Source organism: Leptodactylus fuscus, chromosome 1 (genome assembly GCF_031893055.1).
Source record: "Leptodactylus fuscus isolate aLepFus1 chromosome 1, aLepFus1.hap2, whole genome shotgun sequence".
Taxonomy (NCBI): Eukaryota; Metazoa; Chordata; class Amphibia; order Anura; family Leptodactylidae; genus Leptodactylus; species Leptodactylus fuscus.
The window spans coordinates 38432892-38504607 of NC_134265.1; the positions used below are offsets into that span (position 1 = coordinate 38432892).

Genomic DNA, 71716 nt, shown 5'->3' on the forward strand with positions numbered 1-71716 from the left:
AAGAACATCCACCGAATTCGCCCCTTCCTCACCCAGGAAACTACCAAGATGCTCGTCCAGGCCCTCATCTCCCGCCTAGACTACTGCAACACCCTTCTCCATGGACTCCCAGCAAACACCCTCGCCCCCCTCCAGTCCACCTTAATCTCTGAGACAACTTTTTGTATCCTTCCCCTGAACAACTATGTTGAACAATCTTTGTTTTCAGATCATTTGAGAGTTGTTTTGAGTAGCCCATGATGCCACTCTTCAGAGGAGATTCAAATAGGAGATCAACTTGCAATTGGCCACCTTAAATACCTTTTCTTATGATTGGATACATCTGGCTATGAAGTTCAAAGCTCACTGAGGTTACAAAACCAATTTTGTGCTTCAGTAAGTCAGTAAAAAGTAGTTAGGGGAATTCAAATCAATAAAATGATAAGGGTGCCCATACTTTTGCACCAGTCAAATTTTGGTTTAATGCATATTGCACATTTTCTGTTAGTACAATAAACCTCATTTCAATCCTGAAATATTACTGTGTCCATCAGTTATTAGATATATCAAACTGAAATGGCTGTTATAAACACCAAAATATTTAGAACTAAAAATGATTAAGATTAATAGGGGTGCCCAAACTTTTTCATAGGACTGTATATATTTTTTTTAGTTGGACAACCCCTAGCTCCTTTGTTTTCTTTCAACGAAAGTCTTCACTGCACGTGACTGCCGAGGCCAACCAGGGGCCTCAGCGAAGGACATTACTGGTGACATCCCCGGGTCCCTTACTTAGGCCTAGTTCACATTTGCACATGGGTTTCCGTTCAGGGAGTGTGCTTGGCGAGCCTACAAATGGAAACCTAATCCACATAAAAGAGTCGTTAACTTACCAAACTCATAGACCCCATTTACTATAATGGGGCCTGTGTGGTTTCCGCTTGGTTTCCACGTGAAAAATGCGGCTTGCAGCGCTTTTCTCTCTGCATTTTTCATGCGAAGAGGGGAACGGAATAACCTGAATACAACCAGCACCTGCTGCTAACAGCCACGATTGGTGTCAGCACCAATCACCGCTGTTAAAACTTTAGATGCCGTGATCATGCCATGGCATCTAATGTAGCCAGGCGCCATGAGTATCACCTTCTTTTTCTGATTGCTACCCTCCAGAACATGATCATGGGGCGTCAATCGGGCTTGTGTCCCTGGGCAGTGGGAGGGCATGTTTAGCGAGGATGCAGCAGTGCTCAGTAATAGAAGAAAACTCCCACTGTGCTCCAAGATCTACATTTGAATAAAGAATAAAAGTGTTTTTTTCTACGCACCCCTGGGGCTCTGAAACATAAGAAAGTACCATCTACAGGACTATGGGAACAGTTTAAAGTAGTTTGGGGTAGTGATATACTCACTTTAGGTCAGGGGCCCCATGTGGTATAAACGCTGCAGAAAAAAATGTGTCATTCTAGTGAATTTCCATTAAAATGCGTGCTGTGGACATGCAACGATTTAAAAAACCGTTGCGGTTTTGGAAATTGAAGCATTTCAATTATACCTATGGAAACGCTAGCGGTTTCCCTAAAGGTATAATAGAGGCAGAAAGTCCGCAAAGGAAACCTCTGCAAGTTTTCTGCCAAAAGTGCTGCAAGAAGAACTGTGACGCGTTTCCACCATAGTTTTTCCCAAAGAGCTTTTTTGCTGCGGGACATCACGTGGGGCCTTAGCCTTAGGAAGCCTTCACACGGAGTCACGCTGCGCTCATTCTGAACGTAAAAACACGTTCAGAATGAGCGCGTAAAAAGCAGCTCCCATTGACTTGAATGGGAGCCGGCATACATTGAAAGCAATAGGGAAAAAAGCTTCCCATTGATTTCAATGGAAAGCGCACATATGCCGGCTCCCATTCAGGTCAATGGGAGCTGCTTTTTACGTGCTCATTCTGAACGTGTTTTAACATTCAGAATGAGCGCAGAGTAACTCCGTGTGAAGGCTCCCTTAATGAGCATTTCATCTACACTCAAGTCTGGCTATCACAGAAATCTAAGGAGAGACGAGGAGAGAGGAACAGGAGTGAAGAGAGAAAATGGCATAATCGAGTAGATTACCGTAGGATATATCTCTTGCAAGAACTATATTCATATCTAAACTGTTCACTTCTGCTAGGTTCACACATGTGTTTGGGTTTCCGTTTGGGGGGCCCATTTGGGTTCCCCCCAAACGGAAACCCAATCTGCTTAATAAAGCAGTTACCTGCGGACCCTATAAACCAGGGATAGGCAACCTTTTTTGTTCGGTGTGCGAATTAAAATAAAAAAAAGCAAAGATAGGGACTCGGAGTGCTAGGCAATAATTGTAAGGCTGACGACCCCTATACTAAAGTCATACACCACAAACCATAACACAGAAGTGCTGCCACCAGATGCTTCAGGATACATTCATTTACTGGTCTTTCCTGGAGCTTTTACTTCAATGTAAAACTGAGTTTACATGGTGCATTTTTGCCCCCCCAAAAAGCATATGTTTTTTGTGCAAAAACACACTGCTATACAAAATAATGTCCCATAGTTGCCCCTGCACAAGGTATTATGTCTCATGGCGCTCCCTGCACATGTTGTAATGTCCCATAGTGGCCCCTGCACATGGTATTATATCCCATAGCCATAGCAGCCCCTGCAAGCGATATTATTTCTTATAGCAACCCCTGCACATGGAATTATGTCCCTTAGTGGCCCCTGCACACAGTATTTTGTCCCATAGCGGTCCCTGCACATAGTACTATGTCCCATAGGGGCCACTGCACAAAGTATTTTGTTCCATAGTGGCCACTGCACACAGTATAATATTCCAACTTTTATAATATTCCAATTTCCACCACTCACTAACTATTATTATACTCTGGGGTTTCTTCAGACCCCAGAGTATAATAAGTGGAGGGGGGCGGCTCTGTTCTCTTTGGCGCTCACGCCTGAAGTCAGTGACCACTGATTGGGTTGCAGGGGTCACGTCCGGCATCATTATGCATAATGACACCAGATGTGACCCCCTGAGGCCCTATCAGTGGTCTCTTACCTCAGGCAGAAGTGCAGAAGAGAACAGAGCCGCTGTTAAGCACAGAGAAGGTGAGTAATATTATGTTTTATGTTTCATCACCTGGGGCTCCGCTTATTATACTCTGGGGTCTGAAGAGACCAACAGTATAATAATAGCAGTTTTGTTTCGAATGTTTTTTGGTCTGATTCAAATAGCTGGGCGAAGACTCGGGCTGCCTCTGCCAGTGAAATGAGCCTCCATGTCACTCTTAGCACGTGTGCTGGTGGTTGTCGACCCCTCATATAGACTACGGTAGAAAATACAGTGCTTTACATGCAGTCCTTTTCTCTCCACATTTTTTTTTTAGACTGCAAGTTTTATTGAAAAAATTTAGTTTTACATAATACAAAACAACAAGATGGAAAATCAAATATACAGGGTGGGCCATTTATATGGGTAGACCTCAATAAAATGGGAATGGTTGGTGATATCAACTTCTTGTTTGTGGCACATTAGCCTATGGGAGGGGGAAAACTTTTCAAGATGGGTGGTGACCACGGCGGCCATTTTGAAGTTGGCCATTTTGGATCCAATTTTAGTTTTTTCAATGGGAAGAGGGTCATATGACACATCAAACTTGTTGAGAATTTCACAAGAAAACAATGGTGTGCTTGGTTTTAACGATATTATCATTAGTGATGCTGGGTTCACATCTGCGCCCAATCTATGTTTTCAGGTTACCTTCTTCTGCAGACAGAAGACGGAAACCTGACAGACCGTGTCTGGCCGTGAGCGCCGGTGAGCGTTTTGTGCTCTATGTGGCAAAACCGTTTTTTTCTAACTGGACACAAAGTCCTGCATGTGGGTCATTCCGTGTCAAGTGAACCAATGATTTTTCCCTCTATATTTTTAATTCTTTTGAGATTTTGTTATTTGGTAATAGTGTGTCAGAGAATGCAAAATGTGAAGAAAAAAAAATTCTAGAATTTTTTTTTGATTTTTAATTGATTTTCAAAGTTCAGAAAAAGTGCAAATTTCTATGTTGCCTGCCTTTACATTTCTCCTCATAACTTAGGCTAGAAAAAAGATAGAGAAACAAAATAAACGCCATTCTACTCAGAACTATACAGGCTTTCACCAAATATGTCACAAGAGTATCTTTGTTAATATTTTACCGATGTGAACGCAAACGCAAAAATTTAAAACGCATTTCCGAAAAAAACGTTTTATTTAAAAATTTCAAAAAAATGCACATGGGCCTGCTATGCCCTTAGCCACATCTGTACCAAAATTCAAGTTGGGATCGCGATGGGATAATATTTTAAAATATAACTATTAGTGTCATTCCGAAAATCTTGAATTCAGATGTGTTCAGCCTGTGGACAGTGAAGTCCATGAAGTGGTAGAAGGCGGCACAAGATTGGCAATGGATGACATAACTGGTTATGTGACCTGTGAATATGATCGGCGCTGATGGCTGGCTACTGTACTCTCCAAAGATTGTGAAAATGAAGACATAAAATTAACTTTTTTGCATCCTTCTGGTCCAGCACCATCCTTTGTGTATCCAAGAAAACCAGACATTTTACAAGTCAACAAAAATCAGATATTAACTCAGGTGGAGCCTAACACCATGACAGGCCGTACATACTCTGTGACACAAAAGGAAATGGCCATTGCTAGTAAGCGCTTATGGACAAGATTACATTTCACTCACTAGAAAGGACAAATTGATGATAAAAGGCCGGTAGTTTAAAAATGTCTTATTAATTGTTTGATTGGTTCATATTTTATAGAATGAGGATTTATCTACTGGACTATTTTTCTTAATAAATTACATGTTTAGTGATATAATAAAAAACAATTGTTACATGTAGAAATAGGTGTTATAAATATTGGTTCTTGTACTCTTGTTAACATATAATTAGGTTGAGACTATTTAGAAAATCGCACTTGAGGATATGAGCAGCTTTTTTCTTTCGGTTTGTTCAATGCATTCAGGTTGAAAATGCTGAACAAGCTGTGTTCTGATGATAAGGGAGCGTTCACACTACCGTCGGTGTCCGACAGGTAGTGTCCGCTCCTAGTGTCCGCTCAAAATCTGTCACGGACATTAGGAGCGGACACTAGCTGTGTCTGTGACACCTGTCATTTATTTCAATGGGCATCGGGTGCGTTCTTTTGCACTCCGTGCCCGTCCTTTCCTGTCCGCAAGTGAAGATGTCCGACTTCACAAGCGGACAGAAAAACCCTGCATGCAATGTTTTTTTATTGTTGCATATAAATGTTGAATTCAGCAAGTTGTAATTTGAAAAGAAAAAAGGAAGAAGCTCACACAAACATAAAATCAGATGATTCAAGGCTTAAAAAAAAAATTAAAAAAAATGTATCCCAATTTGGTCCCAAGTTGAAAACCTGTACAAATATAATCAAGAACACAAGTAACACAAATGCATTTTTTCCACAATTTTAAAACATATGTTTTTTTCACAATTGCGCATCAAAATTTTGAATTTGATTTCTCCAAAACAAAATATAAAGAAACATTGTCTTGTGACATATCAAATGAAAGCCGGTACCGCTCTGAGAAAAATGATGCCTCTCCCACCTATTTATCTTAATTCTAGCCCAAGATATGTTAAAAAATGTAAAGCCATACCAGGCCAAAATTCACACTTTTTCAAAACTTTAGAAGTCTATAAAAAATTAACTGATGAAGAAAAAAATTCAAAACTTTTTATTTGTAATTAACTTAAGTTGTACTTCATAAAAAATAAAAATAAAAAAAATCTAAAGACGTCAGGTAAAAAAAATATTCCTATTTGGATCACTATGGAATGACCCATGTCCGGCTTTGTGTCCGGTTAAAAAAAAAAAGGTTTGGCCGTGGAAAGCACAAAACACTCACTAGCGCTCACGGCCGGACACTTTTTAAACTCATTCAAATGAATGGGTTTGAAAAATGACTGCAGGTTTTTGTCTCCTGTCCAGTTTCGGGCAGGAAACGGAAGCCTGCAAAACGGACACAGGGGCGCAGATGTGAACGAGCCCTTATTTACAAATATCTGATAACTTATAAAATGTGTTCAAATTGCTGCCCATTGTGTTGGATTGTCAATACAACCCTCTTCTCCCACTCTTGACAGATTGATAGCAATACCGCAGAAGAAATGTTAGCAGAGGCTTCCAGTATCCGTTGTTTCAGGTGCTGCATATCTCGTATCTTCACAGACATAGACAGATGACTGAAGGGTCTGAGGGTCCTGTTCCAATTTTTGTTTAACCCATTCTGCATATTCAGTGCGCCGATCTGGGTCATCCTCGTTGAGATGCTGCAGCAGTTTGTAAGGTTGTCATTTGTGAGTAGCTAATATCCACCGAAGGGATGTTCGACTGATGCCACTCTCCAGTGACATGCAGCGAGTGCTACGATGTGGGCTCTTGCTGAATGAAGCTAGGACAGCCACTGATGGTGATGAGATGATGTTAGATTCAGCCTGAACTGCTGAGGACAGCAAATGCAATACTGCCCCACTGTCCTAAGGGGGACCCCACTAACATAGGGCCTGGTGCAAGTGCACCGTTGGCCCTGTGGTTAAAGTGGCCCTGGCCCTGAGTGTCAGATAGCTGAGTATAGAGCTTTGCTATCTCCGGCTCTCTAATAGAGAAGGAATGGGGTGTCAGGGCGCATACTGTCACTTCATAAGTACGGGAGAACTGGATCCCCATTCTCGGGATCAATAAGGACCCATTGGACAAATCACCAGTGATCATCACGTTATCTACTATTTTACTGATTCACATATATGATGTATGAAAAATCGGTTAATGGAAAAATCTGCTCTTGAGTCCCACTGAAATAAATCAGACAGTTAGGAGGTGTTTTATGAGGTGGATTCTGCCTCAAAATACACTTTTTTTTTTTTTATGGTAGAGTTGGAAGGGACCTCAAGGGCCACCGGGTCCAACCCCCTGCGAGTGCAGGTTTTCCTAAATCATCCCAGCTATATGTTTATCCAGATTCCGCTTGAAGATTTCCATTGATGGAGCGCTCACCACCTCCCATGGCAGCCTATTCCACTCTCTCACTACCCTCACTGTCAGAAAGTTTTTCCTAATGTCTAATCTGTTTCTCTTTCCCTTTAGTTTCATCCCATTGCTTCTTGTACTTCCTTGTGCTAATGAGAATAGGGTAGATCCCTCTGCACTGTGACTACCTTTCAGATATTTGTAGACTGCTATTAAATCTCCCCTCAGCCTTCTCTTCTGCAAACTAAACAATCCCAGTTCTTTTAGCCGCTCCTCATAGGACATGGTTTGCAGACCTTCCACCATTTTGGTTGCTCTTCTCTGGACTTGTTTAAAAACATTTGTGTACATGCAAAATTATCTCAATTCTGTTTACCCATATGAGAAAGTAAATGATTAACCTATAATGTGTATCTATTTTGCATTATAACCAGCTTCTAGAAACTTCTTGGTTTACTAGTTGGTCAAACAAATGGAAATAACCTTGTCACTTTCATAGATATTTCATTGTTTGGTTCTGTTGTCTGCAAACCTCCAAACCTAAAGATTTATTGTGCAAACAATGGGGTCCTCAATAAGGGTAACTGAATATTCAGACACTTCTCTTTGTAATCCAAAATGACTAGTGATTAACACCTTCATACCTGCATGGAATTCTCTGTTTGTTCATTTTCATGAAAATGGATATAGAACAAAGGAAGTTGGGGCCTTTTGTCTTTGAGACTTGATATCAACACAACTTTGTGTCTGTGTGTTTGTTCATGTCTCCGCAGGCCAGTAAAAGCTATTTTATTGTGGGGGGGAAAATGCAAATGCACTGCGATTTGGATGTGGTGGAAATGACACGGCAAAAAAATGCGGCATTTTACATTACCTGGAAAGTGGATTCTAGCTAATCCAATGCACACATTGCAGAAAAAAATTGCAACAGAAATGCTGTGATTTAAAAAACACTGGCGTTTTTGTAAATCACAGCATGTCAATTATACTTACAGAAAAGATGGCTGTTTCCCTATAGGTATAATTGAAGCAGAAAGTCCGCAGATGAGTGGGCGCCACCTTGCGAAAAGCCAAGATTTGGCTCTGTTTGAAATGGCTTAGCAAAAATCACAACATGTCAATTATACCTATAGAAATAGTGACAATAATTGTATTGGTTTAACAGCCCTTTCCCGACATTCACTGTACTAGTACAGCGCAAGTCGGGTGTTTAACTATGGAGGCCGCCCGGGAGTCGGGTGGCCGCCATAGCCACCGGGTGTCTACTGTTTTACACAGTAGACACCCAGCGCTAATGCCTTCGATCGGTCCCCGGACCGATCGGTGGCATTAACCTCTTCGGCGCCCCGGTGAAAGGCGCCTCCGGTGCCATTCTCCCGGCTGCGCATGGGCGCCGCCATTTTGCCGGCTCCAGGGCCGACGTCACATTTCCATGACAGCCAGGAGCCTTGTAAAGGCTCCACGGCCGGTCTGCAGTCTCTTTCTTTTGCAGGCTGCATAGACCAGCCAACCAAAGAAATTATGATTTTTTGCAATGCATTAGCATTGTATTAGTGCTCAGACCCCCTGGGGTTCAAGAACCCTAGGGGGACTAATAAATGCAAAAAAATTTTTTTAAAAAAAGTTAAAAAAATATAAATTTTTTAAAAAAGTATTAAAATTTCAAATCACTCCCCTTTCCTTCGGACACATATAAAAGTAGTTAAATACTGTGAAACACATACATGTCAGGTATCCCTGTGTCCGAAATAGCCCACTCTAGAAATATATAAAAATATTTTTCCTGCACGGTCAAGCAAACCAATAGAGGGCGCTCCCTTTAACATCATGCCGACCTTCTCAGAGGCCTTTGTTTGTAATGATCTTGACTGAGGCTCTGTCTTCCTAATTACATCATGGAAGCTAGACTTGCACATTCTTTTGGTCTGCATGCCTGAGGCACTGGCTTCCTAATTACATCATGGAAGTCAGATTTGCATATTCTTCCCAGGATATAAAGTGTTAGAGTTAAGATGCCATCTTGTATCATTTGACTGCATTTTCTCTGCCCTCCATCTTGTCTTTCTTAAGACTTTTGCTGAATGAACGGCCTTGAGACAATCTTCAAAGTTTAAGATAGTATTTTCTGGGCTCTTTGCCATGTTTCTGGGAGTGTGGTCACAGTGTCCTTTTTTTTTTTTCTTTATGTAGATTGTGAGCCCCACATAGAGCTCACAATGTACATTTTTCCCTATCAGTATGTCTTTGGAGTATGGGATGGAGGTCCATGCAGGCACGGGGAGAGCATACAAGCTCCTTGCGGATGGTTTTTTGCCTGTGGTGGGATTTGAGCACCAGGACCCAGCGCTGCAGGGCTGCAGTGCTAACCGCTGAGCCACCGTGTGCCCCCCCCCCCCCCCCCACAGTGTCCTTAAATGCTGCTTGTTACCATGAAGGCCGCACCTGGTGCATTTCCGCGTTTTTATGTTTAATATAAGTTTAGTTTATGTATATTAATCTTGTAATGTCTGGTCTCTGCGACAGAGAACTGTGGATGTATGGCGATAACAGTTAGATCTCAATAGGGTAACATGGAGGCTCAGTGGTTAGCACTGTAGCCTTGCAGCACTGGAGTCCTGGGTTTGAATCCCGCGAGGAGCAACATCTGCAAGGAGTTTGTATGTTCTCCCTGTGTTTGTGTGGATTTCCTCCCATTCTACAAAGACATACTAATAGGAAAAAAATGTACATTGTGATCCCAATATGGGGCTCGCAATCTACATAAAAAAAAGTTAGATCTCATTAAAAATCTCTTATGAGTGACCTATATGCGTAATGTCTTGGGATCCCTTCCTAAAGCTAAGTTCACATGTAAATACGTGTGTGCATGTTCCACCGCGACGCCGGTGCAGTGTGCGGCTTTCCGCTCCGGATTAGGCCCAAATGAATGAGCCTAGTCTGGAGGGGGCGGAATCCGCCTGAAGAAAGGACAGCTTGTTTGTTTTTTCCGCTAGCGAAAACCGGACGCTACCGGTGTACGTAGACCACCATTGTGAGGGGGCAGACGTAGATTCCGCGCCAAAATCCGCCACCTCTTGCCCCGTATGAGCCCTTACGGCCACTGATAGGCCTCAGCAGTCACAAGAGGTGAGGACCTCCGCCAGAAGACGCACCGGGGTGCTGTGATGGGGCGGCTTTGGGGGGCACCACAGAATTGGGGACAGGTGTTCTTTTTTTCACCTTTCCCAGCCTCCTTGTGGAAAACTGTCTATCCTGGACAACCCCTTTAAGTTCTCCCCAAAATTGATCACTTCAACACCATAAGTTCATTGTATCCCCAGTCTTATTACACCACAGTAAATAATTGATGCTGTTTCCCCCAGTTTCCATATTACCTAAAGGTTATGACGTCAAATCTCCTCCAGTAATTACCTCATGACTCGGGATATGTTAGAAACGCGTCAAAATCACCTCAGAGCAGCCCCTCCCCTCACATACGGACACGCCCACCGCCTCAACCCCGCCTCCGGCCTAAGAAACCTCAGCGTTGCTAGGAGACGTGGGCGTGGTTAAGAAGGTGGCGTATGCCCGACGTAAATACGCTGCGCTGCGGGGTGAGAGGTCAGTGTGGTGCTGGACGTACTCTGTGCTGCTCTCGTCCTCTTCCCGGTATATGAGATATCCGGACCGCCGGGTTCTGTCCATGCGGGCGCGGCGCCACTGCGGGCGAGAGCATGACCCGGCGAGCAGTTAGCAGGAAGAGGAAGGCGGCGGCAGGAGCAGGTCCTGGTGAGCAGGTAAGTGATAGGCCGGTGGCTGGAGCAGGCCTGTGGAGGGACGAGGGTTGTGGGTCCGGGACCAGAGAGGAGCGCGGGAGGTCGGACCGGGGTTGTTGATCATGGACCGGCCATGTCTTGGTCACAGATCAGACCTGACCGCAATATGGGAGCGATCTGCTGTTTCCATGTTGTCCTTAGTGATGTGAAGTCACGTGACTGCAGCTCCTCCAGCTGGTCCTATGGCTGGGGATGGGGCCGCTAACCTGAGGGATCTGGTCCTGGTCTCAGGTTATTGGGGGGCCTGGACATTGAGGGGTATCGTCTGGGATTGGTAGACCACATAGTCCAGCAGATTGCACAGGTCAGGGGTAGCAACCTCCAGCTGCTGTGGAACTACAACTCTCAGCATACAGGCTTGCTCTGCTTTTCTTGCAACTCCCATACAAGTGAATGGAGCATGCTGGGGGTTGTAGTACCACAGCAGCTGAAGGTTGCAGATCTCATCTTGGGTATAAGATCACATATGAGGGCTTGTGACTAAGGACCTGGAGGGGAGATCTCTGTGGAGACGAGTTCCCTGGAAAGTGTCTCTTATGGATGTTCATGTTGAGAAGGAAAAGGGGGCAGTGGATGATATAATAAATAATTTTTTGGTTTGAGGGGTGTAATGTAGATTGAACCCAATATAAAACTGCCCAGCCCATGATCAGTTCCATCCATGTATCTTATACGACTTGCCGTGGGTGCCCTGTGCCGTGAGCCCGATGCCGTGGGTGCCCTGTGCCGTGAGCCCGATGCCGTGGGTGCCCTGTGCCGTGAGCCCGATGCCGTGGGTGCCCTGTGCCGTGAGCCCGATGCCGTGGGTGCCCTGTGCCGTGAGCCCGATGCCGTGGGTGCCCTGTGCCGTGAGCCCGATGCCGTGGGTGCCCTGTGCCGTGAGCCCGATGCCGTGGGTGCCCTGTGCCGTGAGCCCGATGCCGTGGGTGCCCTGTGCCGTGAGCCCGATGCCGTGGGTGCCCTGTGCCGTGAGCCCGATGCCGTGGGTGCCCTGTGCCGTGAGCCCGATGCCGTGGGTGCCCTGTGCCGTGAGCCCGATGCCGTGGGTGCACTGTGGAACCAGAAATTAATAACAAGTGCAGTTGATGCCGTTGTGTGAGGACTTTTATTTTGTGGCATGTGTTGATGTTTTCATTGCTATCATTTTGGATGAACTGAAGGTAGCAATTCTAGCATTGTTTTTATTTTTTTACCCCTAAATCCACATACACAGGATCCAATTTCCATATAGGTAGGACCTGCATCTCTGGGGCATTTATGGTATGACCTGTGGATGTGGCAGCCATAAACTCTCTAAACTTTAAAGGGATCCTATCGTTCAATCACATTTTTTTTTTTTTTTTCATTAACACGTCGGACTAGCCTTAAGAAAGGCTATTCTTCCCCTACCTTTAGTTGTCTTTTTCACGCCGCCGTTCACTTGAAATTCCGTTTTTTGTCGCAGCACTGGGGGCGATCCCCAGCACTCAAACAGCACTGGGGGCGGCCCCAATGTTGCCAGAGAACTCTCCAGCACCGCCTCAACCTTCTTCTGGAACGAGGTCTTCACTGCATCTTTTTCCAGCGGTGGCTTGTAACTTCTAGGCTTAGGGCAAAGCCGACTGCGCGTGCCCGCGGCCACAAGAAAAATGGCCGCTTACACAGTATTGTAAGCGGCCATGTGCAGTCGGCTTGCCCAAGGCCTAGAAGTCTGACACCTGCGCCGGGAGAAGACGTGTGAAGAGGACGTTGCTGAAGAAGATGGAGGCGGCGCTGGAGAGAGTTCTCTTGCAGCATTAGGGACGCCCCCAGTGCTCTTTGAGTGCTGTGGACCGCCCCCAGTGCTGCAAGAGAACTCGTTTACATACCCACAAAAAATGGAATTTCAAGCGAATGGCGCTGCGTAGTAGACAACAAAAGGTAGAAGAAGAATAGCCTTTCTTAAGGCTATTCTGACATGTTAATGAGAAAAAAAGTGATTGAATGATAGGATCCCTTTAAATGGTTATTGTGTAGTTTGTTTGTTACAGACTCTGTGACATTGATATGCGATGCTTCACTACCAGGTTTTTGCTTGTATAATAACGCTTCAGTATTGCAGTTTCAAGTTCTGTAGTTGTTATAGTTCTGTAGAGTCTCTGCATACAGGCCAAGCATTACCTTTGTAATGTTGATGATCCCCTAGGATGCATGTAAACAGCCTTTTTAATTAATATGCAGATGAGGTCCAGGGATCAAAGTGGGTGTTGTTTCCATCCGTGAGCCCAGCAGTTTTTTTGATAGGCACCCCCATCCTGGCTTCTAGTCTGCCCTGATGTGACTGAGCACCGCGCCAAGATCCTGCACAATCTCCTGCACAATATAAAATAATCATTTTATTGGAGTTGGGACTTTTTTTTTTCCAACTCCACCCAAAATGTCTACAACTCTGACTCCACGGCCCTGGTAAGATAGCAGACCTGCTGGGTGTCCTTTAGAAGTACTATTATTAGAGATGAGCGAGTACTATTCGAAACGGCCGTTTCGAATCGCACGCACCCATAGGAATGAATGGCCGCTTCCATTCATTCCTATGGGTGCGTGCTATTCGAAACGGGAGTTTTGGATAGTACTCGCTCATCTCTAACTATTATGTTAAATTATATGGACATTGTAGTTCTTGGTACTTCATGGGTTGTTAAGGGGACCTGAAAGACTTGTCTAGGGTGAGATATTGCAAAAATACATGTACAGGTGTCATTGATGCCTGTAAAAGCATTTTTACGTATTGAAAAAAGTCTCATGCATACTAATATGCAATATAAAAAAAAAATTGAGTCTTCAGTAGTTACCTTAATTAATGGCTGACTAAAATGATGACAGATTGCAAGCTTTCGAGGCTCTAGGCCTCTTCCTCAGGCATAGTTGATATACTAAGGCTGAGTTCACACAAGAGTTTTTTTTGGTCTGGGATCAGCCTCAAAATCAGCCTCCAAAAAAAAAAAGCCTTCTAATAGAGTTCTATTGGGAGGCTTTTTTTGGAGGCTGCTTTTGAGGCGGATTCCTGACCAAAAAACTCCATGCGAACTCAGCCTTATATGTATGAGACTTCCCAGCATTTCAATAGCTAGCAGCTTCACAATAAGTAACCTCTGCCTCCTAGCCTGCTCATATTTGGTGGGCACCCCATCCTTCACACTGAGTTGTGTTGCTTTCAGTTTGACAGGAGACGGTGCTCTATATCACACGTGGACAGGCCTGAAGCCAAAGGTAAATTGGAGAGCCAGGCTGCAGTGCAAACATCTAGTCAAACATTGCTGAATTCAAGTGAGGAGAACAGATTTGTGCATGTGCTGCAGCCGAGCGCCGATACCTTACGTGACATTAAAGAGGACCTTTCATCAGATTGGACACAGGCAGTTCTTTATACTGCTGGAAAGCCGACAGAGTCCACTGAATTCAGCGCAATCGGCTTTCCCGATCTGTGCCCTGGGTAAAGCGCCATCAGTCCCGGTACCGTAGCGCTCTACAGTCAGAAGGGCGTTTCTGACAGTCTGTCAGGTACGTCCTTCTCCACAGCAGCACCTATCGCGCTGTACAGTGTGAGCGGGGAGGAACGCCCCCTCCCTCTGCTCTCAGTGCTCGGCCATAGACGAGTGTTATCAGGAGGGGAGGGGACGTTCCTCCCCACTCACACTGTATAGCGCGAGATTTATTGGAGATCACAGTACACTATGGCTAGCAGTGCATTAGTGAAAGAGTCGCAGGGCGACCTGGCTACCTTTTTTTTTTTTGGGCAACAAGAGTCGCAGTTAACGTCGCCATGTAGCCTTAATATCACTAAAATATCAGCTTTTGTCTGAAGCAGCAACCGCTACAGGTTGGAAACGATATGGGAGATTTATTATTAATTTATACCAGATATCTGGCCTAAAAAGCTGCAAACTTTGTGCCAATAATTGTCGTAACTAGTGTTCTATTAGAGTGATAGCATGACATTTAATATAATTTATGCCAGTGGCGTAAATGATCACTGAAATCTGCACTAGCTAGAAGCCGGCATAGACTACAGCACAGGTATATGGCCCAGCGGAGAAGCCATTGTGTTTATTACCACCAGCACAGGGATGTGAAGACTGGCATTCAACATGCCAGTCTTTACAAATATCCTCTATTGTGTACTTTAGCCTGGTGCATTTTTATAAATAAACTTCCATGCACTGTTAGAGTATGTTCACAAATGGGAGAGAATCTCGAGCTGCGCAATCTGTGGAAAGATTGGTCATCTCGCTTCTTTTTTCTAATACTAGCTAGTGGGGGGAGAAAAAAAAAAGCACGCAGCTCCCATTGAAGTCAATGGGAGCCATTTTTGCAGGCGGATTTTGAGGCAGATTCCACGTCAAAATCCACCTGCAAAAAAAACCCAACTCATACCCTTAGAAGGGAATAGAACATAACCATTGTGACCCTACTTAAATTGCAAGCTCTTAGGCCTCCACATTTTTCGTGCTGAAACCATACAGACCCCATTATAGTTTATGGGGTTCGGATTTCCACTTTTTTTTTTTTTTTTTTGCGGATAGGTTTCCATTCGGTGGGTCCCCAAGTGGACTCCTGAATGCGGATGTGATTCGGGCTTAGCCTACATGTCATTTATTTGCATTACTGCAAACTTTGTGCTCCTTTGTGGCTAAAAATACTCCTCAAAAATAACACTGGGGAACAAAACACCTGAAGTAAAATTGGTGATCATAATATTTTCTCTACTGAATTCAAATATGCCATTCGTTTTTCTCCATCGCGTACAGTTTTTCTGTGATGCACAGTTTAACCATGACAAAAATGCTACATTTGTTATCTTTGTTGATACTCAAGTTACCTAAAACGTATCAATTTTTGATTTCCTTCTGTACTTGGTATCAGGAATGTCTCTTTTTCGTGTCCAGCAGTAATCGGCAAGCGTCCGTCCCTTTCATTTTTCCTGGTATCTCTTTTTCCATGGTTGATATTTCTTGATGAAACCGCTCCCCATGTTCATCACTGACCGCGCCGAGATTGTCGAGAAAGAGAAATCCAGGTAGGAGTCCAAAAAATGAATTTTGAGGGACATGTTACGCCCTAAATTATTGTGGGATTGTAACAGTTCACCTACAGTCTCACAGGCATTTGGAGATTTGTGTTTTCCTAAAAAAAAAAAAAAAAAAAAAAAAAAAAAAAAAAATTCTAAATACATTTTTAAAAGACTTCCATGCGGCTATTTCAACTTGGCTTAGGCCCGGTTCACATCTGCGTTAGGTAATCTGTTTGGGGAGTCTGCATTGGGACCCCTGGAACGGACTACCGAAGACATGTTGGCCATATCTTCCCACTTGCACAAGAAACTACAAAATTCAGTGTAACTAAGCTGCAAACCTGCTAACAAAGAAACTACTTTTAAATCGCAACATATTTCCCAACAGTACTTTTTATAATGAATTTTTTTTTTCCCAAAATTTTTTCATGTTTTCATATGAGTTGCATAAGCTAATAGCACAGAAGGAAAATAACTAAAAGTGAGATTGCACAAAAACTACATGATGGAGAAAATCTGATTGCATATTTGATATCGCCGTGGAAAGTTCCATATAACACACAATAAATAATCCACGTGCCAAAAAGGGTTTACCAGTGTAATTTTTTTCCTAGATGATTGGGAAAAAATATTGCCCGACCTCTGCCCGGTGCTTTACCTGAGATGGTGGTGAAGCAAAGATATTGAACTTCACCTAGATACTGAACCTGGCTGAGGATCAGGCCTTGATCCTACACTTGATATTTGATAGGTGTTTGACTTTGGTCCGTAATAAGTCGTTTTAAAGGTCGTCGATCACAGTGATTCATTTCTCTGTTAATTTTAAGTTGAAGTCTTCAGACATAAAGTATGGCTGAGCTCTTTAAAGGGGTTGTCTGGTCATAATCTTCCGTCTAGTCAGACAACAGGTGTGGCAAGTTGCCCAGTGGGTCCCACTTATTAGAGTAAGGGCTAGTTCACACGGGGCACGGTATGGCGTATTTTGGTCCTGATTGTGACGCGGGAAGTAGTCCAGAGGGTGCTGTCGCGAGGTGGACGCCGGGGCTGGATCAGCTGCAGAATCCGCCTGAAGAAAGGGCTGCTCACTACTTTTTTTTTTCCATGAGCGGGAACATACCGCTCACGGAAAAAGGAAGCTAGCAGTCTACATACTCCTCTATTGTGAGGGGGTGGATTCTGTGTGAACGTGCCCTTAGACCCTGTATAATACATGATAGGTGTTGAGTGATACCCCTGATACCGGTCCTGTTCCCCGTACTCAGTCATTCTGTGTAGGCAGGCTTGCCTGGACATCTTTTAAGACGGGTTGTCTGCTCGCTGAATGTGGGTATTATTGCATAGTGCAGGGGTTTGTTGCCCATTTAATGGTCCCTTTTGTCATCTAGAGTGGTGAGCTGCTCCCGGGCTAAAACACTCAACGCTACCAACCATTATATGACTGCCCTGTTAACCTCACACTTCTCCTGTAGCATCCCTGCAAAGAGAATGTCCAGTCATGCTTCTATCCACTGAAACCCTGAATATGAAGGGGGTTTTGGCATATGAAGAGGGGATTACTTTTAGAAGGGGGCGCTGGCCTCGCTCCTTATGTTATGAGCAGTGTTGATGATGTTGCCTTCTGATAGCATAGCTTCTTAACTAGTTTATCTAACATTGCAGGCCAATTGGGATCATACTACTCAGAAGCGTAGAAGGCTTCCTGTGGAGAAGAAGTCTATGGTGTACTATCTGAAGACAAGAGAGTTGAAGGCACAAGATGACCCCAGTTACCAACGTCTTCTACGTGGCTGTGCTGCCCAAGCAGTGCCCGGTATCTTGAAAGAGAAGGAGTTCCAGCTTGGAACCCTCAATAAAGTGTTTGCATCGCAATGGCTGAACCATCGTCAAGTCGTCTGCGGTACCAAATGTAATACGGTGAGATGACTTCATTTGTTATAATTTATTGGCGTAATTCTGTACAGTGCTGCATACAATGAGTGTATATGTGCCCAGTCTGCACTGTTAACCGCTTATATGCCACTGTTGTTATTGACTATGGCATCTAAGGAGTTTAAGGGGCCTGATACCCATAGGAGGGAGCAGTAAGCTCTGGTCTCTTTCTAGCGGCCTACTGCCAGTTAATGGGAGTAACCGCCCCTCTGCTACGTTTGTAGGTTTTTAGTTTTTCATTCTTTTTTTGTTTTTTCTTTTCCCTTTAGTTATTTGTGGTGGATGTACTAACAGGAAAGATTACAAAGATTCCCATCTTGAAAGATCGTGAACCAGCTTATACGACCCCTCAGAGCTGTGGAATCCATGCCATCGAGATCAATCCTTCCCGGACATTGCTGGCTACAGGAGGAGATAATCCCAACAGCCTGGCCGTGTATCGGCTGCCAACCTTGGATCCCATCTGTGTGGGTGATGTGGGTGTTACTTTTTTACTTTCACTTAATATAAAATGTTTGGACCTGTGTTCGGTGTTTTTATCTAATAGGTCTATAAATGTGCACATTACTTTCTTTATATTATTGTAGTGGTCAAAGCTTCCCTTTTTTTTTCTCTTGTAGAGATTTCCTGTATTAACTTTTTGGTGGGGAAAGTATTAAAAGGGGTCGTCCAAGGCGTAATTGATGACTTGTCCTGTAAATAGGTCATCAAATCAGTGTTGCACTGGTGGGGGTCTGACACCTGAACTAATTCAGAAGTTGTCTACAAGGTATACAGCCTTAGGGTGCATTCACACTGAGTATACGCTGACTGATTCTGAACGTTAAAACACGTTCAGAATCAGCACGTATAAAGCAGATCCCATTCATTTCAATGGGAGCCGGCATGCGAGCGCTCCCCATTGAAATGAATGGGCTGCTTTTTTCTCTATGGGCCCCTTCACACGGCGTAAGCGCTGTGTGTACGTTCCGAGCCGTACACGCGAGCGCTTTTAAACACTTCCCATTCACTTCAATGTGAGCGCACGTAGAGAAAAAGTAGCCCATTCATTTCAATGGGGAGCGCTCGTATGCCGGCTCCCATTGAATGGGATCTGCTTTATACGCGCTGATTCTGAACCTGTTTTAACGTTCAGAATCAGTCAGCGTATACTCAGTGTGAATGCACCCTTAGGCAGTTCCACTCCCATCTAAGTGAATGGGAACAGGGCTGCAATCCCTCCAAAGCTGTATACCCTGCTGTATACCCTGTACAGAGATATACATTATACTTATTTGAGTAGGAGCAAAGTTGCTTCCGCTTGTCTACTTTGTATATATCTTCCAGCGTTCAAAACAGTTGATTGGTGCAGATGTTCAGGCATCGGACCCCTACCTATCACAAGATAGGTCATCCGTATTCATTATGAGTTTGAGATGCCCCTTTAAACAGATGGTTTCTTGCACCACACTACAAACTGCTTTATACATTGAGCTCCATAACAAAACAGTAGACATTGAGCTCTTCCTAGTGGAGATTGCAGGCAGACAGAACGTTACAATGTAAAGCGTCCCTTCAATTTAAAGAAAAATGTTTCCGAAAATTAGTAAGAATAACAGGAACTTTGTAATAAACCTTATTAAATAAAATGTACTTGTTCTCCATTTATAAGGCTAAATTCCCTCTAAAATAGAAGTGTATGGACAGGGAGGCGGAGGCAGCAGGAAAACCGCATACTGCAGATTCTAAGCTCCGCTGCACTAATGGTATGTTCTCGGGGAGATCTTTGCAGGCGGATCTGCCACAAACACCACTCGACTCTCAGATTCATTTCATTGAGAGTCAGGAGCAGATTGTTGCCTTTTTTGTGCCTCCGATTTCATTCGATGAATTGAAGAGTTGAGAAGCGTTAAAATGTGGGAACTCAATTTATAGACCTTTTTATTGAACCACGTGAAAGATTTATTTAGAGGTTTACAGTCATCCAAGTCTATGATTAGCACTGCTGTTCTGTCTGTGACTTCCCACTTTACTACTCTCCTGAAATACTCTGTATTGCTGAATGTAATTCTCTTTTTGTGACCTCCTTCCTCCTGTCATTTTCACAAACACATCCACATATCGTGCCTCAATTGCCATAACTATATTTTATTATTTCTTCTTAGGAGGGTCACAATGACTGGATCTTCTCCATTGCATGGATTAGTGATACCCTGGTTGTGTCAGGTGAGTTATTTGGAGGAAACGCCTTGGACTACGGGTCTGCATGGGACTCTAGGCTGTTACTGTGAGCTATGGTTGCAAAAAGGCTATCACTATATCACATAATAGTTAGATTTATACTATGGAGAAAAAAAAAAAGCTAGCATGCCAAAGTTGAGTGGCAAACAAAAAAACAAGTGTGGTTTATTCACACGAAATGCAATATTTCTGCTCTACATTATCTGTACGGTTTGTACAAGGCTCTAAAGAGTAATTGTACAAATGGTGTATATTTTCACATAACTAAAAAATGTATATAAACAATTGGTAGTGACTATACACTCACCGGCCACTTTATTAGGTACACCTGTCCAACTGCTCGTTAACACTTAATTTCTAATCAGCCAATCACATGGCGGCAACTCAGTGCATTTAGGCATGTAGACATGGTCAAGACAATCTCCTGCAGTTCAAACCGAGCATCAGTTTGGGGAAGAAAGGTGATTTGAGTGCCTTTGAACGTGGCATGGTTGTTGGTGCCAGAAGGGCTGGTCTGAGTATTTCAGAAACTGCTGATCTACTGGGATTTTCACGCACAACCATCTCTAGGGTTTACAGAGAATGGTCCGAAAAAGAAAAAAAACATCCAGTGAGCGGCAGTTCTGTGGGCGGAAATGCGTTGTTGATGCCAGAGGTCAGAGGAGAATGGCCAGACTGGTTCGAGCTGATAGAAAGGCAACAGTGACTCAAATAGCCACCCGTTACAACCCAGGTAGCCAGAAGAGCATCTCTGAACGCACAGTACGTCGAACTTTGAGGCAGATGGGCTTCAGCAGCAGAAGACCACACCGGGTGCCACTCCTTTCAGCTAAGAACAGGAAACTGAGGCTACAATTTGCACAAGCTCATCGAAATTGGACAATTGAAGATTGGAAAAACGTTGCCTGGTCTGATGAGTCTCGATTTCTGCTGCGACATTCGGATGGTAGGGTCAGAATTTGGCGTCAACAACATGAAAGCATGGATCCATCCTGCCTTGTATCAACGGTTCAGGCTGGTGGTGGTGGTGTCATGGTGTGGGGAATATTTTCTTGGCACTCTTTGGGCCCCTTGGTACCAATTGAGCATCGTTGCAACGCCAAAGCCTACCTGAGTATTGTTGCTGACCATGTCCATCCCTTTATGACCACAATGTACCCAACATCTGATGGCTACTTTCAGCAGCATAATGCGCCATGTCATAAAGCTGGAATCATCTCAGACTGGTTTCTTGAACATGACAATGAGTTCACTGTACTCCAATGGCCTCCACAGTCACCAGATCTCAATCCAATAGAGCATCTTTGGGATGTGGTGGAACGGGAGATTCGCATCATGGATGTGCAGCCGACAAATCTGCAGCAACTGTGTGATGCCATCATGTCAATATGGACCAGAATCTCTGAGGAATGCTTCCAGCACCTTGTTGAATCTATGCCACGAAGAATTGAGGCAGTTCTGAAGGCAAAAGGGGGTCCAACCCGTTACTAGCATGGTGTACCTAATAAAGTGGCCGGTGAGTGTATATAATTCAACTAAATAGTTATACTTAATGGATACAATGACAATAGACATATTCTGCATTACTATTCACCCGAACACTCGTGTCCATGACCATAACACTGTGTAGCAATGATCACATGGAAATAACAAATACTCAGTGCACACGTCTAGACAGCACATTAAGCAGTGTCAACCAGCAGCACCACTGAGCATGCTCTGTGTGCGGCCATCTTGGTAGAGCAGAACATTGTTATAAAGCAGCTATGCATATGGAGCACCTAGTAGAGGCAAGTTCACACAATGTTCAGGTCTCTCCTAGGGCTGCATGATTATGGCCTAAATCAAAATATTAATTAATTGAGCATTTTACTTCGATTACGATTAATGACTTTTTGTTTTCTTTCAGGTTCCCGTGATGGCTCAATGGCTTTGTGGGAGATTAATGATGAGGTGATAAATAAATGCAACTTCCAACAAAGCCAGTCCCAAGTACCAATCTATGCTCATATTTACCACAAAGCATTAAAGGACATCCCCAAAGAGAGCAGCAACTCCTCAAACTGCAAGGTCCGCGCTCTGGCATTCAATAGCGGGAAGAAGGTAATGTGTGCCTTGTCTCTTCTTCCGCAGCTGCTGACTGCTTGACTAATTTGCCTATCGACAGCTGTGTTGCAGGTAGATGCTTAAAAGGTGGCGTTCGGGCAAGTGATGCTAGATGACAACTGGGGCACTTTTGCCTGTCTATGGAAATTTGGCAAATTAGGCCTATCACTGGTGCACTTGATTTGCTTTTCTACAAAGATGGTGTTTTTATGTCTCCGTTGCCTGAGCATGCTTGACTACTGATCCATTTACACAGAGGACTTGGGAATCTTAGTGCAATCTGGTGTTGTCTTCTTCCGTGCTCCTGAATAACATCGGGGACTGCTGAAGCCAGTAATTGGGCCTCAGTCACGTGGCTTTGTGATGCAAAGATGCGTGACTACGTCTGTCACTCTTGCGTCTTTACGTCACAATGCCAGATATGGTTGAGGCCCGGTCCCTGAAGTCTTTAGCAGGCCTGAAGAGAACCAGGAACAGCGTCTGAACCCAGGAGAGATGAATGGGGTCTGTAGAGCAGGTGCTTGGAAAAATGCCATCCTGCTAACTCAATTTGTGTCACCATACAGCTTGTCTTTCTTGGTATTGCAATTTCAGTATTGAGGATTGTCTATATACACCCGCACGTGTATGGGATTCTCATCTCTTGGACAACTTTATTATCCAGGAGCACCCATTTAATAAACCCTTACATTATGTGGTTGCCTATGTGTGTCAGGTTGGTTGCTTTATCTTAAATGATCTGAAGTATGTCTTTCTTGCAGGAGCTAGGAGCCGTATCTCTGGATGGCTACTTCCACTTGTGGACAGCAGAATACACTTTAGCCAAGGTATATAAATAAGGTGTTACAGACTTGTCTGAAAATCTTTACTGAGGGCAAAAAGTTCTGCTTATATAACTGAAGACATGTTTATCATTGAGTTTAGTGGAAGCTTTGTAGTTATGTATGCAGTGAGCTCCCCATAGTGATGGTTTAATGCTCTCTTAGAACTCAGTGGCAGTGTAAAGGATTGCAGGGGATTTGGAGCCGTGCATGAAAAAAAATTGGGTCGGCCTTCCATAAAGATGTATTATGCTATTGCAACAAAGACACATGTCCATTAGGTCCTAATTTCTCCATCAATACATCATTAATTACCATATAAGCCGAGTTTTTCAGCACAGTTTTTGTGCTGAAACAGTACTCCTCGGCTTATACTAGAGTCATTACGGTAATTTTCTGCTAAGAGGCCAGGAACGCAGACCACATACACACAACACCACCACCACCGCTCCATCACATGCCGGGTGACGTGGCCACGTAAGCTCAGGCCCGCATCGGCGTGTGTCTGCTTCCTGGCGTGCTAGCAGAAGTACCACAAGTACTTCTGCAGTTTGAAGTGTACAGCATCGCCGCGCTCCTGCAGGCCCCGTCACCCGCCCCGGTGTCTGTAGGTCGGGTATGTAAGTGTAATGGCGCCACTTATGCCTACAATCAGAGATTGCAGGCAAGAGCTTCGGCATCTCCGCTTTAAGGAGAGAGGATTGACAAAATAAAGGGCCAGTTGCTGATTTTATTTCTTATTTTGTGACCTAAATGTCGTCTCTTCTGATTGCTTGCAGCTGCTGTCTACCAAGTTACCCTATTGCAGAGAGAACGTGTGTCTTTCCTATAGTCTGGAGTGGTCCCTCTATGCCGTGGGATCACAGGCACATGTGTCTTTCCTTGATCCTCGGCAGCCGCCAGAGAACACCAGGTCCGTCTACTGCAGAGAGCAAGGTAGCGGTGAGCCAAACTCTCCATTATTTTCCCAAATAAAGTAGAAGACTACAAGGATCTTATCTAATCTTCAGAACTATGCTACCAGTATCTGTTTTGTATTACTACTGATAGAGGCGTTCCTTTTGCATTGCACTGACTGGTTGGAAGAAAATATTAAGCTACTGCTGCAGTGATTAAATACACTAGTAATCCATTCATGGTCCCCTTTAACACTACTGAGTTTTCATGAAAAGTTGAATTTGTGTATGGTCTTGCTAGGCAGTTAATGTTCTGCCAGGAGTAACTATACAATAGCAAAAGGCATTGCTCAGAGAAAAGCCCCTGTGCCCATAATGTAGGAGAATCGGGAACACTGGACTGTAAATACAGGGCAAATACATGAGCAGTCATAAAGTCAAAAATATTTCATCTGTAACCACACAAGCAGCCAGATACAGGGAAAATAGAAGAGTTTTCTTACATTGCAAACTGTGAGGTTTGAAGAATCCTTAGTCTTCTGCACACAGCAACAGTTTGCAAACATGTCTGTTCAGTGCAGACTGTGAGGACTCAACCCCCTCCCCTATCCTTTCACTTTATGAAGAGAGAAAAGGACAGCCCTCTACATGAGTAGGAGCCCCCTTAGTGCTCCGAAACGCGTCAGCCAGACGTCGTTCTCTCCATCTGCCATCATGTACCATTTTTGAAATATAATTATCAAGTTTGTTTTACTCTGGATATTTCGAATTAAAGGCTATGTTTTAAATAAGAAAGTGTTTTGCTGGATACATCGTTGAATTTTTCAGCCCTCTACATTCCCTGAGATAAGCAAGATGGAATGTATGAATGAATCTATGGACAGAGTTCCTTAGTGACAGAAGTGAAGTGTATATTAGCTAGGGAGACATCTAGTGGCAGGAACTCTTAGAGAGGTTTTTCAACCGAAAAGCAGCCACATTTTTCATGAAAGTGCATTACATTTTGCTTCAGAGTCACAAGCTCTATGAAATGAGACTAAGTAGTCTGAAAAGTTAGTGACCGTCTAATAATTTTAGACTATATTTTGTGACCAGCCAAATAAGGCAATGTCTTAGTGGACCAAAGTTTAATCTTTGCAGAAAGGTAAATGACTTAAGATTTAATCAGGATACATCACAAATGAAACTAAAGTAAAGCATTTTCCATCCAGTCACATCTCTAGTAAAGTTGCTTAAGCAAAGGGTGGTGTGACGTGCACCAATTTTATCATCTGACATGAGCTGCGCTGTCAAATATTAGACAAAATTAATAAATTTGCTGCACTGTATGTTGATGTGAAGACTGACTTTGTGTATCCTTACACAGGTATCCGCTCTGTGAGCTTCTATGAGCATATTGTTACTGTGGGGACTGGTCAAGGTTCCCTCTTGTTTTATGACGTCCGGGCGCACAAGTTTTTGGATGATTCCAATGGTTATTTAAATGGCTCAAAGTCCAAAGGAGATGTCCTCAAACTGACAACCGGGAAAGGCTGGCTGGTGAGTGCAAAGCAACGGCTGTAAAGAGATTAAAATATTTTATTAGCGAAAAATACTTTTATCAACCTCTTTCTGTTTTCCCCTTCTCTGCTAAACGGATACTCACTTAGAAATCAGAGGTATCATATTACAGCTTACAATAGAAGCCTATGGAGAGAGCAGCCCAGAGAGAGGAGAGATGTTTTCTCTAACGATCTTAGTGCTTACAGTCTTGTACTAATCCATTGCCAATGGATACAGCCATGAATACAGAAACTTTCTATTGTCTGTGACTTGTCAGATATCCAGGCTTGATTTCTTTATTGTGGAAAGGTTATCGGGCTGGGACGCTACATACGAGAAGGTAACCTGACCAACATAGAGTTTCTAACCAATTCTGACCTCCTTGATGGTATCCATTAGTAACCAATGAAGACAAAATACTGAGCTCTAAGATGGTTACGCTAGGTTCACACTAGCACCCGGAGTACGTTCTGAGCTTTCCGTCATCTGCATGCAGAAGACTGAAAGCTGTCAGACCGGGTCTGGCCGTGTGCGCCGGTTTATGCTCTCCGCCTTGAAACCGTTTTTTTTTTTTTTAAGTACTGCATGTCCGACTCTGTCTCCTATTTAAAAAAAAGACTGTTTCGCGACGGAGAGCATAAAGTCCTGCAGGTTTCCGTCTCATGCTCAGTTTTGTGCAGGAAACGGAAACCTGCATGAACGGAGACCAGGCGCAGATGTGAACGAGCCCTGAGAGAAAATCTTTAAAACTCTGCAATTTATTTTATTTTTTTTTTTAAAATACTTGCAAAAAATGTTGCACTTTTAATTATCTGCAGAATAAAATATAGTTATGTTCATGAGAAAAGCTTTTTAAGGTCTCTAATTTCTCATTAAATAAATTCAGTAAATATTGTGAAATGTTAGCTACCCTGAACAGTCTGCAATTCACAACTCAACCACTGGGTGGTCCAATACTTAGTGTAGACATCTCATGACAGAGTATTGCAAATTCAAAAAAATAAATAAAAATTGTCCAGCTATGTTGATCCAAGAGGAACGCTGAAGAACGACCTATCTGGATATGCATACCACCAATGCGTAATGTATAGGTTGACCTGTTGTGATACAGTAACACGCCGCCATATGCTAACCAGGCAATTTTGGCTTTGTCTCCTCAGAACCACAATGACATGTGGAGGAATTACTTCTCAGATATCGACTACTGCCCTAATGCTGTTTACACCCACTGTTACGACTCGTCCGGAACAAAACTCTTCGTGGCAGGTGGTCCTTTGCCAACGGGTCTCCACGGCAACTATGCTGGCCTGTGGAGCTAGGGAAGAGACCCTTGAAGCGAAATTTGTCGTTAACCCTTTCGCCCCTAATGTGCAATGCATCAAATGCCCTCTGAAAACCTCTAAATTATGTCCATTTTTTTTTTTTTTGCCCATTTCTGTTTTTTATTTGGTGAAGTTCAGTGTATCAGTCCTCCTGTCAAGAATAATCTGAGCTTTTATGCAGCTAATTTTTTTTTTTTTTTTTTTGGCTTTTTAAAGCTACAATTACACTTTTGCGGCATCACAAAATCTGCTCCCCCCTACCCCCCCTTTTTTTTTCTCGAGAAAGCAATCAAGGTTAGAAGTGATCGCCATTCTGTATTCTGTCTGAGAACCTGACTCTTAAAGGGTCTATCCTGCAAGTAGGGGGATAAATGTCAGTGTTGGGGGTCCAACTACTAAGACCCCCTGCAGCCCCATAGAATTGAATGGAGCACTGGTCATGCAAGCCCACTGGCACTTCATTTACAGCCACTGATCTGACACTTATTGGATGTATGCCTGTAATGGCACAGTCCCTTCACATTTTAACTTTTTTTTTTTTTTTTTTTTTTTTTTTTTTTTTTTTTTTTTATAAATATGTTCATTTTGTTTAATCTCTGCCTTCCCTGAAATCATGGATATTATTGTGAATATTCCAATAGACTCTTACAGGGCCACTTGGCGCGCTCCTGGGTTCTGTGGGACTGCCGCTGCAATTGGCTCTGGACAGATACAGTACATGTAATATTTTGGTGGACTTTCCCAGGTTTTCTGTGAAAATCTGGGGAGATATTATAGTGTATGTGTGTGTGTGTGTGTGTGTGTGTGCGCGTGCGTGCGGGGTACTTTTTGTGTCAAGTACAAAGCATTTAAATTACTTGGAGTGAATACTACATCATTAACATAAATTGATACAACAAAAGGCTTTATTCATTAGGTCCTGAGTGCAGGACTGGTTTTATCATTCCTTTTTTAAGTGTAAAAGATTCTAACAGAACTGTATATTAAGAGAATCGGACAATAAATTGTAACAGAAACCGACTGGGTGGTCGTTATTTGGGTCGTCTGTCATGTGTCGCTGGGAAGGAAAAGAATGTGATGTATAAAGGCTGGTATTACAGGGGTTGTGCAGGATTGGAAAACATGGCTGCTTCTCAGGAAGTGACATTATATCCATTCATCACATGGCCATGCTGGGACTGAGCTGTAGTACGGCCATGTGATCAACAGAGGTGAGGTCAGTTCTTAGGAAGAATGCAGCCATGTTTTCTAATCCTGCAAAAACCCTTTGAGGCTAAGGCCCCACTGGGTGGAAATGCAGCAAAAAATTGCAGCGTAAAAAAACGCTGCGTTTTATGTTGCGGAAAAAACGCACATGTACGTGCGGTTCACATCGCGTTTTTCAGTTTTATGCTGCGGAAATTCATATGAGTTTTCTGTTGAGTTTTTCATCGCGTTTTTGCTCGAGTTAGCCTCAACCAAGCAAAACAGTGAGTTGTTGTCTGTGGATTTTGATGCTTTTCTGCGGAGTTTCCGCAACACATTTACCATGCTGCGGTTTTCACACTCTCAATCTGCAGCGTTTTTTTTTTTCTTGTTTGTTTTTTTCCCCCCGCAGTGTGGGGCTAGGATTAGACAAAATTACATTCACTATACTGGTACTGTAAAACGCTGCGTTTTTTTCCGCTGTGTTTCTGCAATTCCCCAAAAAATGCTGCATTTCCACCCAGTGGGGCCTTAGCCTAAGGCTGAGGCCCATGGAGTGAATCACAGCTTTTTTTTTTTTTTTTTTAAAAAAAGAAAGATTCCCCTGCTCCCCACACACAATGTTTCTGCAGTATCCAAAAATACTGCGTTTCTGCCTTAGCCTAAAGGAATATTTTGGCCTCCTAATGCATATGGACAAGACAAGTTATCACCTATACTCCACATCAATAAGTTGTTCGAGCAGCCACTAAGCCCTAGAAGCTACAGCAATGGATGGGTAATGTATGGTGCTGCAACTCCTCAACGCTACTGTTAAACAGCGGATGGAACTTCTGCTTGGCTCCAATTATTTGGATAGCGGACTACGCTCCCCTGTCCACTGCAGCATCTTCCAGACCCCAACAGATCAGACACTGGGGATAGGTCAACCATATGAAACATGCATTAGGTCAGTCATCAGCAACCTTTGGCGCGCCATCTGCTTTGAAACTACAACTCCCAATCTTCTACGTTTACTTCCATGGGAGTTACAAGAACAGCAGAGCAAGTATGCATGCTGGGAGTTGTAGTTTTACAACAGCTGGAGTGCCAAATATTGCCTACCCAGAAAAACCCCTTTAACCTCTTCCCATAATACTATGGTGGTTGTTGGATATGTAAGTATGGCCGCAGTTGAGTTTCCACTGTACTATACTGTGCAGACCCGAATACAATGTAAATAAAAACAAACTATAGTCTTTTCACCAATACACAACTTTTTTTTTTTGAGTGCCCACCCATCTCCTCTTACTCGTCTTTCACAACACAGAAAATGAAAGTTTAGCCAGTCAGTAGATGAGGCTGGTCAGAGTGATGTGCAAAAAGTCATTTACTGTGTATTTAAGTTGGGGAAATGGAACAGGAGTGACTGGGAATTAGTAAGGTGCATGTTCCTAGTTTATTTACTTAAAGGGGTTGTCCCATCACAAGAATCCTATCTATACTGCTAGTTTATGTGGATTTGCATTGCTTTATCAAAACTGCTTTGTTTGGCCGATTATCTTAATTTATTCACTTCATTGTTTACACTCCGTTTCTATGACCCTTGGTATTATCTGCTCATTTGTCAAGTGATGTAGCTGCCTGCTCTCAGAGGGGGATGGAGGGGCTGGGAGCAGCTCTGAGCTGTTTGTGTCTGATAAGTAGCAGAGCTTCTCAGATAGAGGAGGTGAGAGCTGATTTCTGAGCTCTTATCCGTCGGTTTAATTGAATTTGGCTGAGATAGGGAGTCCGTTACCTCCTGTATGTAATGCAAACTGACTCAAATCCAGCTCTGCTACATCAGCTTCACACTGTGGTAATTCATTTACAACCAATCCTGTGCAAGTGAAACCCCGCCCACCAATGTGCCGAGAAAAGCAGGAAGTGAATAGAGCACAACAGCCTGCAGGTTAGTGAACAAGTGTCATGGGAATACCCCTTTAATTTTAGTTTGTTTACAGCATCGATTAAGGAAAATTCTAAAATTGGTTTCATTATTCTTTTCGTCATTTCACCCTGAATATCACATCTTTCCCAGAAGCCTTTACTGCATAATGTGGGATTTTTACTAAGTCAGAATAATACATTTTATTCTCGAGTATATAGTGCCAACATATTCCACAGTACTTTACAAGTTGTAGGGTTCAAGTACAGACAAATAAAATAAAAAAAAATACATTACAGAGAGAGTCAATTTTCACAATGGGATTGAGGACCCTGCTCACAAGAGGTAGAGGGGGCGACACATTGCTTATATAATGATCAGATAATTTTGTGATAGAGGTTACACGCATATAAAGCTGTATGAACTCTCATCAGTCAGTGTTCTTTAAAGGGGTTGTCCCGTCACAAGGATCCTATCTATAATGCTTGTAAATGTGAATATAAGACTTTTCCTAAATACATTGCTTCAGCAAAACTGCTTTGTTTGGCCACTATCTCACTTCATTCATTTTTTTTGTGGCCACAGCCCTGACCTAGCTGGTCCTGAGTCAAGTGATGTGTCTGCCTGCTCTCAGGGGGGAGGGAGGAGGGGTTAAGTACACGGGAGCGAGCCTGGAGGGGGGGGGGGTAGTTTACCCTTTGGGGGACAGGTGAAGCCAGCAACATGGCTATGCTTCTGCCCTGCATGAAGCCAGCAGCGGCAGAAGCGATGCTGCTATTCCGGGGCGGAGGAGCGGAATAACAGCATCGCTTCTGCCGCTGCTGTCTTCATGCAGGGCAGAAGCATAGAGATGTTGCTGGCTTCACATGTTCCGGCATCTAACTCCCCGGCATCCGCTGTAATAGGCGGATGCTGGGGACTGTTAGACGCCGGCACAGGCACATCGCTATGCTTCTGCCCTGCATGAAGACAGCAGCGGCAGAAGCGATGCTGTTCCGCTCCGGGGTCACATATGCAAAGCCAAGCGGCGAGATGCCGCCGGCCCTGCGTGCAAGCTCATACACCAGTCTAGCCTTCACAATGCTAATACAGACCCGCAGGGTGTCGGGTCTGTATTCGCATTGTGAAGGGTAGAACTGGTGTATGAGCGCGCACGCAGGGCCGGCGGCATCTCGCCGCTTGGCTTTGCATATGTGACCCCGCCCACCAATGACGAGACAAAGCCGGAAGACAGAAGATTTTAGAGGAACGAAGACGGGTAAGTATGCGACGTGGGAGTACCCCTTTAATGTGCAGATGGTGCCTGGACATATAAAGTTACAATCTGACACTGCATCATATCCTGTGGGGGTAATGTGTGAGGGAGGAGGGGGGCTAGATTTAGAGATTCTAACTGCAGAAGGGTTTACATTAGGAATTGTGGTAGGTTGGAAGAGCACAGGGAGCCATGCCGGAGCCCAGGGGAGATGAGTAACACTGTTTGTTATATTTACTCACCTCCCCTGGACTTCTGCTAAATATACTCTGAGTGTCTGCAGAGACCATGGCGTATGATAGTAGATCAAAGAGTCATACAATTGTGGTGCGGCGGGGCAGGAGCGCTCAGTACGGTGTACATGTACTGCAGTTTAAGAACTACTGCTATAGAGAGTGTATTGTATTTGACACGCAGTTTACTGAAAGCTTAGACTGTCCGCAGCTCTATTTTTCAGAATATGTAGATGAGATGAATGAAATCTTATTCATTTTACTAGTACCGTACACCATCGCTTTTCTGCTTAGTTTCCACAGCAGTCAAAAACACTTCAGCCTAAAAGGAATTTTTCGGGCTTTACCAATTGATGACCTATGAACTGTACATCCCACTGTTTTAGCTGTAGTATCACATTCTTCAGTCGCATGACTTAGCTGAGCTGCAATACTAAGAACAGCCACTGTATGATGTATGGCACTGTGCTTGGTTTTCTGTGAAGAGGTCACAGCGCTCACCAGAACATCGGAGATCCCGTATGCTAGATCCTCAATACAAAAACAAACACGGGTCTTCAATAGATGACAAGTCCTAAGGATAAGCCATCAATTAATAAGCCCCAAGAACTCCTTTATCAATTTGCGTCAGGGCGCCCATCTTTATTAAATTTGGCACACTCCAGGTACTCATTATTATGTCTAATGTTAATAGAATTCCTTTTGGATATACAGCAGTGAGTAGTCATAAAGGGATAGTGGTGGTGGGAGGCTATGTATTAACCCTATAAGGTATAGTAGCACGGTTTGCAAGGAAAAAGGATTGACTAGGACACCGATCATTTGCAGGGGAGGGGGGGGGGGGGGGAGATTTACTGTGTCCCCTGGGATTGCGCAAAGCTTTGTGACCATGACAATAAGATGTTACCTTGTGTGGCAGACCAAGCAATAAGAAAACCCATAATTCTTCGTCTTAAATCCTGTTGCCTAGCAACCATCAGGGCCTTTTCCCGATTCTGACAAATTATTCAATAAGAGACCTAAATTTTACTCGATAAATATTTTAATGCTTGTAGCGAGCCCCATCCTGACTGTAGAGGAGTAAGAATGGGTCCAGCACCGGCTCCTCATCTTCTGCTCCTTGTACTGCCCTTGTACAGATATCATCTGGTGTCAGTCTGCAGGCGACTATTATCCCTGACTAGTACTCAGCGCCACGCCGCGCCGCGTATCATGTCATTGTATGTCAGAGATCTAAGTAATGACCGCTACAAGGAAGGATAATGGAGGTGATAAGGACTGATATATAAAGTACAAGGCAGTGGTGACAGCTGCCTTAAGTCATTCAATGACCGGTCTCGTCTATATACTAATACACAAGGCAGGACCACCTTAACTGATGACTAAGGCTTCATGCACACCAACAAGTCTGCAGGCCGACCGGGTCTTTTTTTTTTAATGAATATTTTTTAATCAGCATATGAAGACCTCCATTTGTTTTCCACAGGCCAATGGTTACTTGCTCTATTTTGGTCTAAGTGTATGGGTTCTCATTTTATACGGGCTCACAATATGTTGTTATATCTGGAGTAACATGATCAGAAGTGTAAGGACTAGAGATGAGCGAACACTGTTCAAATCAGCCGTTCCGAACAGCACGCTCCCATAGAAATGAATGGAAGCACCTGGCACGTACACTTTGCCGGTCGCCGTGCCAGGTGCTTCCGTTCATTTCTATGGGAGCGTGCTGTTCGGAACGGCTGATCCGAATAGTGTTCACTCGTCTCTAGTAAGGACTAGAGATGAGCGAGTACTGTTCGGATCAGCCGATCCGAACAGCACGCACGTATTGAAATGAATGGAAGCACCTGGTACTTCCGCTTTGACGCCGGCCGACCGCTTAACCCCCCACATGCCGGCTACGTCCATTCATTTCAATGCGTGCGTGCTGTTCGGATCGACTGATCCGAACAGTACTCGCTCATCTCTAGTAAGGACCCTTTCAGACATTGCAAAATGAAGAGAAATCGGAGGCAGGCATTAGCCTCAGACTCTTCTTTATTTTTCGCTCCCCGTCACTGCAACAGGCCCAGATGGATGAAGTCTCTCGGCGAATTCGAGCAGAACACTTTTTTTTTTTTTTTCACCAGCTTTCTCCAATCTCAGGAAGATTCAGGGCGTTCATTGCTGGGAAGCCAAAAGCAGATTCCGTTGTGTGAATGGGGCTTTAGGCTTAAAGAAGCACTTCTGTGACTTTTCGTGTTATTATTGGCAGAGAATGTACATGGGTGTTTGTTTGTTTTTTGCCTAAAATATGATCAGCTATTTTGTTGGGTCACATGACTCAGTGGTGACCTCCTGCAATATGCAGCCATTTTTTTTATTTTTTTTTATTGTTATCTAGCTTTCTGTAAATTACAGAATGACATGTATGCCCGTACACCACCCCCTACCAGCTAAAATACAAAAGACAGTCTCTTCTTTACTTTAAAGGGATCCTATTTTTCAAACACATTTTTTTTCTGAGTAACATGTTGGAATAGCCTTAAGAAAGGCTATTCTTCTCCTACCTTTCGTTGTCGTTGTCTTCTCTGCACCGCCGTTCGCCTGTAATCCCCTTTTTTGTCGGTATGCAAATGAGTTCTCTTGCAGCACTGGGGATGGGCCTCAGCGCTCAAACTCACTGGGAGCGTCCCCAGTGCTGCGAGAGAACTCTCTCCAGCGCCGCCTCTGTCTTCTTCAGCAACGTCCTCTTCACCCGTCTTCTTCCGGTGCAGGTTTCAGACGTCTAGATCTGAAGCAGAGCAGACTGTGCATGCCCACAGGCCACGAGAAAATGGCCGCTTACACAGTATTGTAAGCAGTCATTTTCTCGTGGCCTGTGGGCATGCACAGTCTGCTCTGCCTGAGGCCCAAGGCCTAGAAGTCTGAAACCTGCACCGGAAGAAGGAGGATGAAGAGGACGTTGCTGACGAAGATAGAGGTGGCGCTGGAGAGAGTTCTCTCGCAGCATTGGGGATGCTCCCAGTGCTGTTTGAGCCCGCCCCCAGTGCTGTGAGAGAACTCTTTTGCATACCTATAAAAAAAACGGGATTTTAGGCGAACGGCGGCGCAGAGAAGACAGCGACAGGTAGAAGAAGAATAGCCTTTGTTAAGGCTATTCCCACGTGTTACTCAGAAAAAAAATGCATTTGAAAAAAAGGATCCCTTTAACATGCCTCCTCTGATAATATGATGGACAAAGGAGAGGTTGGGAACGCCTCCTCAATGTCAGGACTCATGAGACTGCCGGAGTGCTTATTTAACATGGTTTCTCTTTGTTCTTTATTATTTACTGCTCCATAACCTTGTAGACGTAGCAAAGCAGACAGATATAAATAAGCTTCAAGAAGGCCTCGACTTCAGGAAGGCTGCCTACATTGCTGCATTCTCTTTAAAAGTTGTCATGGAGACACGGAACCCGACAATTCAAAGCAGGAGATTCATACAATTGGCGTTATCACAGGAAGAGACCCCCCTATGGTTCACTGTACAAATAAGGGCTCGTTCACATCTGCGCCCGTACTCCGTTCTGCAAGTTTCCGTTTCCTGCACAAAACAGGGGCAGGAGATGGAAACCTGCCGGCATATTTCAATCCCATTCATTTGAATGGGCTTGAAAAGTCTCCGGCCGTGTGTGCCGGTGAGCGTTTTATGCGCTCTGCGGCAAAACCGGGTTTTTTAAACCGGACACAGAGTCGGACATACAATACTCTGTGTCCGGTTTAAAAAAAACTGTTTCGCCGCGGAGCGCATAAAACGCTCACTGGCGCTCACGGCCGGACTTGGCATGACAGAAGACGGAAACCTGAAAACAGAGTTCAGGTGCTGGTGTGAACCCAGCGTCACTAGATACTAGGGTCACCAGTAAATCTACAGATGTAGCAGAGTTAACCTGAGCTTCTGCAATGCTGTCATGTGATATCTTATTACAGAAGACAACAAAAACCAATGAAAAGTCATGGGAAAAATATTTTTATTTTCATTGTTCTTTGTTGTCTTCTGTGATAAGATATCCCGCTACAGCAGTTTAACCCATTGCAGAAGCTCAGGTTAACATTGCTAAATCCCAATTTTGTTCTCTCCCGAATTCTGTTCAATCAACATAGCTGTCATTCCAACTATGTTCCTATTTGCCTCACCTAGATTTTTAGGTTTGCTGACGTAGGCTGGGACCATGTGGTGCCTTCAGTAGGTTAGCCGCCATAGACTCACCAGCAACTAAACCAGTTAGGTCTACAGTCGCAGAATTGTGCATGAGATTTATACAAATGTCGTCCTCATGCTGCGATTATAACCTTCAGCGAAACGTGAACCGCACAGCGGGTTTTAGGCTGGATCCCACAAGGAATAAACCCAGCTTTTCACACTCCATGCAAAGTGGATGGGATTCTGGTGAAAAATTTCCGCAGTGGAAATGCTGCGATTTCCAAAACGGCTAGCAGTTACCATGTAGGTATAATTGAAGTAAAAAAGTTAGTAGAGGAAAACTCTGCGGATTTTCCGTGAAAAGCAATGCGGGGGAAACCATGATGCGTTTCCACCGCAGTTTTTTTTCCACAGCACTTTTTTGCTGCTGCCCACTACATGGGGCCTTAGTCTTAAAGGGATTTTCAGAATTTACTCATTAATAACCTTTTATTAGGATAAGTCATCAGTATGTGATCAATGGGGATCTGACACCCAGGACCTTATTAATGAATTGTCTGAACTGTCATGAGCGCTGCAGCATCTTTCCTCGGCTGATGATATCACATTACTCTATCAGGCTAAGGCCTCATGGGAAAAACCGCGGCGGGAACGCATCGCGGTTCTTCCCGCAGCACTTTAAATAGAAAGTTTGTTTCCTTTGCGGACTTCTGTTACAATTATATCTGCGGGAAAGCTGCCGGCGTTATCGTAGATATAATTGACATGCTGCGATTTCCAAAACCGTGCTGGTTTTGGAAATCGCAGTGTGTCCGTGCTGTGGTTTTAACTGCAAACTGAATCGCATGAATCCCTTCCATTTTGCGTGTACTGTATAACGCCGCAATATTTCCCGGGCAACTTGCGGCGTTTCCAGCCCATGGGGCTACCATCCCACCCCAGTCTCCTCCTCTTCCCCCTCTCCCCCACTTCTGACATTGCCCCTTATTTGGGTTCAAGATTCTGTTGTCCACCTTTTTATTTGGTGTTTGTACCACTGTATGACTTACGTATATTCCTGCCTTATGTATCTTGTTGAAAATTACTTTATGTGCTGGTTATGTCACAAAAAAGGGCATGACTGGCACCTTTTGTATCCACACTACGAAATGAGACATGACACGGATTGTATGATATCTCCAAGGTGTGCGGGAGAAAGGACGTGGTCACCTAAAAATTCTCATAACTCACTTCACATGGCAGCTCTCTCGGACTGGCTTCACAAAATATTGGCAAGTATGAGGATAAGTGATAAAAGTCTAGTGATCAACCCCCCACTAAAATGGGGGTGACATCCCTTCACCTATACATCAGTTACTGATTTATGGAAACAGCGTAGTTCGCTGCGTTTCCGTAAGTCTCATTAACTTTTATGAGAGTTAAGGAAAGAGCTCAGATAGATGAATATTTAGATTTCAGCCATGAAAAGCTGAGGTATGACACCATTAGCTATGAACCCCCACAGTCCATTCTTGTCCAGTACAAGATATATCCGATTTGCTGTATACCAGTTCTGTTGGGGATCCGCACTTACGGTTGAACCTGGATGTGACCTGGATCCTCCCTCCTGTGACTGGGATAGCTTAATTTTTTTCTTTGTTCAATCTTACTCACACCCAAGGTGCAGACGCCATTCACAGACCTTAGTGCTGATGACCTGGCCACGTATTTCCATGCTAAAATTGATAAGATCCGTCAGGAAATCACTGCCCAAGCCGCAGGTGGCATTGATCCCACCACCTACCATAGCAAGGATCCCCTCACCAACCGCACTTCAGACTGTCCATTCTCATCTTTTGAACCTGTTACAGAAGAGGAAGTCTCCCAACTACTTTCTTCATCTCGCCCTACAACCTGCAGCAGTGACCCCTTCCCCTCACACCTTCTCCAATCTGTCGCCTGCTGTCACTACTTACCTTACTAAAATATTTAACCTCTCTCTCTCTTCTGGAATCTTCCCATCCTCCTTCAAGCATGCTGTTATAACCCCGCTATTGAAAAAACCCTCCCTGGACCCATCCTGTGCTGCTAACTATCGACCTGTCTCTAACCTCCCCTTCATCTCTAAACTCTTGGAACGCCTGGTCTATTCTCGTTTAATCCGCTATCTCTCTGCTAACTCTCTGCTTGACCCCTTACAATCTGGCTTTCGCGCTCTGCACTCTACTGAAACGGCTCTCACAAAAGTCTCCAATGATCTCCTAATGGCTAAATCCAATGGCGACTTCTCCCTTCTTATTCTTCTGGACCTCTCTGCAGCTTTTGACACTGTTGACCATCATCTCCTCCTCAATAGGCTCCGCTCAGTTGGTCTCAATGACACGGCGCTCTCCTGGTTCTCCTCTTATCTCTCAGACTGCACCTTCAGTGTATCATTTGCAGGCTCTGTTTCCTCCCCTCTTTCCCTTGCTGTTGGGGTTCCTCAGGGCTCGGTCCTAGGCCCCCTGCTCTTCTCTCTCTACACAGCCCCCATTGGACAAACCATTGCCAGATTTGGCTTCAGGTACCATCTTTATGCTGATGACACCCAATTATACACATCTTCCTGTGACATCACCCCTGCACTCATACAGAACACCAGTGACTGTCTATCTGCTGTCTCAAATATCATGTCCTCACTCTATCTGAAACTAAATCTCTCCAAGACTGAACTACTACTGTTTCCACCATCTAATAGATCTGTCCCTGATATATCCATTGCAGTCTCAGGCCTTACTATAACTCCTAGGCAGCAGGCCCGCTGCCTCGGGGTTATGTTTGACGCAAACCTTTCCTTCACCCCTCATGTTGAATCACTTGCACGTTCATGTCACCTCCACCTCAAAAACATCTCCAGAATACGCCCTTTCCTTACCAGAGATACACTAAAGACACTTATTGTCTCTCTGATTCATTCTCGCCTTGACTACTGTAACTCCTTACTAATCAGTCTTCCCCTCACTAAACTCTCCCCTCTACAATCTATTCTGAATGCAGCGGCCAGGCTCATCTATCAGGCTAGACGCTACAGTGATGCCTCTGGTCTGTGCCAGTCGCTACATTGGCTGCCTATTCAATATAGAATAAAATATAAAGTTATCACACTCATCCACAAGGCTCTCCATAATGCCGCACCTCCATACATCTCCTCCCTCATCTCTGTCTACCGCCCAACCCGTGCTCTCCGCTCACTCAATGACCTAACACTTACATCCTCTATTATCAGAACCTCCCACGCTCGTATACAAGACTTCTCCCGAGCTGCACCACTTCTCTGGAATGCTCTACCCCGGACAATCAGATTAACTCCCAATTTCTACAGTTTCAAACGCAAACTAAAGACGCATCTTTTCAGACAAGCCTATCACAATGTCTAACGTAAACCCTTAACCGTCCTCTGTCCCCGCTCCTACATTACCCCACATGATATGATGTCATCTCAGGATAACTTTATAGGTCCAAGCTCCTTCCACATGTTACAGGACACGACTGGTGACGGCTCATAAAGTTTTATGTTGGTGTAATGACAGTCACCTCTATTACAGAAGTGTCTGACCCCTGTATAAGTAATGCCGCCCCTGCTACCTCTTGTGTCACCCCCTCTACCTCATAGATTGTAAGCTCTTGCGAGCAGGGCCCTCAGTCCCATTGTGTGAAATGATTCTCTTTGTAATGTATCTGTCTGTATTTTAACCCTACAAATTGTACAGCGCTGCGGAATATGTTGGCGCTATATAAATAAAATTTATTATTATTATTATTATCCAGTTTTTGGGTTGTCATGCTTTCAGATTTACACCTGGAGACAGCACGTCTGGCTACAATCTGCATACAATGACCTGCTCATGAGTGTCCATTTGCAATGAATGCACCTCCTGAAGGGATGCAAAATTACCATACAAAGTAGAATTCATGGACACAGGAAACATGGGAAGAATATGCAAATCTGTCTCCCAAGATGTAAACAAGGAGACAGTGCCTTTCTGATGTCAATTCTGTGGCTGAAAATCTGTGTAGTTATACCCTAAAATACTATTCTCCAAGTCAGCGTTCCCCAACCATTTCCAACACGTCACCTCTAGATTCCCTAGGGTGCCTCTAATAAATAATTTTAGCAAAAAGAAAAAACAGCGTCCTCAAAGCGACACCATTCTATACAACCCACCCAAATAACCCCTGCTCAGTATATAGCAAACTTCATCTTCTATCATCACCTACAGTGAAGTCACCATTCTCATGTTTCCTTGGTGTCCTTGCAGTATAACAACGCTATATAATATAATGATAGCTTATGACCCCACACACAGTATAATTCCCTTTAATGGTCCCTACATAGTATAAGGTACCCTTACTGCTCCCCAACAATATAATGCTCCCTTAGTGTCTTCCATACAGTGTAGTGACCCCTTATGGTCCCAACACTATGGTGCCTCATTATGGTCTCCAACAATATAATGCTCCCTTAGGAGACATACAGTGTAGTGCCCCCTTATGGTCCCAACACTATGGTGCCTCATGGTCCCCAACAATATAATGCTCCCTTAGTGTATCCCATACAGTGTAGTGCCTCCTTATGGTCCCAACACTATGGTGCCTCATGGTCCCCAACAATATAATGCTCCCTTCGTGTCTCCCATACAGTGTAGTGCCCCCTTATGGTCCCAACACTATGGTGCCTCATTATGACCCACACACAATATGATGCTCCTTTCGTGTTCCCCACACAGAAATTGTGCCAAAGAATAAAAAACAAAAGATGAGTTATTCTGACCAAGGCCCATTTTAACTGAGCCATTTGCAGATTTCAGCCTTTTTGGCCTGTCTCCAGCTTGTTGCAGCAGGCGCAATGACCTTATCACAGTTGCCTGCACCAAGCCGTGGACAGCATTATTCAAAGCCTGAATGGTGAGCAGGCAGCTAATGGTTCCTTGTTCACCATTGTATTCAGTTCTATCTGTCTTGAAAACACAGATAAGAAGTTGAATTCGGGGCGTGTAGCCATGTTTGGGAATCGCTGATCTAGGCTATAGCTGTCACTATTCTTTGTGCACTCTATGGTCATTCCCTCCAACATTTGGAATTGAAAAAAAAGCTATAGTAGCAGAGAACCTAAGTGTACGTTCCAAACGCGGAAATGGAAGTGGAATTTCAGACTTGTGCCTTAGATTCCATTTTCATTTCTACTCCCCTGGCTTTCTGCTGTGGAAGATGAAATGGGCAACTCAGCAAAGTGGTTTGCAATGCAGAATCCACGGCAGGCAATTTTTTATTTTTTTTTCAAACAATGGGAGGCGGATTCCGGAAGGAATCTGCTCTGGATTCGGGGGTGAAATCCACCCCCAAATCTGTGGTAAATTCCACCATGTAAACACAGTCTAATGGGATCCATGTGGTTTACACATGAAAAATGCCGAAAGAAAAGTACGGCTTGCAGCGCTTTTCTCTCCGCATTTTTTATGCGGAGAGGGGAACGGAATCCCCGAACATAGATGTGAAGCAAGCCTCAAGCAGATTTCCCCTGTGATGCAGATTCCATGTAAATTTATGCAGTGGATTTTCACTACCCATTTATTTCATCGTTTGCAATTCATACCGTGCATTTGACTACAAATTTGCACCAAATTCCATGACAAAGCCACATGTAAATATGTTTATCTTGGTGAAATTCATGAAAGAAATCCTGCAGAAGAAAAAATATCTTGTTTACCAATAACCGTAGGTCATCCTGGAAAACCAAGATGTATTTGACATCACATGAATAGTTATGAATCACCAATGTACTCTTATTTTGTGAATTCATTTATTACTTTGTAATGTCTCATTATGTCTGTACAAGACCCCTTCGGCTGGGGGGTGGGGTGGGGGCTTGGGTTATTGTGTCTGGTACGCCAGGTTTCTGACATACAAGGCGTAAAAAGTTGCAAACTTTTTAGTACAAATCTTTACGTTTTCGGTTTTGCATAGCCCACCCAACTGTTATTAAAGGGAGTGCGGTGAAGGAGTTGCACTTAGATTTATTATCATTTACACCAAGTGTACACTTCAATGCAGATGTAGATTTCAAGCTGGTGCAGATTTCAATGTAAGTGCAGAACTCTATGAGGGTGAGCCTGATTTATGAGGAGTTGTGTGCCTTGTCATATGTGAGGTTTGCCCTTCAACTGTGCAGAAGATATGAAGAATGGCCAAAAAGTGAATCTGTCAGGGCGATTTTGGGGTACCGATACACCTCCGCTTCAGTGCTCATGCCCAATACCTCTGGCACTTTCGCAGTGAAACTGGAGTTTACATCCATGACTTAAATGAATAACTGGGAGCACCAGAAAGGAGTCCATTGTCGGACTCATCTCTAGATAAGTATAAAGGCTTTATTTTTTCAAATTGCAAGTACGGATGGATTTATAACAGGCCGATTTTTTTAAACATCCGATCTATAAGGACCTGTGGGTGGTTTAGTATCACAAATCAACCCGACAAGTTCTCTTTGTCTTCATAAATCTCCCCCTATGAGTTGTAAAATATTGTTGTGCAATATGTCGGTGCCATAAATACATAAAAAAATCTGTATTATTATAATAATAACCACCAATGCAAGAATATGACGCTAGATTCACATTGTGGTGGCCGTTGTTCTGCTCCTTCGGACCTGCACCTTTTCTTCCCGCAATTTTAAGTGTACGCTGTGACGAAGACTCTAACGTAGATGTGAATGGAGCCTTACAAGGTGTATTATTAGTTATTTTATTGTAGCTTTATGTAACTTGTATTATTAGCATTAAAAAAACAAACAAACTTGGGGCTGAGGAACTACAAGTTCAAGCACACAGAGAGCAGGCAGACCACGCCAGGACTTGTAATTCTGCAGCACCCTGCTGGGGGCTGAGCACGTTATTGTGTTGTGCAGGGACACAAAGGGAGGAGGCAGACACTTCCTCTATCACTCCCGGGCCGGCTCCCTGCACAGTCACCCCTAGCAACCAGCACAGCGCAGTCGCCGACGTCATCAGGACGCGCCTCCCCTTTCCTTCGAACGAGACAAAGAAGGAGAGAGTAAAGGGCGGAGCGTGGTCGCTGCCATCACTGTAGATAGGAGAACCGTGAGGACGCACAGACACCGGCTCGGTGAGTATTATCGAGTTGCCGGTAGATTTTTACTTGCCTGCAGGGCGGTTGTCGCATTCGGTTGACGTCACGGCCGGGAAGATGCCGGCGCAGCCGGGTGACGCTGGGGGAGGAGTCAAGTGACGGCGCCCGTTGCTGCTGCTGCTGCTGCTTTGTGAGGCGCATTGTGCTGCAGGTAAGAGGCGGCGGCGGTGGATCAGGACGGCAAGTAATCGGGGGGCGTCGTGTATGGGGTTGACTGCTGGTTTTCTCATCGTCGGGCGCCATGCCTACCGACTCCGCGCTCTCCCGGTCTTCTCCCACCGGAGGGGTCACACCGGGCGCGGGGCTGTAGTGGTGGGGGGCGCAGTACATGAGGCCCGCATTGGGGTGGGTGGTCTGCGGCCTAGTGATGGCGGCTGCGCCTCAGCCCCCCGTGACTGGACAAAGGGAGCAGGCCGGGCCGGCGTGGTGCGGAGGGTGGGGGGAGCCCCGCATTGTGCCGCAATCCTGCCCGCCCGGCTCTAGATAGAAAGCAGACAGGGCCACAGCAAGGCGGGGGGCCCAGTGCAGGGGCCCCTCAATGACTCGGGGCCACCAGCAATCTAACCAAATTCCATAGGGCTCCCTATTAAGCGGCCTCTATTATATAAGCTCACACAGGGGCCCCAGAAGCATTATGTGGCCTGTACATAGAGGCCCCTGTTATTGCACACAATAGAGATCCTATGCTTGTATACATGCTATGTGGGCCCCTGGCTTATCCCTATTTCCTGTTACTTAGGGGCCACTGTCATGACTGTGTTACACAAAGGAGTTCATGGTTTTGTGTTGTCTATGGGCCCCCTGTTTAACCCTGTATGTATCTGTTTCCTGTTACATAGGGGCCAATGTAGTGATTTTCACACAAAGGAGGCCATGCAGTTGTATACACATGGGCCCCTGGTTTGTATCTGCTTCCAGTTATGTGGGGGCCCCTGTTATAGTGGTCTCAGATGAATTACCTGTACAGATGGTCTAACCATTATACAGCCTGTAAGGAGTGTTGGGGTTTGTTCGTATACATATGTGATACATTATAGAGTTTCTGTTTGGATTTGGCAATGGAAAATTGTTACAGTAGCATCAAAGTGGGTGCACATGGGGGAATCCGGGCTGGATTTTCCAGCCTGAACCCATTTAGATGTCACTCCTGTATCATAGTGATCTGATAAGACTTGTCCTTGCTGGGCAGTGGCTACACTGTTATGTACTGTATACAGGCTACGAAAAGTCAGGGCTCCTAACATCATAGATCACTGTGAGCCAAGGACCCCGGTCTCCTTTTAAAGGGGTTGTTCTGAATTTAGGGCCAATTTATAATCAATCAATCCATTATCTAGTCTCTGTCCCTTTTTCCTCCTGTGATGGCACTTGCCCTCTGGATGTGGAGAGGCTCCCATGGCCGCTGAGGGACAGCAATTGGTCTCAGCAGTCTTGTGAGTCTCTCCACGCGTTGCAAGTCCTGGGATGGAAAGGGGATTGGTATTAATCAATGATGCATTGGGGAAAGGTGAGATTGTCCTTTTTAAAAAATTTTACATCCATCCTTGCCACCCTTGAGTGTGCTGTAAAGCCTGGTCAACCCCTTTGAACCACATTTTCTGGACAGGGTTTTTGTGTGTACATGGGTCCTTAGGGGCTTATCAGCTGATGACCTAACCCCATCCCAACTGAAGATTGGCAGGGGCTCAATAACCGGCCTGCCGCTGATCGGCTGTTTGATGAGACCGCAGAGTTTGTACATTTTACATCATTGTGTTTGGTATCGCAACTCATCCTATTGACTTGAATGGGACTGAATAGCGAACAGGCCATGTGACCAATGAATGTGATATCACATGATCTTTTAAAGGATGGGTGATCCCTATCTGCACGCTGCAGAACTTGTCAATTATTTCTGCACATTTTAACAGTAGGTTTTTACTCAATTCACTGTGGTTGGGTGAAAACTGCAGTGAATCCCTAGCAATCTCCTTATATAATGCATGCAAATTTCTGCCACTGTGTTTGCGTTGAAGGAATTTTCTGGTACATGTGTCCATACCCTAAGTCACATCTATTGTCATTTTCCCCAGCTCCACTACTTGGTGTTAATATAATTGACTATGATTGGCTCATTGTTACTTGTTCTCTCCGCCTTTTGTCTTGATGTTATTTTATATGGCGCCTGTGCCATGTGATGTGACTGTCTAGCAGTTTCCCGTTTGTGACAATGGGAATGACTCACAATATGTATGCATGACTTATCAATGTGACGTATAGCTGCCTCAAATACTCACCATAGCCAATAGCAGGGTCTGCAACCTTCGGCATGCCAGCTGAGAAACTACAACTCCCAACATGCTCCATTCACTTCCATGGGAGTTTCAAGAACAGCAAAGCAAGTATGCATGCTGGGAGTTGTAGTTTTACAACAGCTGGAGAGCCGAAGTTTGCCTACCCCATGGCCTATAGCATCAGTATCTTCATCACTAGTAGGTGTATTTTGGCTTAAAGGGATATTTCTGCCCCATGTAAACACCCGAGGCCTGTTCACATGGCCATGGTGGTGTCTAGATTCCAGACCAATTTGGCTTCATGAGATACAATAAGGAAAAATCTACTTTTCCTCATCATTCAGTATTATGGTACACTCTTCACTCGTCCGCTATTGCCAGTGAAGGCTATTGTCCCCTTAGGGAATGTATAGAAGACAAATTGTTGAATAATTTGCCATGGAATTCATAAAATCCAAGTGCGCCATGTGGAACTGCTCTATGTTGTCCCCTGACGGACCCGGATGATGAGGAGCCAGCGCTAGTGCCAGTGGGACGTGGTTCTCTGGTGTATGCTGAAAACCACATAAACATTCAGCACAGGGTACATCTCCTTGGAGATGTGTATTCACATTCAGCCGAATTCTTGCAAACATTTCTGTGCCTGGAGATAAGTTGCCTTCATCTGAATGGGGTTGGTTCGGCAGCAGGCATGTGGCTTTCTGCAAGCCTTGTTTAGATGTATGGAACAGTTGCAGAGATATTTGCCTTGTGTGCAGAATGACCATTGAAGTTAAAAAGGTTTTCTGGGATAAAAATATTGAAGAGGAGGTTATCTGGCACTGGGCACGTTCACCAGTCAGCTGATACACAGATAATGGGACAAGAAGCGGTCAGCACTGTTCTGTGTAGTAGCTGAATCAGTGCTGATGATCTGTAATACGTGGTCTGACCACTACACAGAGAACGGCGCCATCTGCTTCCTCCCCCATTTGCTGTGTTTCAGCTGCTGAGAACAAGTGATTGGTAGGAGTGTCGGACCCCCACCCATCGGATATTAATGACCCCTTCTTAGGATCATCAGTACTTCATATTTGTAGGCCAGGAAACCTCTTTAATGAATCATCGTTTATTACGTTAGTGCTATTGCACTTGGCTGATGTATCACATTACAGCCGTGCTGTGACCTCTCCGGGACCCGCTCTAGACTTAAATTGACAGACTTACCCCAACCATCTGCTGTATGAAGAGACTGCGATGTGACAATGATGTCACATTCATCAGTGATATGGTAAAGGAACATTTCAGTCCTCTTCAAGAGAATGGGGCTGAGCAGCAGTGTCAGGTACAGCCCCTATGTAACATACAATGAAGAGGCCGCACTGCTCACCCAGATCCCTGGGGGGGCCTCAATCACCTGCTCATTTCTTAAGTCCCAGAACACTCATTTATTGTTGATGGCCGTCGTCCTTCACATACATGATGTGTGTGCTCATGAAATATTATTTTTAGGGCTGCGTTAGCGTCTTCAATGACTATGGCTTGTTTGTTGGCCAGTAACTGAGAATCTTTAAGGTGCGGCCATTGCTTTGGTTCTGGCTAGGCTGTCTGTGTGTTCGCCGGCCACAGTGAAACATTTGTCTGGCTGGTACTTGTTAGGGGTCTGTTCACACAGCAGAATTTGAGGCCTTAGCCTTATTAGCAGGTGGTAGCCATGGCAGAAAGCTCTAGAGTCCGCCTTAGATTCCTCTTCCAATTTCGCTTTATGAATAGTCCCTAAGGGAGCATTCACACGTTCAGGTTTTCAGATGCCGGTTTTGAAGTCAAATTCAAGAATGGATTGTAAAGGGAGTACTAGTGAATAGAAAAAGCTGTATCTGGAAACCTGTATGTGTACACACACCCTAACAAGTGGCTTTATGTCACTCTCGGCAAGCGATTGTGCTTACTCATGGGGTACGAAATCAAATTGCTCCCAGTTTTGGAGGATTGTGGATTTAGTCTTGTGAATGTAAGACATACTGTTTAGTACTTGTTTAGACAGGTCCCTGCTTTGTCATATAATGGAACAAATCTACTTGATGTAGTTACACAATGTTACAATAGGCTGGGTACAATCTAACGTGTTAACACGGCTGTGCACGACCCCTGACATCATGTAGTGAGTGGATGTGAGGCCACTAAATACATTATATCACGGTCACCTAGTCCATTCACAGGCCCCAAAAATGGCAGTCACACTGGATTGACATCTGCATTGGGAGACTCCCCTGCTGAATCTGCTTAGTCGGTGGAAAGTAGAGTCCTGCAAGGACTATGGGGTCCATTATACATATTTGAAAACATACCAGCTACCTGCAGCCACCACTAGATGGAGCTAATGTGCTAGCTGCTTACTGTTTTACATTAAAAGGATCCTATCATTAAAACACAATTTTTTCTGGTTGACACGTGGGAATAGCCTTAAGAAAGACTATTCTTCTCTTACCTTTAGATGTTTTCTCCGTGCCGCCGCTCCATAGAAATCCCGGTTTTTGTCGGTATGCAAGTGAATTCCCTCACAGCACTGGGGGTGTCCCCAATGCTGCGAGAGAATTCTCCAGCGCTGCCTCTATCTTCTTCATGCGTCTTCTTCTGGTCAAACTTATAAGCCTCAGGCAGAGGTGACTGCACATGCCCGCGGTCACAAGAAAAATGGCCACTTATACAGTAAGTTAGTGGCCTGTGGACATGCGCAGTTGACTCTGTCCGAGACTTAGAAGTTTGAACCCAGCTCCGGTTCAGAGAGGCTGTTCCTGAAGAAGATGGAGGTGGCACTGGAGAGTTCTCTTAGAGGATTGAGGACACCCCCAGTGCTGTGAGAGAACTCATTTGCATTCCGACAAAAACCATGATGTCTACGGAAAGGCGGCGCAGAGAAGACATCTAAAGGTAGGAGAATAGCCTTTCTTAAGGTTATTCCGACGTGTCAACCAGAAAAAATTGTGTTTTGATAGGATCCCTTTAAACACAATTGTAATAGGAAAGTATGGAAACCTTTCACTTAAGATTAAAGGGATTATGCCTTATAACATATTTATCCTCTATCCATAGGTTAGAGCAGTGTTTCCAAATTGGGGCACCCCTTGTAAATTAAAAAAATAAGGGCTCGTTCACATCTGCGTCGCCCTCTCCGTACTGCAGGTTTCCGTTTCCTGCCTAAAACAGAGGCAGGAGACGGAAACCTGCAGGAGTCTCTCTCACCCATTCATTTGAATGGGTGAGAGAGATGTCTGGCCGTGAGCGGTGGTGAGCGTTTTGCGCTCTCCGCCGCAAAACCGGGTTTTATAATCCGGACACAGTCGGACATGCAGTACTCTGTGTCCGGATAAAAAAATCCGGTTTCGCGGCGGAGAGCATAAAACGCTCACCGCCGCTCTCGGCCGGACCCGGTCTGTGCTTTCCGTCTTCTGGCATGCAGAAGACGGAAAGCACAGAATGGAAAGAAGAACGCAGGTGTGAACCTAGCGTAATCTCCTCAGGGCACTCTTAACAAATATATTTTTAGTAAAGGACCAAAAAATACATCCTAAGGATGCAGATAACATTGCATGAGGACATGTGGTGATCCTCCTAGCTGCTAAGGCAGCCATGGGTGCTGTGACACCCTGATGGGGAGGATAAACAGCAGACTGGTGGATGTCTGACCCCTGAGGGGTTTTTCCTCCCATTGTGAATTCAGTAGGTTTGGATGTTTTGCATACCCCTGCTGGACAGGGCACATCCACTCTCCTATTCACTTCAATGGAGGCGTCAATAGGCAAAGTATAGAACTCTGTCATCTTCGGTTCCCATTACAGTTTAGTTGGGGTGCGGATGTGTCAGTTCAGCAGGGTCGCCCGGGGGCATCTTCACTCGAATATTGTGACAGTCACATAATGCAAGTTCTTTGTATTCTGACCAATACTTGTATCACTGCTGGGTTTTATGTGTTCACTTTGGATATCTCCTCTTTAGGCCGGGTTCACATCTGCGCCCGAGGTCTCCGTTCTGCAGGTTTCCATTTCCTGCACGAAACTGGGCAGGAGACGGAAATCTGCAGGCAGTTTGCAAACCCATTTATTTGAATGGGTTTGAAAAGTGCCCAGCCATGAGTCGGACACAGACACAGAGTCGGACATGCAGGACCTTGTGTCCGGTTTAAAAAAAAAAAACTGTTTCGCCGCAGAGCGCACAAAACGCTCACCACCGCTCACGGCCAGACTGTCTAACAGGTTTCTGTCTTCTGCATGCACCTCAGAATGGAGACCGATCGCTGGTGTGAACCCCGCATGTTTTATCTGGCACTTTTATCACTTTACTAGCTTTTAGTTTATTTGCTTTGATGGGTTTTATCCTCTGTCTAGTAATCCTCGAGTCCACCATTGGTACGCAGTGTCTAGTTATGGATAACAAATTGTGAATGGTGATGATTGGATAGGGTTAATGGCTTGTAGTTGTAGTCTAGCCAAGAATATGGCAACGTGTTTTTTTTTTTCCGAGAGCTAAGGGTATATTCAGATGTTGTGGTTGAAGTGACATTAAAAAAATTGTTTCTATACAGTTGGGTAATAAAAAAAAAAAAAATATATATATATATATATATATATATATATATATATATATATATATATATTTTTTTTTCCAGATGAACTATTTGCTTAACCTGTACAAACCATAACCGCATGCTACACCGGTGCAAAGCCTTGTGTATTTTTTGGCTTGGTGTTAGAGCGGTTTTAGGGGATGAAATTTCTGAACGCAAATTTTACAGTTTTACAATATTACAGCCCATAAAAAAAAAGCCATTACACGGATTGTGCAGGATTAGAAAACATGGCTGCTTTTATCTCAGGAAGTGACCTCATGTCCGTTGGCAATGCTACAACTCGGCCTATTAAAACAAATGAGATTGAACAGTAGCTTTGGTCATGTGAGCAATGGATGTGATGTAACATGGAAGTCGTGCAGGTGTCCTGGACTGCAAAAGCGAATAGAAATGGGTCCTGTCTAGTGATGAGCGAACACTGTTCGGATCAGCCGATCCGAACAGCACGCTCCCATAGAAATGAATGGAAGCACCTGTGACGCTGACTTTGCCGGCAGCCGGTCGCCGTACTAGGTTCTTCCATTCATTTCTATGGGAGTGTGCTGTTTGGATCGGCTGATCCGAACAGTGTTCGCTCATCACTAGTCCTGTCCTCAGTTTTACCATTATCATGGACCTGTGTTGGTACACGATAGTGTGTATGGGGCCATAGAGAATAGTGTGCTATCAGTTACAACCACGGCTAGCACACGGACAAAGCACATGGTTGTGGCGTGCAAGTAGCCTAAACCACCAATAAGCTGCTTAGTTGATGCAACAGTTTTGTAAGCGAAATGGACTTCTGTTCACTTGCAGAAAACTAGTTAAAGCCACCATGTGTGAACACTGCCTTGTGTCTGCAGTTGAGGTGCTGCTCTTTGACGGTTCACACTCCTTTCTGTATATGCCGCAGGTAGTCCCCCATAGCCTTTTATTGTGCACCTTTGTATACATCCCTGCTGTACTCCCCTATAACGGTACATTGATCTGGCCCCCACCCACTATACGTTCAGTCAGTTGATGGGTCTGGTTATTCTGCATGTAAGAATGGATTCATCTCCCAGAGGGATTGGGTGATTCGCCATTAATGGAACGCTTTGCCACCATCAATGAACGATTATTTTAGGACACTCCCCTTTTACAGGTAGCCAATGACAGTGCGTGACAGGACGGCATGGAGACAAAATCATTGGAATAGTTCACAGCCAGTTATTGAGCCGACTCGCGGTTTTGCTTATCTTGCGATTCGTTGCCCAGCCCTATGTTCAAGTTACATCCATTGGGGGACGACTCAGACAAAAAGATCAATAACATATTTTTTTTCCTTTTTCACTAGCCCATTAAAAATGGATGCAAAACAGATGATCCTCAGCCATCAAAATGTATTTTTGGCTGTGTCAAATGACACGCGTCAATGGCGCTCACTGGGCGTTGGCAACTTTTTGGCACCTGATCAAAGACCACCCTATTGCCCTAAGACACCTTCACTTATGTTAGTGAATGGAATCTAATTGTGACATCACGAAAAGATGACTGGTTTAAAACTAGAATTCGTGGCCCCCTTTGGGTGACAATGTGACTCTATTCCCAGAGCCACGCCGCAGTCTTTGGTTGCAGCCATAGAGGTTTTCTGAATCCAAACTGAGTTTCCATATTGTGGTCTTATCCACAAGATAGGTCATGTGGACAAATGTTGGGGTCCTGATGTTGAACCCCCACATGCCATACTGATGAACACTCCTGTAGATAGGTCATCAATTTAGGGATGGAAAACCCCCTTTAAGTGACGTTCACGTCACATTGTCTATCCTACACACTGCACCGTTTTATTTGGCATCGCTTCATGTTAGTGGACCTTACATTGTGTCTTGTATGGCGAGGTTTCAGCTCATGTCTATTGCAGCGAGCGTGAACAAAGGGAATTCTAGGGAGCCAGAGCTGCGAGGGCCCCACTTCCCTGGAATCCGCCCCCCACCCATGTTACTGATAATGAATTAACCTACACATATGCCGTGTATTGTGCTTCAATTTGTTGCTCGCACTGAGCGGGCCGGGGGTCGCTGTCTGGGATTGAGGTCAGTCTGGGTGGGGTAGCAGCTGCTGCTTTTAGAGGAGAAATAAGAGCCGAGCGGCAGCAGCAGCGAGGAGAAGGACTTTTTCCGTTTAAACATATGTGAACAGTCACTTATGAAACCCACGCTCAGATTTCGGTCTTCCAGGAAGGAGGAGGGGAGGGAGGGCTATTCCCTGCCTATTTGAGTAACTCCGGTCCCATGTGCTACGAGGTATATTTTTACACCCCACACTGACTTTGTTGGTGAATGAGGCCCAAGAAAAAGGAGGCCAAAGTATGGTGAACATTGCATGGTTTGGTTTTGGGAGTTGTGGGGCTGGTTGATGATGTCTACAGCGTTGTCTTCTCCCTGGTCATTGGCCAGTTTATTACACCGATAATAGATAAAGTAGGAAAGATTCTTGTACGACACATTAGGATTCCCAGGTAGTCACCTTTGCTTGGTGTGTGACCGCTTGGATTGTTGCATGTGCTATTGGTTTGCTGGCTAGAGCTAGTGTTTGCTTCAGGCTAAGTTCACACTGAGTTTTTTGGTCCGGGTTTTGAGGCCATATCCGTATTGAAATCAATGGGAGCTGCTCAGGGCTTTTTTTTTTTTTTTTTTCCCCGGGAGCTGTTTCTTCCGGGCCCCCGATAAAAACAAGCGAGGTGCTCATTCTTCAGGCCGAGTCCCCTCGCAATTTGGCCTGATGAAACTCCCTCATCCGGACTAGGCCCATTCATTGGGCCTAATCCGGAGCGGAGTTCGCGGCTGGATGCTGGTGCACTGCATTGGCTTTCAGTCGCGGCTACCTCCGCCTCAGGTTCTGGTCCAAAAAACCCAGAGTGAACTTATCCTCAAGTGGTCTATACCAAAACTACAAAGCGTAAGGATGCATGCCAATGTGGTGGCCACCAATGAGATGTGTGACCGGTGCTGTGACCCATCGGCGTAGAATCTGTCGGTTGTCTTTTAGCACTGCAGACTAAGGCTGTGTTCACACTAGTGTTTTAAGCGGATAGGGTTTCTGTTTTTCAAGTCCCGAAGTGGGCATAATAAAAGGTTCACACTAGCGTTTGGTTTCCTATCGTAAGGCTACGTTACGCACACCGGAGTCTCTGTTGGATTCTTTGTCGCGGTGTCCGCTCTGTTATAGCCAATTGGGTTTGTTGGTTCTCAAGTATTAACATTATTCTAGCGCCCCGCCTCTCTGCCAAAGGAGAACCATCGCTTGTGTGAACCTAGCGTAATAAGAAACGTTTGTGTTCTGGAAAAAGCCCTTCTGCCCGGATTGTACTCGCGTTTGCATTAGCTTGTGTCGGTGCCAGTTGTACAAAGCCATCGGGTGGGTTATTTTGGGATGTCGCCTGCGTGAGATGGATCCAAGCATTTCATTTCCTGCCTGTGCTGAGGACAGAGGAGCGGAGTGGCCTGCAGTCATGTGTCACCACTAACAATATGTGCAATGTTTGAGTTCCAGCTGTACGCTAGTAATGTGAAGTCTTCAGCAAGTCAGCAGTGCTCATACGGGTTTCTGCTGCGTATGGGATTAGCTGTGACATGTGTGAATGTCGGCCGGGCACTGGGGTCATGGCATCGCCCAGGAAAATGAGGTTAGAGCGACCCTGTAGCCTACTGATAGATGAGGCTTCCAGATATAATGGGATTTACATTGGTCAGCTTTTCATGCCACAATATTGGTGACACTTGTAGGTAAGCCACTAAGGGCATGTTAGGGTGAGTTCACACAGGTTTTATTTGCTCAGGATTTTGAGGCCGTATCTGCCTCAAAATCCTGACCAAAAAGATGGCTCCCGTTGAAATCAATGGGTGCCGGTCAGTTCTTTCTTCCGGGAGTGATTTGTTCCGGCTCCTGGAAAAAAGAAGCGACATGCTCATTCTTTCAGGTGGATTTGCCTCGCGACATCCGTTTGGGCCTAATCTGGAGCGGCGTGCGTGACCACTCCTGCATCCAGTTGCAGCTACCCGTACTTTGATTCCGCCTCAGGTTCCGGTCCAAAAACCACCCTGTGTGAACTTATCCTTACACTTTCAGGTTTTCAGATGCATTTTCTGAATGCAAAACCAGGGATGACGTAAAGAGCTGGCGTCTATTCTGTATACTTTCACTCCTGTATGACTCACACCTGGTTTGGGCTTCAAAACCTGCATGTGTGAACACGGAACAGGTGCAAAGTGGCGAAACATAACAAAAATACATTTACTGCTCTTCCACTGTATTCTGCTTTTTTTTTTCTTTTTTTTTTTACCCTCCATACAAGTCTACAGGAAAAACCAGTTTATATCCACATTGATATGATACATTTTCCGCCAAGATTTTTCTGCGATGTCAGTGAGGTTAAAGGAAGACTCATATACTTTGCTGGAGCCAAAAACGTTGCGTTTCCACATGCTATGGCCTCGGATTAAATCTATACCACGTGATCTCTCTCCAAGTTTTTCCCTGCTTATAGATTGTTCAATAACTTTTCTACCTCCCTAGAAAATTCGGTCTCTTCTGCCTGTAAAATTGCATCACCCGGATTCACAGAATTCCTGCCTGTAGAGGACATGGGTGGGGGCCTCTGGGCCTCGATATTTTCACCATGGCTTCAGGACTTAAAATACTTCCATGAGTATAGGGGGGAGGGGGAGGTCTCTCTGCCCTGAAATCTGAACCGTGCTGGCCACTAGGTACGGCTCTGCCACTTATGTCATGCTTCACAATGGAGCGGAGGTTTTCTGCACATCCTTTTTCCAGTTGCTTAGGTTAGAATACCTCTTTAAGCATATGGGGGAGCTATAAAATAGGGGGGATTTACTAACCCATCTATGCTAGTTTTTTGCAGGGCATCTTTGGCGCATGGTCGTTTCTTGCAACAAAGATGTGCCACTTTATTCCTCTTTTGCCCGGCTCACCACTTTTTTTTAAATGCGGGTCCAGATTGGGGTAGAGATGCCTCACCCCTCATTTACTATAACCATGCCAGAAAACTGGTGAGCGCTGTACCTCAAACCCATGCCAGGAGAGCGCGTCTGAATTACTACAAGGCTGGAGCATACAATGCGAGCTGGGATTTCATTGAAGGGGTTTTCCAGGTCCAAAATCTTTTTTTTTTTTTTTTTTTTTTTTTCCCCATACTAATCATCAGTATACCATTATATCTATGGGAAAGCCGCTGGAGTTTCCGTAGATATAAATGACATGCTGTAATTTGCAAAGCTGCAATGGCTTTGCAAATCGCAGCCTGCCCGCACTGCGTTTTTTTCCCGCAAAGTGGGCATGGGATTCACATGAATCCCATCCCCTTTGCTTGCACTGTGAAATGCAGCGATTTTTTTTTTTTTTCCTGCAGTGTGTCAGCTGCGGGCAAATTGCGGCGTTTACGCCCCGTGGGGCCCCGGCCTTAAAGAGGTCATTTCACCTCCTCCACCAATTCAAGTTCTTAGCATCTGTTAGTAAGTGCTGCTTCACTGATTCCAGCATAGTTGGAATTTTCTCTTTAGCCCCCACCATTCCAGAGCTGCAAGTGCAGTTAGTTTTGGTGCCTGATGTGCTCTGATTAGCTCTGTAATGTCAGAAGGGCAGTGTCAGAGTTCAGAATCACACCACTTGTCTGCTCGCCGGCCTCCTGACAGTACTGAGGCTAAATAGCATATCAGGCAACACAACTAGCAGAACTGATGGCTCAGGAATGGTGGGGGCTAGACTAAAAAAAAATCCAGCTGTGTCAGAATCAGTGGAGCAGCACCTATTCTATGGAGGACTTGTTGGTGGTGAAAGGTCTTCTTTAAAACTAATATATAGGACTCCAGTGTTGATCTGTCCCTCTTATTTTATGTAGCAGTACTGTTTCCTGTGACTTCGTCCGCGGCGCCCTCCCACCGGGCGCACCCTCCCGTCAACAGCTGCACACACCCCCCCCCCCCTCCCTACCACCATGCTGTGCACCATATGCAGTTGTGGTCCGGCAACCCCCAAGCACCCTCGCACGTGCGTGTGACCACCGTCCTGGGGTCCCTCGTAGCACCGTGGGTCCCTGGACCCCCTCTTCACCCTTTGCCCCCTCCTGCGTGCCCCCCATTTACCAACCCCGACCTGGGACCCCCTTCTCCCCATCCTAAATGTTTGCCACTTTGCCCCCCCCCCCCCCCCCCCCCCGTTACCCGCTGCCCCCCACTCATGCCACCCATCCCCCTCCTCCCCCAAACTGCCCTGCCGTGCGTCTGACAGCAGCCGCTGTAGCACCGCAGGCAGACTTGTCGTTGGCAACAGCGGGGCAAGCAACCCCTCCACAGCAGTGGTTGAACCGTTGAGTCCCCCGGTGTGCGTGCACTGTCGGCACAGCAGAGGGACTTCTTGCGCACCTATAGCACGGCTGCTTGCTCCGGAAGGTCGGGAGCTTGCAGGGGGAGGCATGTGCTACAGTGTCCTCAGCGCCGCCCATACAATGCTGCTGGCCTATCGGAAAGCGGCTGAAGTAGAGTGGATAATGTCATCTCGGCTCCATTAGCCTTGCGGAACGGCAAATTCTGTGCTTGCGGTGGCGTTGTGTGGGCATTTAATTAATATGTAGCCTATGTATCTTTCCAGGTCCCAAGGTATGTATGTTCCAAATTTGAGCCGAATCCCTGCAGCCGTTTTTGCGTGATTGAGGAACGTCCAAACAAACAAACTTTCACATTTAATTTATTATATTAGTATAGTATTAGTAGGATTATGCTGTGACTTTCTAAGTACACATTCACGTGGCTGTTTTTTTTTTTTTTTTTTTCTTTTTACAATTTTTTTTTTCCGCTAATTTTTGGAGCATATTCTGTGCCCAAAACCACATGTATTCGGCTTTGTGTGATTTTCCATATCCACAAAGTGAGAGAATTGACATTCACATCTGGAGAGATCTGATAATCACCCTTGGAGTACTTTTACAGATTTTCTTTAAACCCTGGCTGATTTTTTATTTTTTTTCTTCAGCGTAAATATCAGCTGTCTGAACATGCCCCAAGATGTTCATACATCTATAACTGTAACCAGGGTGTCGGTCCCCTGGTCTTTGTAGCTCTGTGCGTTCTTCCATTGCTGTATACCCTGAGCAGCTTCCAGCTCCCTTTGCGTTGTCTATTGAGGTATTGATTTTTTATTTGCTTCCCTCCCATAACGTTTGCCAGGCCTGGAACAGTTGCCGGTGGTTGAGTGAAATCTGATCGGTGCGTTACGTTGTGGCCGCTCACCTGATTTTCTTGGCTGTGATTTAGTAGGGGGAGGCAGTGGGGTGTTGGGATCTAAGGCTTTCCTTTACCGCTCTGAGGATTTGTGTCTTTCATCTTTGCAGTCGGCGAGTGCTGCAGTCTTGAAGATCTGTGCTGTGGCGTATAGTCCTCTGCATTGTGTGGATCTCAGGCTGGTTGTGGTGTGTTAGGTCTATGGCAGGGCTCCTGAAAAACCAGAGGACGTTCAGAACTATGAGTGCTGGGGATGTCGCAGGAGTTGCCCATAGCTGTATATAGCAGCTTTCCTATACGCCTGGTTAAATGATTACCCCCCTGTGTATATATAGCACCAGTATATTAAGCAGCTCTGTATAGGGGACACCGAATGGAACGTGGCTGTATCAGCATCTACTATACTTGGTTTCTAGTAGCTTTAACATTTTTGTGCCTTGTTCCTCCCAGAAGACCATTTATGGTTAGGACAGTGTTATGGGGTTTTATTTTAAATTTTATATTGATGGCTTATCCACATCTATCCATAAGTGATCGGGGGTTGTCTGACACCGTGACCCTGCACCGACTAGCTGATCTAGACGCCAGAAGCTACTGCTGTGGACAGAGTCGCAGTCACTTTATTCTTATTCAAGTAACGTGCAGAGCTGTAGTAACTTGTCACCACCACTATACAGTGGATGGCGCCACAGCTCTTACTAGGCTACGTTCATGTCTGCTGTTCTGGAGGGTCAGAGGACCAGAACAACAGACACACACGGACTGCTAAAATAGCCGACACCTACAGAGAAAGTCAGGGCCTATTGGCGTCTGACAAGTGTCCATTGTTTACTTGAAAGCATCAAGATGAAAAAGTTGTGTATGTGCAGAACTTCTTTTTGTCCGACGGTGGAATCTCTAAACTGAGAATCCCAATGCGGATGTGAACATGCCCTGTGACAACTGGATCAACTGATTAATGCGGTGTCGGGGTGTCAGACCCCTCACCAAACAGTGTTAAGGCTATCCTATAGATAGGTCTTCAGTTATAAAAACAGCTCTCGGGGCTGGAAAACCCCTTTAATAAATGCAGATCATTGGGCACTGCCAGTTATCACATTTCTGCTGCAACCCCCAAAAAACACGCAGGCGCGATCCCACATGACTGGTTTAGAGACTAAATTCTTGGTTTTCTTTTCCTTGTCTCTTGCAGATTTTCTATTTTGTACATACATTGTTTTGTATATACTGTATATGATGACTTCGGTGGGAAATGAACGTACCCGGGGGACTCGGGAAAAATCACAGATTTCAACTCCACAGACACAACCACAGAAACAGGTACAGGTAAGTGCTGTGGTACGTGGATGCCATGAATGATTTTGGGATTTCTTTTTGTACATTCCTTGGATTACTGATCCCTCGTCGTTCCTATTCTCTGGTCCCTCACCCTTAATGGTTGCCCTCAGCACATTGATGCAAAGGACTCAGCCAATCCCTGGTCTCAGCTTTGTTTTTTTGGCTGAGCTGTCATTGTGTCTGAGAGGGACCAGGAAGGAGACCCGGCAAGGAGCATGGAAAGCAACTTCTCTGAAATTGGAGGAATGGAGAGGCGAATACGATGAAGACTAACTTTGTAATGATGGAGAGTTTCTATGTTGGTTGTCTTCACTTAGTGCAGAGGTCAGAAACCTTCGGCTCTCCAGCTGCTGTGAACCTACAACCCCAATCCTGCTCCATTCACTACCATGGAAGTTCCAAGAACAGCAGAGCAAGTCTGCATGCTGGGAATTGTAATTTTACAACAGCTGAAGTGCCGAAGGTTGCCTGCTCCTGACCTAGACTTTAGGTCTTGTTTCCTGTTTCCACAACTGAAAGCTAATTTGGATGTCACATTAGAAAAAATTTCACTTATCAATACAAGTAGATGTATTGGGCAGATTTATTAAAATGTGCGGTTTCTACACCAGTCTTCATATCCCGGGGCATGTGCAGGCCTTGTCATAAATTAAAGGGGTTTCAGGTCCTAAATCGAGTTATCATACTAAGGACCTTTACACATGTGGACCCTGCACGACCGGCTGTTGCATGCCAGAAGCTGCTGGTAGACTGGCAGCGAGTGCAGTGCCGCTCCTCTGCAAGTAATAAGAGCCCTGGGCATTGCATGTGCTTCCAGGGAACGGTATAGGAGTCTGGTCACTTCCAGCACCCGAGGGCTGCTATAACAGCTGATTTGTGTTGCGGCCGGGTGTCTGACCTCATCCTATACACGGATAGGTCATCAGTATGAAAACTGTTTTTGGGCCTGTAAACCCCCCTTAAGTGCCACCTCAAACAATCTGTGCATATCAACCGAAATCTAAACTTGCAAACTCCAGGTTTGCAACTCGACACCAGTTTTCTGCAGTAGAGAGATATTGTACTTTTGCTCAGCCTTCCGTCTTCCTATAATCTCCTCTGCAGATATACAAATATTACTTTCCAAATCACTTTGGAGGGTGGCAACAGCAGCCATGGCTTCTGCCTCGCGTTATACAGTTTTCTATCTTTAGATCTTACTCTATACTGCGGCTCCATAACCTGTAGTAAACACTCTCCTACTTGACTTTGCACTCTGACAGCTGAGATATTTAGAGCCTGCTGTGGCGTCGGCCATGCTTGTACAGGGGCTGCTAATCTTTATTCCCCTTCGGGTAATTCTGACCGTTTTGTTTTGTAGGCAACAGCTGAGCAGATCCGCCTCGCACAGATGATCTACGACAAAAATGATGCAGACTTTGAGGATAAAGTGAAACAAGTAAGTTGTAGATTTCTGCATTTGCGGCCCATTTTTGGGAATGAGGTTGGCCTATGTTGAATGATCAGACTGGATGCCAGGTGGGGATTTTCTTGTCAGGCTGCATGGCTGGGCGGTGGACAGCTGCAGGGGCTTTATTTATGGGGCAGTGTAAGTTCTGCCTTGTCCCTGCAGCTTTAAATTCGTCTTGTCAGTCTAAGATCATGTGCTCTAAAGTAACGTCAGCCTTGTGACCGCCCTCCAGAATGTCGTGACACAGTCGTGTCCTTACCTTTGTGATGAAGCTGACCATCAGCCAAATTTCCCTTACTAATAGCTGTCAACACCTGGAGCCTTTTACTTCTGTCCAGATTAAGGTCTGCTGGACCCCATCGATGACAGTGAAACCCCTCTGGAAGACCCCCCCCCCCTTTCCAGACCCGATTTTCATTATATTATGCTACCAATTGATCTTAACACCTTTGACATCAGTCAAACATATTCTGCTATATTTGAAAGGCTTACTGAGCCATGGTGTAAGTAAACTTCACACTGTCTGCCTATTAACCCATAAAAAAAAAATAATCCTGAAATCTTGCAGTTTTGACTCTGACCGCTAAGCCTCACAATAGTCTTACACTTCCTGTTCTGTAGCCACCTCATCTTCACAGGCAGGATTACAATAAAATGTAATTTTTTAAATTTATTTATTTTTTCTTCGTGTAGCTAATGGAGGTGACAGGAAAGAACCAGGACGAGTGTATAGTGGCACTTCATGACTGCAATGGAGATGTGAACAGGGCCATTAATATACTTCTAGAAGGAAATTCTGACACGGTAAGGCTAATTTTTTTTTTTTTTTTTTTAAATGTAGATCGTGAGCCCCATATAGGGATCACAATGTAGATTTCCTATCAGTATGTCTTTGTAGAATGGGAGGAAATTCACGGGGAGAACATACCATTTCCTTGCAGATGTTGTTCCTGGCAGGATTCGAACCCAGGACTCCAGAGCTGCAAGGCTGCAGTGCTAACCACTGAGCCACCGTGTTGCCCCTAGTTTTTTTTTTTTTCCTTTCCTTTTATAAAACCTTTTTTTCTGAATGAAATTAAATAATGAAGCCAGATGTTAGCAGCTGCTCCCACGGTGGAAAATGAAGCTATTCTTCTCAGTTTTCCCCTGCCGCGTCCCCTCATTAGCGTGCTGGTGCAGAGTATCGGCATTCAATCGCCAAGGTGAATGGGCCTGATCAGCATGGAGTCTCGAGCCGCAGACTCCACGGCTGGATCAACAGCAACATCCGTGCCAAGATCGAGCAGGATGCTTTTTTTTTTCAGCATCTTGCTGCAATCTTTGTCTCCCATTGAGAACAGTGGGAGGTGGAATTTGCCTTGGATTCAGGGGTAGAATCCGCACCCAAATAATCGTCAAATTCCTACCTGTGAAGGACCCCTTATAAGTTAGTCAATAAGAATTTATGAATGTGTAGTTTTTTTGTTTTTAACTTTGTGGTTTTTGCTTCTTTTCAGAACATAGCATGCACTGGCTGTGGTATTTTTATTTTCTCCAAGAAATTGATTTTTATTCATGTGTTCTCCTGTTGTCATTGTAGACCTCATGGGAGACTGTTGGTGGCAAAAAGAAGAGTATTGGAAAAGAGAGCTCTGAAAACAAAGAAAACAGGGAGAAGAGGGGAGACAGAGAAACAAGCCGCGGCCGTGGAACATCCAACAGACGTGGCCGAGGAGGGAGCCGTGGCAGAGAGTGTATGTGCTGGTTATAATCATTTGGTACTAAAGATAGAACTATAGACTTGATCTAAAATGTTTTTTCTTGTGCAGTCAGAGCAGAAGAAAATGGAGTAGACAGTGGTCCTGGCGACAGACCTGCTGATCGTGGCAGACGTGGACGTGGGAGAGGTACAGTAGCTTTCTTGGAATTTTTTTTTTTTTTAGTGTAGATTGTGAGCCCCATATAGGGATCACGATGTACATTTTTTTTCCTATCCGTATTTCTTTGGAATATGAGAGGAAATCCACACAAACACAGGGAGAAAATACAAGCTCCTTGCAGATGTTGCTCCTGGTGGGATTCGAACCCAGTACTCCAGCACTGCAAGGCTACAGTGCTAACCACTGAGCCACCGTGTTGCCAAAGTTGGAAAGTTAAAATAGGCGAATGACAAAGCAGCAATAAAGGGAACCTGTCGCTAAAACCACCTGCATGACCTTAAGCAACTGAGGATTTGGTTGCCAACCCTGATAATGTTAGTCCATATCGTCCCTCTGTTTTGAACTTTTATTAGTCAGAGAAGGGTCCTGGACTCCTCGTGCCTTGTGCTGTCAAAGATGCGCGTGCAGTGAAGTGATGTGTATTGTCCATGGGTTCAGTACCACAGTGCCTGCCTGTCCCAAATTGCCGGGATGAGTCTCAAACTGAAAAATGGAGGTGCGGTTGGAGCTGATGGCAGCTTTGATGACTTTTTAAAACATAAGAACAAGGGGGAGGTTAAGAGGTCTCCGTTCTGGTGACAGGTTCCTACATGCTGGTTGCACTTCACTGAATTTAGTGACAACCCTTTTAAATTGGGATTCAATATATGTCTACAACTGCAGATTTGCTCTTTTGATCAATGGATTGTCATGGAGTCTTTTCGAGGCAGGAATAACCATCTAACATCTTTTCCTTTCAGGATTTGGAGGGCGTGGGCGAGGTAGGGGCGCAGGAAGGTTTTCAGCACAGGGCATGGGGTAGGTCAATCTCACACACCGTGCGATGTAAAGGGCTGACATTGTTAGTGTTCTATTACTGAGAACGACTCTGTTCTTTGTTACAGCACATTCAACCCTGCAGACTACACAGAGCCCAGCACTAATGATGGGTTTGGTGTAAAACCAGAGGTATGGGAGGCAGGTCAGAGCGACGGAGATGACGGGACTGGTAAGTGGTGGTTAATTTCTCGGATGTCTTTTAGGTAGATACAGCACATAGTACGGTTGAAGGAAAGACACAGGTCCATAAAGCAAGAGGTGGGAAAGGCCACAGCTAAGGATTTTAATATTGTTTTCTTATCGGAATCATTTACTTTGACTCTTCTACTTGTCCCATAATCCAGTCATGAGACCGCACTAGTGGTCAGACACTGAGCCATGTCCTGTGGGTTTAGATTCAGATTTAGCAGGAGGTTCTGCCTTGTCTATTACTGTCTTATTCTACAAGGAATTTATTTTCTGGGTGACTTCAAATGCATGGCATCTTATTATCTAAAAGTTATTTTCAGGATTTGTATATATGTTACTTAGGATTTTCATTTACTGCTTTTTACAAGGAGCATGGAGAAATTCTATCGAAGAGTGGACAGCCGAAGACTGGAATGAAGATGTGAGTGCGGTTTGTTTTCCTCTTATTGACTTATTGGGGGATGGGCTCTTTGGTAAAAGTACTTATAACTGAGTTTTTATTAGAATTTAAGTACATGTTCACTGTTCTCACAGTTTATGCAGGAAGTGTGCCTAGTGCTGACCTCTTGGTATAGTCCAGAGCTGCATTCACAACTTATGTACGCCCTAGAGCTGAAATCTGCTAGCACTCACTGCTTGGTTTAGGTTTGCACAGAGTCTCAACTTTTACCCCTGGTGCTGTACAGTTATATGACTGTCCAATATAAATCCAATATTATTATGCTATTAGTAATGTATGTACACACTGACTGTACCAGCAGAATAGTGAGTGCAGCTCTGGAGTATAATACAGGATGTAACTCAGGATCAGTACAGGATAAGTAATGTAATGTATGTACACAGTGACTGCACCAGCAGAATAGTGAGTGCAGCTCTGGAGTATAATATAGGATGTAACTCAGGATCAGTACAGGATAAGTAATGTATGTACACAGTGACTGCACCAGCAGAATAGTGAGCGCAGCTCTGGAGTATAATACAGGATGTAACTCAGGATCAGTACAGGATAAGTAATGTAATGTATGTACACAGTGACTGCACCAGCAGAATAGTGAGTGCAGCTCTGGAGTATAATACAGGATGTAACTCAGGATCAGTACAGGATAAGTAATGTAATGTATGTACACAGTGACTGCACCAGCAGAATAGTGATCACAGCTATGGAGTATAATACAGGATGTAACTCAGGATCAGTACAGGATAAGTAATGTAATGTATGTACACAGTGACTGTACCAGCAGAATAGTGAGTGCATCTCTGGGGTATTATACAGGTTGTAACTCAGGATCCATACCAGATAAATGAGGTATAATTAAACAAAAAAGAGGCAAATAATACATACTAAATGTGGGATATATATTGAAGATAAAGATACAAAACAACCACACTACAAAGCGTAATAAAATATATAAATGTTATTAGTATCCTTAATAAAACCCTATAAGGATACACATAACATCTAACAATTGACAAGACAAACAATTAGGGGTAGACCTAAGAATCTAAATACCGGCATATCACAGTGACGCCGAGTATGAATGTAGCCAAATCATACGGAGCAAATGGGCATTTGATCTGCTCTATTTGCTCTGTATGATTTGGTTACATTCATACTAATAACATTTAGATATTTTATTACGCTTTGTAGTGTGGTTGTTTTGTATCTTCAATCAGATAAATAATGTATACAACGAGTCAACTTTTTTTGTGGAATTTATGTAGCACTACAGTGCTGATTCTTTAATATAAAGTTGTATTTCCTCATTTTTATTTCTTTGCAGCTTTCTGAAACAAAGGTCTTCACTGCATCTTCTGTTCCTGCAGAAAACCACATCACACCCGGGCAGAGGTAAGTTAGGAGCTCAGTGTTTCACCTTGTTCTATAGTAAGGTTTGCCAATGAGGATATCACATGTAATGATATATATTCTAGTGTTCGCTCCTCTTGTTTGTTGTAGTTTTTAACTTCTCTGCTTTGTTTTTAGCATCGACCTGGTAGCCCTGCTCCAGAAACCACAGCAAAGCAATGAGCCTGGTTCTGTAGGGTTTGAGTCTTCTCAGCAGCAGAATTTTGGGCAGGCCTTGGTGTTCACGAATTCTCAGCACAGCTCTCAGATTACACCTGCAGCCAGCAGCACAGGTGTCATCAACAGCTTCAATCCACCAAGTCTGGTACGTCACTTCTTGCTTTCTTTTAATCCACTTGACAGGAGATTTTGATATTTCCCCCTTGAGGACATATCCATTTTTTATTTTATTTTGCTTTTTCGTTGTTTACGTCTCCAAATTCAACACCTGTAACTTTTTCATATTTCCATATATTTACCTGTCAGTGCTCTCTTGCTTTGCAGGCCAAGTTGTAGTTTTGATACCATTTTGGGTAATGTCTGACAATTTGATCACCTTTTTATGGGAGGCAATATAGCGAATAAAATCGCAATTCGGCCATTTTAATGTTTTTCCCACTACGGCATTTTTGGAGCTTGAACCCACAATCATTAAATCGCTTATACGATAGACTGTAATATTACTTTATTGCAGACTTTGGTGGCATGATTCCATCTGCCATAACAACAAAATGGCGCCCGCAATATCCCCAGTGGAGAGCAGTTCTGTTACTAAAAGTAACCACTGAGATGCTACGTAACATGTGACCTCTGCATCTGAAGGGTTAATGGGCCTTTCTCAGCTCTATTTTTGATCTGTCTTGCTATGAGATTCGAAGGCTATTGAGAACTTTTGAAGATGTGGTATATATGTATATATGTATTTCGCATGTGTAGCTAGATAGATATAAAATAAAAAATTTTATTTATTTCTTCTTTCCTTTCCTATAGTCCTCTGTGCTTGGATCTGGGTTTGGCGAGATTGGACCTTCAAAACTGACAAATTCTGCCGGGTCCCAAATATTGGAACAGCTGAAGAACCCAGGTCTGGGTCAGTTCACAACCCCAAACTCTCAACCGAGTGGCGGTACCACAACCCCCTCTTCTCTTCCTCATGGGACATAAAGCCTGTGCCACAGCCATCGGTCCTCTCTCAATTTGGTAAGAGAAACCCCCGCGTTCATTTTAAGCTCATGAGTCATATCCCCTTAACACTCTTAAATTCCTTTCCCTGCTGGCCGTTACTTTCCCCGCATTTAGACCTCCAGACGTTATCACCATCTGTATACAAATGACCTGACAGCTGATGTCAGTACTGTAAGGTCCCATTAAAGTCCTTCTCCTTTGTATCTCTTGCCTTACTGTCTAAAGGGAGTCTGTCATGCCCAAACAATTAAGAGCCTTATTAGAATCTTTAATAGGAACAGAAATATCTTTTTGGGCACAAATTGCTGAGGCAGTGCAGCGATGATCGTCTTCAAATGCAGATTCCTGAGCCTCACATTTAGGCTGAGAATGTCATTCATGGCTAAAGACGAGACCTTGGATACTGATTCCAAAGTAGAGCCGGAGCAATTTGCAACTGTCTGTAGGCAAATCAGACCCTGCGCCCGGTGTGATGGCAGCCTGATTTTCATATCCATAAAAAGATGATTTATTTCTGCATTGCTTCCTCAGCTTGTGGCCGCAATGATATCCTTCTGCTCTTAGTAAACCTTGGGAGACATTTTAGACCTTACGGACTCCCTTTAAGACAAGTCTTAGTCCTGTCTGCAAATTGGTGGTCTGTCCAGAACACAATGATGTTTATCTTTCCAAGCACATATCTGAACTGTGAATGTGGAGAACAATAATTCTGAGTGATCTGGAGACCGCTACCAATTGTTTGGGGACCATCTTGGTTTATATAGCATTAATGGATGATGCATGGGCTAGAATAGCTAAGTACAGGGAAATGTGTAACAAACTATATATTGGGAAAATCTATAATATAATAAAAAAAAATCATTGTAAATGCAGCTCTGAAATGGCGTACAGTATGGATCTTGTGATTCATAGCTATGGGGGTTGTGTCCTCTATATAGTGTGACTTTGTATGACTGCAGTTTCCAGGTGCTGTTGTCGCACCGCTCGCAGCGTTTTCTACTGCTAAACTATTCGGATATGACAAGCATTCCCGTTAAGCTAGACTTCGTCTTGCCACGTGGTTTCAGAATAGTACATGTGCTTTAGCTTGAGGCAAGGTCTCAGAAAGCCAGAAGATAATGTCTTCCATTCCTCTTTACAGCAGTTTATGTAAAGTAAATGTGAGATCCTAAACTTTGAATCCCTTCTCTAAACACAATAGAGGAAATCTAGAACAAGGGAAGTATTGTCTAAGGTTAGGACAGAAATGTTCCTTACTCAATAACATGTGTTCCTCCATTTTCATTGTTGCACATGCTTGATGGTGTTGCATGGGTTCTCCAGACTTAATTAATGGATTACCTATCCTTAAGATGGGTCATCGACTGAAGTTTAGCCTAGAGTTCCATTATTATAACTCAAAAAAATTAAACCTCCGGCATAAATGGGTTAAAGAGCGCAGCGTTTGGGTGAAGCATCTTCAGCACAGGGTGGCAGGTTGTATAACGTCTGTTCTTGCTATTGCAGCACAGCCCCATTCACATAAATAGGCCTGACCTGAGAACAGGTCATGTGACAGGACATTGCATCAGGACTAGTACTCAACAGCTGATCCGCAGGGGTCCTAGTAGCTGGATCTCCACTGAACTTCAATTGTTGGCATATTCTTAGGATAGATAATTCATAAAACCTGGAAAACTCCTTTAAATACTGGTGTGCAGTGTGTGATCACTACCTTACTCTGGGTGTTACACAGATCCTTACAGATACTGCGCAATGTCAGGATCTGTGCCTGTTCCGGAACGCCATGACCTCTTAAGTCAGGTGACCATGGGAATGCAGATCTGACCCCAACTGGCTGGATATTGATGACCTATCCTAACACTTTCCATTTCCTAAATTTCTGTTTAGATTTCAAGTCGCAGCCGGAGCCCTCACCTGTGCTGAGCCAGCTTGCACAGCGGCAGCAGCAGCATCCGATACAACCTGTCACAGCGCCGCCTCCTGGTCTGGAGACCTTCTCTTCACAGGTCAAACTGCGGGAGACGTCTCCAGTGGACAGCTCCGCCAACGTCAGCAAAATGATTCAGCTCCCCAACCTGTCCATGGACGCCCAGGCAATGTCTGTACAACAGACCCAGCAGCAGAAACACATAAAACCCCAGAAACGGAGGATACCGCCCACATCAAAGGTCAGTATGCTGAAGAGCAGCCCCTTTTTTCTGCAAGCTGCAGTTTGTTGGTCAGTGCAGGGTTTATGAGACATATGTAAAAGTCGTTTCAGTAAAATATAGCCCCCCCCCCCCCCATATTCTATGGCTCTCAGTTTTGCTGTACTACTACAACCAGAGCACAATGATGTTTTCTTTCCAAGCACATATCTCAATCCTATGTGTGGAGAACAACAATACTGAGTGATCTGGTCGACTACCTTGTGTCATAGGATTATTCTACATGATGTATAAGAACGCCGCCATAGATAACATGCACACGCCTTTCAGTGGAATTGTAAGGAAAATCTCATGCATGTCCCTTCTGGATTGAGTCCATTGCATCCGGTTCATGCTCAGCACTATCCCCTTCTAAGCTAAAAGGACCTTATCGTCTTTCTTTATACCGTTTTGTTGATCTTCAATCTTGTATTGCAATTGGTGTCCTGGAAGTTGTCACGGTGGTTGTGTAGTGTTAGCAATGCTCTTGCTATAGCTCAAGGGTTTTAGATTCTTTTTTTGTTTTTTTCCCCCCAACCTGACCAATGCCATTCTTTCTACAATGTATCAAGTATTGTCTCTGAAATAAAATGTGGCTGAGACAGGAAATCATTCAGAGATCCACTGTAAGCAAATGATGCTGTAGTCATCGCCCTCCGGATTAATGTGTGTCATTTCCCTTTAGATTCCCTCATCTGCAGTAGAGATGCCAGGATCAGCCGACGTCACAGGATTAAATGTCCAGTTTGGAGCCCTGGAGTTTGGATCGGAGCCCTCTTTGCCTGAGTTTGGTTCAAATCCAAGTCCTGATAGCTCAAGTCAAGCAGCAAACAACTTGTATTCAAAAAGCATAAGGTGAGGAAGGAGTCTTCCGTTTCTTCATAGCATAAAGGACTTTTCCCGAAAGAAACATTTACCACTGAAATTGAATGTTCAGGTTCACTTATCTCGATATACCTCTATCTAATATTGTATAGTAACTTAGACTACTTTGTTGATAGATACAGATTTTCTCTAGTTAAGATCGGGGTGCAGGGTTGTCCGGTTACGTGTAACTGTATGTAACGCTCTCACATTTATCCTTCTAGTGACTCCCTGAATACCTCTCTGCCAATATCCAGTACTGTGCAGGAGCCAAGCTACACCTCGCCAGTAATAACCACCTCCAGCCACAGCAACTCTACGCAGAGCACCAGTCCAGTCACCATCTCCTCTTCCTCTTACGACCAGACGTCTGTGCACAACAGAATAGGATACCAAAGCTCCATGTCAGCCTCTGAGGTGGTACCTGTCACTGTAAGCTCCTTACGTTCAAACTGCACTTCATATATTTAGTGTGAATTCTTATTGAATCTTGAAACCAAAAAGTTTTAAACCTGAAAGGGGCTGAAATGTTTAGAGGATCTCTCATGTCCTCGGGCACAAATCACTAGAAAGCCGACCGTAAGCTTAATTCAGCGCACTGGCGGATTTCCTGTTATGTTCCCCCGGACTGTAGATATCCGTGCCATTGTAATGGCACCAATGTCTGTTCATTGTCAGAAGGGCACTCTTGACAGACGGTCTAGCTGGGTTGTGAGGAACACCCCTACTGACTACTCGTCCATACATCTGTACTGTCAGAGAGGTATTCCTTACTACCCAGCAATGACGCTGCTTTGAGGACCACTCCCTCCCCTTCTCTCAACTGTCCGTAGACTAGTACTGGGAACGTTCCTCACAACTTAGCGTTATCGCTGGGCGGTAAGGAGCGCCCCCTCTGATAGTACAGCGCTATGGCCGAGTATTGTCAGGAGGGGCGTTCCTCACAGCCCAACTAGACTGTCAGGAACACCCTTCTGACAGTGGGTAGACATCGGTAACAGCACTAATATCTCTAACGGAAAAGCCGACTTTGCGCTGAATTCAGCGCACTGTTGGCTTTCTAGCAGTATATAAAACCGCATGTGCCCAAGGACATGAAAAGTTCTCTCAAAGGCTTTTCCAATTATGACATTTGTCCCACAGACAAAAATGTCTGATCGCTGCGCCCCCCCACTTCCTCCTTGGAACCCTTAGCGGTGACAAGTACAGGAGCCTGCAAGTGCACCATGTTAATGGAGTGGTGGTGTGTATGTTCAACCCCAGCTCCATTCCTTTCTATGGGACTGCTGGAAAAAATTATATATAGTCTGCATTGAAAACTTGACATTTACACTTGTGCCATTTATGACCATGCTTCTTCCTTCCCATACAGATAAACTTGTGGATTTTTCTTGTGATCTTTTATATTGAAGTTTCATTTTTTGTCTTGATTCTAGAACGGACACAATGGGATTCGGGCGCAAGTGTCTTTGAACAGTAAGTACCAGGTTTTTTTGTTTGCTCTTGTCATAAACCGTAGTAATATTTATAATGGCAGCCCTTATCTACCCCGATGCTTCCTAGAAGTGTCCCCTGTGATGCCAGGGCAGCGATACAGCACAAGACAGTGATGGTTTATACCAAGCACATATCCTAATTATTGTGCGGACAACAACATGCTGAGTCTTGTGCCGGTCCCAGACTGACGTCACGTCTTAATCCTTAGCAAACCCTCTCACCGTTATAATCATCTTCAGCACACAGCCTGGCACAGGGCACCGCAGAAACTGCCAAGGTCTTAATGTCTAATTCGTTTTTTGCCTGATACTCTGAACTGGTTCCAAAATTGAGACTATAAGCAAGTTTTTGTTCTACGCAAAGATCTCCTTAAGAAGTCAACAAGTCCTCAGTACGCTTTCTGGTTTTTGTTTTTATGGAGCGTACTGCCTCATGAGATCCCATAGTCAAAAGTAGGTTTTCTAGCTTTTAGTAAATGCCTAGTGCATTCATTTTCAGATATGCTTGCCAGGCACTTAGGCCATGACTTTATTTGGTTTTAGGGAGCCAAGATGCACATTTTTGGCTGCTGTTATGTGTAGATGGTGTAAATGTTCGTTCACAGCTGACCCAATGCAAACTTTAGTTTGCAATAAAACAGATCGGTCATGCTCAATATTTCAACACGGTCAGCTGACTATGCTAGTGCTTTGCATGGTCTGCTGCTGGTGGCCTATAGTCGCCATCTTGCACAGGCTCACTAGGAGATATCTGTGAAGACTGGCATTGATTTCAAGCATCCTTTACGCCCATGCCATGTCCCTCATCATGATCGCTTTCAAGAAAGTGGCACAAAAGAGAAAATGTCTTGTCAGAAAACTGGCATACACAGCATGATAAATCTCATCGCTAAATTGCCCCCTCGTTGCGCAATCTAATTGAATGAATGATCCCATCATCATCATGAATGATCCCACCATCATATGATGGCCGTCCAAAATCTAGTGTGTGTGCCCAGCCAGAGCCTCTATAGCTGGAGAATGGCCACAGAGTATAAATAGACACAGACATTTAAGCTGTTGTAGGAAACTTGTCAGTCACTCTAGGCCATGAGCGGGAAATCTGATCAGATACATCCCCAACTTCTGCTTTGCATTAGGTCACTGCTCCCCTCATCCACATTGTCGTGATATCCAGCTCCTGTTTACACTCTCAGGACTGCAGTTACAGCGGACGGCTGGCACACGTCATGTGACTCTGTTATCTAGTTTCATGAGGTTTCCAGGGAGGCCATTCACCTATGAATATTCAGAAGACGTTTTGGATGGAATATCTACTGGGATTACTTGTTATTTAGAATTTGCAGGCTTTATTGGGAGCTGTTCACATCCATTTAACTGATCTGTTTTATGGATTGTTCCAATTTCTGTATTGTGCCATTATGTATACTTATATCCTATCCACATAAAGCCTACTTGGGAATGATACGCCTGTGCGCTTGCATGATGTGGCTATCTGCACTGCCAGAGATTAGAGTCTTGGCAGGTCTTTTAAAGTGAATGAAGCGCCGACCGTTCAAGTGCACTGGTTTTAGTGGGACACTGGCAGTCCCACGTCGTCCTGGTCTCTGAGGGACCCAGCATTTGGGGCCCCAGCAACTGGACACTTTACCCCATATCCA

The 71716-nt window shown here is 44.6% G+C and overlaps 2 protein-coding genes and 3 non-coding genes across 5 annotated transcripts in view; all 5 read left to right on the forward strand.

Annotated features, from left to right (window-relative positions):
• Positions 1-10634: 10634 nt before the first annotated feature.
• DCAF12 (DDB1 and CUL4 associated factor 12) lies at positions 10635-27707 on the forward strand. The gene is made up of 9 exons (XM_075269656.1): positions 10635-10811; positions 17539-17793; positions 18078-18284; positions 19953-20013; positions 21938-22131; positions 22896-22961; positions 23735-23897; positions 25218-25390; positions 26554-27707. Exons 1-9 carry the CDS (start codon positions 10749-10751, stop codon positions 26710-26712), a joined length of 1341 nt encoding a protein of 446 aa, XP_075125757.1. The 5' UTR covers positions 10635-10748; the 3' UTR covers positions 26713-27707.
• A 14978-nt stretch (positions 27708-42685) lies between these two features.
• UBAP2 (ubiquitin associated protein 2) overlaps positions 42686-71716 on the forward strand; it is a 36309-nt gene continuing 7278 nt past the window's right edge. Inside the window, 17 exon segments of the mRNA XM_075269666.1 lie at positions 42686-42776; positions 57953-58086; positions 59459-59536; positions 60242-60352; positions 61128-61281; positions 61357-61434; positions 62208-62265; positions 62352-62455; positions 62844-62896; positions 64257-64324; positions 64460-64646; positions 65312-65465; positions 65468-65521; positions 67397-67677; positions 68381-68550; positions 68784-68991; positions 69996-70035. Coding sequence (XP_075125767.1) covers positions 57994-58086; positions 59459-59536; positions 60242-60352; positions 61128-61281; positions 61357-61434; positions 62208-62265; positions 62352-62455; positions 62844-62896; positions 64257-64324; positions 64460-64646; positions 65312-65465; positions 65468-65521; positions 67397-67677; positions 68381-68550; positions 68784-68991; positions 69996-70035 — 1891 coding nt within the window. The 5' untranslated portion in view covers positions 42686-42776; positions 57953-57993.
• LOC142191009 (small nucleolar RNA SNORD121A) lies at positions 66148-66230 on the forward strand. Its single transcript, XR_012714628.1, has one exon. It is a non-coding gene; the product is annotated as a small nucleolar RNA SNORD121A (small nucleolar RNA).
• LOC142191010 (small nucleolar RNA SNORD121A) lies at positions 67829-67910 on the forward strand. The gene has a single exon (XR_012714629.1). It is a non-coding gene; the product is annotated as a small nucleolar RNA SNORD121A (small nucleolar RNA).
• Positions 70154-70232, forward strand: LOC142191011 (small nucleolar RNA SNORD121A). Its single transcript, XR_012714630.1, has one exon. It is a non-coding gene; the product is annotated as a small nucleolar RNA SNORD121A (small nucleolar RNA).

What these genes read in the sequence shown, in the direction of transcription:
- DCAF12 (XM_075269656.1), top strand. Translation starts at nt 10,749, where the DNA reads ATGACCCGGCGAGCAGTTAGCAGGAAGAGGAAGGCGGCGGCAGGAGCA. An exon ending in GCGGTACCAAATGTAATACG is followed by an intron (nt 17,794 to 18,077) that starts GTGAGATGACTT and finishes TTTTCCCTTTAG; the next exon opens with TTATTTGTGGTGGATGTACT. An exon ending in CAACCGGGAAAGGCTGGCTG is followed by an intron (nt 25,391 to 26,553) that starts GTGAGTGCAAAG and finishes TTGTCTCCTCAG; the next exon opens with AACCACAATGACATGTGGAG.